Raw genomic sequence first — 72,089 nt, forward strand, 5'->3', positions numbered from 1 at the left:
ACTAAAATAATCTTGAATTATCATATAAGCGCTCCTAAATAAAATGCATGTTATTTCTACAAAGTCACCTTGAATCTGGATTTAGATTGACAACACATATTTACTGATCAGAAGCTCCTCAGAAGTCTTATATATTTCGTAAGGTTGTTTCTTTTTAACCTTAAGGCTTAAGGTATACTCGGTATGTAACTCAAAAAATCCACGAATGAAAAGTGGAATTACAAAAGGTATATATGACTCTGCCATAACTCATATGAGACACTTTTAAATATTTATAAAGAGTCACAGCACTCATATTTAATTAATGTATAATAAAATATATAAAAAATTGAATTTCAATTTACGATATTTTATTATTTTAATTTTTTAACTTGTGTTTTTTTTTTATCAAAACAATTTATAATCTATACAGATACAAGTATAATATGTAAATTTTATCTTTAACATTGGTTAGTAAATGACAGGAGGTTAACATTAATGCACAAACACTTATCAATGTCACCCGACCTGGTACTTTTTAGTTATTATTGTGTTTTTTCTTTGTGTCTCTAAAAATATCTTCTGAGTTTTTGTTGGAAATTTCCGAGGAGTGAGATGGAGAATAGTTGCTTAATTAAAATGCTACTGTGACATTTTAAGTTAGAATTTAAATCTTTAAGGAGATTTTTATTCGTGAAATATTAAAGAAAGGACGTTATTAGTCGTAAGCAGATGGATTAATAGGCCTAAAGCATCTTAAAATTAGAAAGCTTTGCAGAACCCCATATTTAAATACCGTATGTCCTCTACTGGTCGATTTATTGACTTGTATATAATTAATTTATTGAATAAGGGAGTTTCGGTTTTAAAAATGGTCTTAGGAGGTAGACTTAATTATTTATAATATATAAAAACAATTTAAAAATAAATAATTTATCATATGAATCAACAGTTTACAAACTGTGAGACATTTATTCCTTGGCAAACGCAAACACTTAAAAGAGAAGGTGCGAAGTAAATATTGGTATTAGTTACACTATACTACCATATATAATACTGTATACTAATATAAAAATGTTGTTTTGTTTATTCAAGGGAGGCGCGATTAATTATTTTTATTTTTGGAGATGCGTGAACCAAAAAACTTTGGAAACCTCTAATATAGATCTCTGTGAACATGATCCATGTCTATTCAACTATAATAACAGACTAGATCTAAAATAATTTTTGGTATCATATTGGTTTTACAACGTAATGATTACCCTGTAGTAAATATAACATTGCGCGGTGGATCATAGTAAAACTGAAAAATATAATTGAATAAAGTAAAAATGTGAAAAAAAAATTTGTCAAAAATTTACCGGAAGCTGGGATAGTAAATATTTCGGATTTCCGATAAATCACGAAATAGAAAAAAACAACAACAACAACGTGTATTGATGATGACTGTCGAAGAATATTATTTTACTCTCGTCTCCTCGTTGTCGGTGATTTTACTTTCGAGAATTTTCCAGATTCTGAGTTGTATGTAATATTATTATTTATGTATGTAGGTGCAATCGGCTCCGCCAGTATACAAACTGATTGCGGTCCACAACGACCGACACGTATATTCACGGAGAATAACTCTTGTCTATGGCATTGTGATTTATATATAATACATACATATATACATATATATATATGTATATATATATTATATTTATACACGCACACACACACACACACACACACACATACACCACAAATATATGAACAACACACGATACCGCGTTCTGTCAATACTGCGAGTACACGTACCTGAGTGTGTATATGTTATGCGTGTACGTTTAAAAAATAAAAATAAATCCAACAACAGAGGTGACTCGCGCTAAACAAACAGAGACGGCAAAATGTCACGGCGAAATAAATAAAAAAAAAACCAAAAAAAAAAAAAAACGACAAATGTAAATAATAATAATGATAATATAAAAATAAAAAATAAAAGTGCGCGCTGAAGCCAATAAAATGCACAAGCGTTCCCCGAATTCCAGGCGACCACGCGGCGCATCTGTCTCTATTTCGGTACACAATAACATCATTAGTCATTCGCCGGGAAAATAGATTTGGATCCCGTTGAACGACTGGAATTCAAATGCCTCGCTGGACGCACATTATACAGCGTGAAACAAAACATAATATTACGCCGTTTACCGTGAGTAAATCGAGCGACGGATTGCAATATTATGATATTACGATATTGTTCGCCGCGTATACATGTCCGTAATTTGTGTAGGTGCCTATATAATACGTAGGTAATTACTATGGAAAATCGCGTCGTTTCGTCGAAGAGGAGTTACGGAACCGCTCGTACGCTTATAATAATTACGCGTACTGTTGTATTGTTGTAACGAGTCCTGCAAGCACTTATCTAATTAATATTTGGAATAAATAAACAGTATTATATACGTTGGACAATAAAGACTCTATTTAATTAAATTAAAATACTATACAAACTAGATCTAAGCTCCAATACAACGTCGTTCGTGGTCCATAGACGACTTCCCGCTGTGTTCCGTTGCCCTTGCTATTTAAACTCGTATTTTCACCTTCCCGTACTCATTATAAAATTAGATTACAAATGCCTACTCGTTGATAAATATTAACCTATGCCCTACGTTGGTTATTTTCCTATAATTTGAAATTATGAAAACTGATGAATATTAATAATTATTTATCTGACTAATGAGAATCATTAGAGTACCTAATACCCACTATGATAATTTTTAATACGCTAGACGATTGTGATATACGTAAATCATTAATAATAATAATACGAAAAATTGTAAATTTCTTTCTTCAAACCCGTTGTCGTGTCATCGACGCTGAGCCGTACGATGATTCCCGTTATCCAATAGTATTCATATTTTCATACGTACGCCAGCTATATCTATGTAAAACTAGCTAATAAAAATATTTGTCATGCGTTGTAAAAAGTTAAATGTTATCCTTTAAACAAACACAATATAATATTATTTTGATAATATTGTACTAGGAAACGGAATACGTACCTACTGCAAGTTATAAGACCAATGTAAGTTCAAATCTCACCGTAAACTATACGTTTATATACTGAAAAATGCATACTACTCGGAATTAACTTCCTACTTGTCTTTCTAAGTTTACTCCAAATTAATTTGCTTGAAATCTGATTTTGTGTAATACTATTAATATATTATTATTGTATTTGACTGGGCAACATAATGTATTTTAATGAAAATTAAACATTTTAAATTACGTTTGAAGTCTGAACAAGGTTTTTCTAATATTTCTATGAAGTATTCATAGAGTTAAATATTTTATTTAAAAATAAACTATATATTTTAAATTAAGTATTAAAATCAGATTTTAATATTTAACGAAAGAAAAAAGTTATTACATGTGAGTTACCACTTACTAGGGCATACCTAAATTTTTTAAAATGCATACCAATGCGAATAAATTATAAAAAAAAAAAAGGGATCGATTACTGATAAGTGATAAGTATTTTAAGAATAAACATTGAATATTATATATTTATATTTACTTAATATATTACACAAAATAATTAACAATGTACCTATTAACGTGTTTTCAATCAGTTTTTTCATCGTAAAAACTTTCATTTTTTTTTCTTAGTACCTATTTATTTAATTATTTCTCAGTTATTATACTCGTTATGAAAAGTTTACAACATTTCATGGTAAATAAAATATTTTCATACTACCTATAAAGTGTAAGAATAATAATTTATAATCATTACTAGTCATTTAAAAACGGAAATTATTATAGCCACAGAAACACTTCAATAATTTTGAGAATAATAAAAAATATGGAAGTATCTTATTTCTTTTGTCACTATATTTGTTATGAAAATAATTTTTAGAATGATAATAAAAATAAAATAAAACTATGAGGAAATATTGATAATATTTCAAATGTGTCTATTTTAAGTAAATTTCATTGCTTTTTGTGTATATATATAAGTGTTTTACTTGCATATTATTCTTAAATAGTAGATATTATACATCTATTAGTATTTTATTTTAGATTCTTACCAAGAACTTTATTGCATGTTTTACAGTTATGCATGTATATTTATGTTTTAAATGTCTATAAAAATTAAGTATTTTTAAAAGCCATACATCAAAATTTTAAAATATAAAATTTGGTTATATAGAAAAAAGTTTTCGGAATTTAAAAAAAAAAAAATACAACAGGATACCTCTTTAAAGTTAAAACACAAGTGACTATAGTTCGATCCTAAGATCGACAAAAACTTTGTTAAAACACAATTACAACTTTTATCATCTTCAGAATATTTTACAAATTTGTATTATCTCTAGGGACTTGTTTGACATTTTCACTATCATTGATCTTGTTATTACGTGTCAAAATATTTTTAACTATTATAAGGTTTTCGTTCTACCTATATATTTCCTTATATATATAATATATATGCATATAAAATTGTTAACATTTTCAAAAATTAAGCTGGTTTAAAATTCTAAATAGAAAAATTAACGTATTGATTTTTATTTAAAAAAAAATTTAATTTGTTTTGGTATTTATTTTGTTAAACTAGATCATGTTGTTTTTTCTCAGTACTCTTCAAAGTAATCGGAGAGGGGTGGACAGAAAATTTTGCATAAAACCAAATTTTAATAAAATGTTTTCTTTTTCTTTTTTTGTTATTCAAAAATGAATAGCTGTAAAAACTTGATTTTTCATTTAATATTTAGATATATATCGATTTTAGAACTATATGATGATTTAATTGTTAAAATATTTTTAAAATACATGGGCAAAATGTTTCTTATACCTAGCTATTTTAAATTCATTTTTTTTTTATAAAATTAAATATTTTAACGAAAAATAACAATTTTAGTTTTTTTTTTTCATCGAAAAATACTTTTTACAATGAATTGATACTTTCACCATTACGTATAGGTATTAATTTTCTATACACAAATTATTTTTCAAAATATTTTAATACCTACATTAAACTTTTTATACTACAAATCTATAATCGCACCATTCTGATAGTATATGTATATAGTATTATAAGTATATAATTAAATATTCCTTCTTTGAAATATAGCCTGATAGACAGTCTTTACCCAGAATTGTTTTTCATCGTATAAATGTACCATTTAATTCAAGTTTAATACACCGATTACAATTTACAGTGACCTATTCAATGACTAAATACATTCGATACTTACTATATAGCCGAGAAACTTCCTCAGAATTTTAGTTTGTGTTTTATACAATAAATTAAAACCTTAATTTCTTTGATGAACTGAAATTAATATAGTTATACATTATACTCATACTTCTAATTCAAAGATCAAAAGTTTAGTTTAGGCTTAATATATAGGCAAACAAGAATTAAACATTTAATTATGATATTATAAACCCATAACCTGGTATTTATCAAAATCGATTATTATTGCTTTCAGACATATTACGTGATGTATTGATATGATAAAGTTCCTATAACGATACAAAACTTTCTTATACCATTATGTAAATGAAGCGACACCAAAGTTAGATATTCAAATTAATATTAATATTAGAAATTTAAAAGTTAATATAGGTAATTATGTTAATTACATTAATTTTTTTAGAAACGATTTTATTTACGAATTTAAACATTAAAGATATTAAATGTTTTTTTAAATTCTACTTAATTATTTTGTTGAATTTAAAATATTTCAAATTGGATTTTAAATAGAACAAAGTCACAAAATATTTTCTAAAGGTATTAAGACATTTATTTCATATTCACATCAAATAAGATTGATATTATCATACTTAGTCATGTAACCTAGCCAATAATTCAAATATATAATATAAATGAAAGAAATGGATTAAAAGAAGTCAAATACTTTTTTCGAACATCTATGGTATATGAATTAAATTTTAGACTTAGCTTAGAAAGTTTGAAAAATATAATCTGCACTCAATTTTGATTAATTTAAATTTTAACTGTAGGTATTTTATAAATTTCATTTTGTAATAATTTTGTATTTCATGTGTTGTAATTTTAAAGTTTATTGACTGACAAACTTTATTTTTTATATTTATATATGAATGATAAATGTATCATAAGTACAAAAGATGAGTAAATAAATGTAATTAATATAAAAAATTAACAATATAACACTATCTTTTAATTAATACAGTATTAACTGTCCAAGATTATTAATCCTTCCATAAAACATATATGTATCATTAGATATCTATTACAGTTTTTAAATTAATTAATTTAACTATTAGTAGTATTGAATAAATCAATAAATAAATAAAATGCCATCGAGTGGAGGTACTTTATTTACAATAGTAAATAACTCACAATAATTTGATAATTATATGTCTATTTTGAAGTAAATTATCCTATTGTATAATATTAATTATTCTAATTGTATTACATTCATTGTATTGTTTTTTACCTATTGTACCTAAATTGTAAAAAGTGTTTAACAAATATGTATGTATATATATAAATAAATAAAAATTTAAAAATCTGATGAGCGCATACGTTTTTCTTCATTGCCTCTACGACACTGGAAGTAACAGTTAAACAAGCGTATATATATATTATGTTTAGTGACAATTTTATTTTATTTATTTGAAATACAAAATGTGTATAAATGAGCACTAAAATATAAGTGATTATTTAGTGGGGGTGTATTTATAACATGCATGAAATATGTTATTAGTTTTTGACCCTTACTGATATTTCTTTAACATTTTTTGAAAATAATTTTTGGTAATTTTTCCCGAAATTACTAACCAAAACGAAAAACCACTATTACTCAAAGTTAACTTTATTAGTGTCAAATATCAACTAGATTCGATTTCTAAACAATATTGATTGATTAGTTCAAATAAAACTATCCGAGCACTACTTTTATACCCGAAAAATTATTTACAGAAAATATAGGCAATACAATGAAGATTAATTAAATATGTACCTATGAAAAATAACTTAATTATATTTTTTAATTTAAACCATAATATTATGTTAGTTGAAATTTGTATAATTCTCAATTAATAATTACATAAGACATATTATTACATCTATATATATATATATATATATATATATATATATATAGTAAGTAATAAATATTTTGTATTGTATACTTTATAGCTGATAGAAATTAATTAAATACCTATAATATCGTATAATATTATGTAATTTCAGATTTTCACTCTCCACAGGTTGAACAGTTATTTATCATATAAGTAGGTATGTTTAATAGGTAAATACCTATATAAAGTGGATTATTGAAAATAATTTGATCAATATTAATTAATGTACATTTTTGAAATACTTCCTGAATGTAGATAATTTGATGTTAAACAACAATTATCAAAATAGTCTGTAACACAATTACCTATAACCAAAATTGAATATAACAGTATAAAACCTATGAACATTGAACATATTTTAAAGTTTAAAGCAAAATCTGTACTTATAGGAGTTTCCGTACGTGATTTTAATACACAAAATCAAAAATAGAATGATAAAATATTAGGAATATAATAAATTATTAAAAATCCAAGAGACTATGTCTTAAAAAGTTAAGAAATAAATAAAACAAAAAATTTTCGGTCTACCATACTTAATTCACTCAACAATTCTGTATAGGTCATTGCAGTTCAATGTTTCATGAAAATATTTAAGAAAAAAAAATTGATGAAAATTAAGCCCGAATGAAATGAATCGACTAGGTAATCAATAACAAAAGAAGTACATTGTGTATTCGTAACCACATCTATGTACTTTTAAATTATTTTCATTCTCCATATATACAACCGTAATGTTATAAGAAAAAAAAAATAAAAAAATGAGAAAAGTACTATTGGCCACCGTCGCACAAAATCGAATAATGCAAAACCATAAAATAATTTTATTTTATGCAGTATTTGGTAGAAGAGTTTATTTAGGTTAACGTTTTATCATACAAATAATGTATAGTATGTATATTGTATACGCTCTTCCATTATGGAAAACTGAAATTGCTATTTATTAAGGGGCCAAATTCTGCAATGAACATACATAAGTACGAATAAAATTGCACTGCATTGTTCATCTGTGCATACTGCATATTATACTTGTACTTACATATTATAACTACAACAGTGTATTGACGATAATATTCATACTACTTATTTGACCTGCGACAGGTTTGATTATTGTACTTTCTACTCACAACATACAATTTTTATTGAAAAGCTCAAAAAAACATTTTAAACAAGAATTTCACATAAGCACGAAACATAAGATTTTTCAATAGATCACTCGGTGAAAACACATTTTTACAGACATAAATGTTATTTTTAACATATTATATGTTTTTGAGCTGGCTGGATATAACTTTTTTTCCAACCAATTTTTTTTTTTTTTTTTACCGTTGGATACGGTTACTATAGGAACTTTACAATTATTACAAAGTTAAAGTTCATGTAATTTAACATTATAATTTAGCATTATTTAGTACGTAAGATGTATGATGCTCTTACCGATACACAACACAATTATGTTAAACAAGCGATTTCATGTCATAGTACCTAGGTTGCCTCTAATAACCAATGATTAATATAATTTTGTTACTATTGTAACCTCGTTGAAATAATTTTTTTTAATTTTAATTTTAAAAACATATTTATATTAATATCAATATTTTTTTCGTCAACGAAAAAGAAATATTAAGTAATACGCATTACATTGTTATTGTTTAACATGGCTAATTTTTAAGTCAGTTTTTTGTACGTTTTTAACATCTGGCACAATTACTGATTTACCCAAGTATGCTCTTTCATTTTTCGGTGAAAGAATTTAAAGAAACACAAAACAAACTAAGCCATTCCTATTCCGATAAGCTGGCTTTTGGAAGAGGTCTTAATTTTAAAACATTTTATTTTTTTTTTTTTAATTCTCATTTTCATCGCCTACTCATTAGGCTGTTAGTAAACTAATTTAGTATTAATAAATTCAAATAAAACAGCATTTTTTTTCACAAAATTGGGAATGAAATGAGATTATGAATTAAAAAACTATAGACTTGTTCATATTGTAGTTATCACTGCTTCGATAGGCTAAGTTTTTTTGCCTATTAATGTTTAACTTAGTCTCTTCTTAACGATTAGGTTTTTAATGCGGATATACACATATGATAGAATTATTTTTTGTTTACTTTAGAATCATGAACTTTGTATTTTTTTTTAACTAGATAACGGAGGGATTATGCTCGCCTTAAATATTCTCCTATGTATGGCATTTGTTATGGCACTAAATAACTATCATCTTAAGTGTTATCTACATCAGAAACAGATACCCTAGTATAATCTTTCATTTTTCCTAATCAAAATTGTTTATAGTCATTAATCATTATGAATAATATCAGTTTTACTCTTTATAAAAATTGGAATAGTTATCAATACTCTATATTATAACTTGTCAAATTATACCAATAGATTCGATAACCAGGCCTAAAATAACTCCATTGTTTTTCTATGACATCACACGCGCCTAGACTTTTACAACCAGCTCCAGTCCTGATCGGATATCATTAACATTTTTTCATCATACTTTGATAAAGACTTTTATGTTCACTTTTTTTAATAACAAGGACAGTTGACAGCCTAACTCGTCCTTAGCGAAAATTTTAAGCTAGGATTTGAAAATTGTTTTTAGAATCCCTTTATTAAGTTGTTTACTCGTGTATTTTGTTGAGAGTAAGTAGGTATATAATACAATTTAGAAAGGAAAGAATGTATTGTATGAGTTCTCTAATCGGTTCACAAAGATTTTGTTGTCATTTATAAAATAAAACGAGTACCGATAAAAAAAAACCTTGATGCTGGTAAATAAATCCATCAACTAAAACATTGAACACATTTTTTATTACAATGAATAGGAAGAATTGCTCAAAATTATATTGCAGAACAGAAAATCCTTAGTTTACCATTTTCTCTTGGCAACGTAAATAAATGTCAGAATTTAAGTACGATGCTTCAATTAATCATACAACCGATTCATATACATCTATTAACAATAAATGTAATATGACAACAGTGTATTCAGATTTTCTTTTTTTTTTCAATATTAAGGCGGTGTTTAAGTTACTTTTTAGCTGCCTTCAAATTATAATAGTAATTTTAAATTTTTCAAACACATTAACACTTATAAATTATTTAATTGTATATTGGCTATATTATTCATAAAATATAATATTTTTAATAATTTACAGTTTATAGTATTAAACAGTTATATACATGCAACCACGTATAGTCCATTTATATTATAATAGGTATACATATTCCTTTACCCGTTTCCTGCCTAAATTTAAAATATTTTTTAACAACTTTATTTGATTAAGTAAAAAATAAATAATATTAGTTTATTTTTATAAACATGTACACATATACTAGCTTTATGAATTAGTCAAATATCACGAATTGTTAAAAAGAACTAAAATTAAATTTTAATACACTGTGATTTTACAATAATATATAACTCTGTACAGATTTATTATCAAAAATCATATTTAAAAACTGTTATAATTTATAAATAAAATATTATTTAAACTCTCCGTAGAGTTATATTATAATTTTTTATTTCTAAATTCCTACAATGCTATGTTTGAAATAACATATAAATTATTCTTAAATAATATTATTTCTTGCCAATTAGAAACATCCAATTAAATTTTATAAACATGTTTAAATTCGCTACCAGTTATTTATAGTATGATATTATGTTACTTTGATTCTTAATTAATTTTATTGCATAATTAATTATAAATCAATAATTAAAAAAATATTAAAAATGTATAATATTCTATATAACGTTGATATCATAAGCGACAACTGACATCTAATAAATGGAAATATATCATACTTAACGACTTAAGTTAACGCAATCAACTAAGACTATTTATTAGACTTTCATTAGAACCTCTTGCACGCTATTCTCTATAATATTCAACATTTCAACTATACAAAATATACATTACACATTATACATAATACGTTGGTCTCCATTAACACATTTAATAAGAGTATGTTGCCTCTTTTAGAATAAACAATTGTATTCTTGTCGTATAAGGAACACAGGTATTCTATATTTTACTTTCATAGAATATTAACTACATGACAATACTGACATAAAAAAAATATATGCTTGTTTTAAAAAGATTTTTTTTTACAATAGGTACATCTCGTTTTTTGCATTGTTTTGAAACTAATTGATTTTGATAATATCGATTAAGAATTCTTATAGTATGTTTAAGTTTTATTAGTTAAATTTTATTTTTACATAATGATAATTAATAATAACGATCGTATTATTGAAATATATTATAATAAAAATTACAATAATGTATATAAGCTAATGAATAATGTACATTTTGAATAAAAAATTACAAAATTAAAATATATTATACCTGCGGTGTTTACTGCGTAAGAAAAACTAACGAAGTGAAAAACAAATATATTGCTTTCCGTGCCATTTTCGAACCGGTTGATCTGTATAATACCAGATGTTTTTTTTTTTTCTGAGCGCATTCAACGAACAGATGAAAAAAGCACCTGGTTCGTTAAACATTGGTGCCCAAAATTGCATTAAACAACTGCGTTGCAAAAATTATGATATACATTACTGTCCAGTGTTCATACGTTTATTATGAACATAAAATTTTATTTCAGTTCATACGGTTTTTTATAAAAGACGATAGTAACAAAAAATCTAAAACATAGATCAAGTTTGATATGAAATAATTTTCAATCACATAAAATAAGAAGCCTGAAATTGTTTAAAGAGGTTATTATCGCACCAATCCGAGTATTTCTACAGCATGATCAAAAATACTAATTTCGTTCAATAAAATCAACAATAATTGACGAAAATAAAATCGTGATCACAGACCACAGTATTTACTCAAGTTTGAACAATTAACACACAATAAAAATATATTTATATTGTAAAACAGACTAGGTAGTAGATAATCTGTATATATATATATATAACATAATTATTATATTATTACATATTTAAAAAGCATGTTTCTATGATTGTGAACTAAATGCACAGTTTCTATAATGTGTTATGATATTTATTACTATAATTTTACTTATTTTATAAAAAATAAAAAACTAAGACATTATCCAATAAATCGATAAGATATTTTAGTATTTTACCAATAACCAACAAAAATCACGTAAAAATTATTTTAACTTCAAAACATTTGAATAAAAATGCTGGCTGTACATCATTTTCGCATCGTCTGTTTACCTGTGCCAAAATATGGTACATCATTTGTGCATCGTCCATTTTACCTGTACCAAATTATCACACATCAATTGACACATCAACACGTTGAACAATAGAATTGTATAAAAAATAATTTTCGATTGAAAATTAAATGATTTTTATAAATTATATATAATAAATAGGTACAAATAATTAAAAATAAATTGAATTGTAGTCATGATCATATAAATAATACACATACTGAAATGAACATTTTTGTCAATCTATTACAGTCATAATTAAAATTTTAAGTATACATTAATTCGAGTAAAAATGAATTGAAAATAATAAAATTTCGGACACGTAAGTAAATATAATCTCACAAGTTTTCAGTGTTTTTTTTTTCCGTTTAAAAATACCTTTGGAAAATTATTCCAAATTTTCCACGATCTGAATTAACAAGTTTGAATTGATTCATATTTACATGTACTTAAAACTCAAAAGTTAAAATACAGTATAATAGTATAATGTTCACGTCTCGTATGTCTTGTAAAGCCGTACGTCTCCACAGTGTCTCACGCGTTTTACCATCCAGTATTCTACTATCTCGTTTGATATACTTTTGCAATAAAAATCGATTAGTCAATCGTACACCTTAGTTGTGTTATTGCTAACTGATTACCTATACAATATTATTTATCATAATATTATCTATTATATATTTCAAAACAGAAATAAGTATCTGTACAATATTTGAAAATTGGATGTTACGAGAGTAAATTTGGAGATATACGAATTTTAAGATCAAAGTTAGAAAACAACTAGCACTTTTAGATTTACACTTTTTTTTTAGTTCTGTAGTTAAATAATATTGATGCGCAAATGATGTATAACCTAAAAATCGAACGATACGCAACTGTCTTACAAAAAAGGTCAAATTTAACAATAGCAATGCGCTAACGACAACAGGCAGTATATTAATAAGCTTATTTTATAAATACTTGTTTACTGCAATATCCACTTTATTTCAATGTAAATTCTGTATAACAGTCTCGTAATAAACCAACAATCCATATCGGTGAAAAAAGTACTTGAAAAATCATTAGACTATGATAATCACAAACATAAATCATAATTTTATCAAAAAAACATTAATTGCTCTTTAGTTTTATTAAATTTTGTAGTGTAAATTATATGTTGAAGAATTTACATATGAATATATGATACATTACTCGATTATATTCTTTAAATTTAAGAATATTTTGTAAAATAAGTAAGTAACCTATAATAATATTTGGCTATTGATAATTATTGTTTGAATTTCATGCAAATATTAAAGTCCTTGTTGTATATATTAAAAAATTAGAAAAAAAATGCCTTTTTAAATAGAATACATCACTATAAATTTAAATGTTTTTATCATTTTATCATTTATAAATTATAAGAACATAACTTGTTGTTTTTATTTATTTTATTATAGAACAAAACTGTAAAGATCATAAATACGATATACCAATGATAACCAAAATAAATATGAAATCTATATTACATATTTGTGTTCTTTCAATAAAAATATAAAACATATATTATATGTATCTAATAAATTTAGAGTTATTAGTACCGTGAACATTTATCATTAATGATAACGTGACCTGTGTATTATATTATTTATTGTCTTCGTATATTAAATTTTAAATGTTATTTAAAATTCTTTTTTTTTTTTCAAAAAAATGTATGTTTAATATACAATATGTAATATTTATTTATTAAACGTCACGCGGAAATTTTTCTATAGTAATAATTAAGATATAATTAGGCGTAAATGAGTAAATAAGTTTAATTGATAATCACACAAAATATTTATAAGACAAGATAATTAAAATAACAACAATAATTCAAAAGTATACATTTATAGTTAACAAATAAGTTAGATAGAAGATACGACGATGCAAAATATGGTTGTGTCTATAAGAGCTTTTGTGTGTAGGTTTATGGAATGTGAATGGCTCCTAGAAGAATAAGACGGAACTCTAAAATGAGTAAAAAGTATAGTAGCAAGGACTAATGAGTTCAGGAACGTCTAAAAAGTACAAGAAATCTAAATCTATTTTATCACGACGAGAAGCAAGTGCAGGAATATTTAGATCCTATCTTATACTTGAATAATCATAAGGTTCATGGTAAATATTCATTCATGCATAGACGTAATATTTAAAATTATATTTTTAAACTAAGTAAATAAAACGTATAAACATTATTTTAATTTTACAGTAGCTATAAATATTGAGAACAAAGGAAATCAATAATACATGCGTCATATAGGTTAAAAACAAAAATAAAATATTATGATTTAAAAGAGTACTAAGTATTATACTATAAATATAAAATTATTTATTTCATATGATATATATAATATATTAAAATTATATAATTTATCCACGATTGTTGTCGCTAATAATGTTGTATAGTTAATTAGTTTATAAATGCACTTTGTAGAAAATAAGTTCGTAAAATAATTCAAAAACGTTGATTAGGTATAAAACAAAATAACATCTCATTTTAGACTTAAACTACAGACTTGTTACTACAATTGATGAAATAAAATAACTCTTATTATAAAGTTTTTCAATTTATGAACTTATCAGTTTGTAATTTATTTCAATAAAATTCATAAAAAACTGTATAACATGGTTGTACTATAAAATTTTGCAATAACCCTTTTAAATACTTTAATAAATAATTAATAATTATTTGTTTTAATAATTTATTTAAATTCAAACCCAATTATATTTTATTTTCTAATTTTAAAAATAAATACGTAAAAAAAAAAAAAAATGATTACAAACAAATGTTTCAATAACTCATCGTCATTTAAAACAACAAACACTAAAAAAAAAAAAAAATATGGGTTATTTACATACAATTTAGAAGTATAATGTATAATAAAATAAATGTACATGTAATAAAAATAATAAAACCCATTGTGTTATAGTTTTATTTATTTCGTTTTCACCAATAATTAGTTATATTTGCTAAAATAAAGCTAAAAAGGAAACAATGTTGGTAATAAAACAGAAGAGATCAATAAATTAAAATACATTTTTTTTCTGTAAACTGTAAAAATAATTATAACTATCCATAAGATTCTTAAACATTTAATTAAAATCTTAATATTGTTTTCTTGTCTAACGTTTTATATTTTCTTTACATTCTTTATGAGTATTATTTTCATTATGTACGAATTCACTGATTAAATTAAATTCAATATTTTATCCTTAAATATTGTACAATTTTGATTGTATGTAATAAGGTTAAGCTATTAAAATATTTATCCAAATTAAACTTAATTCTAGTTTTCCTGTTTTAATTAAAGATTCAATGATTATTTAATTATTTATACACTATACCATAAACATTTTGAAAGTGTTGTGCATTATTTAGATAAAAACAGTTTAAAGCGCATATTTTTATCCACCTATTTAAATAAAATATTTATTCGAGACAAATTATCAAGATCATTTTTTATGATAAGATTTTTAATTTTATTTTTACATGAAAATATTAATTTTTTTTTTTTTGTAGGAGAGGTAAACATTTTTTAAACTTTTACTTACTGTGTCTATTACTATAGTTATTTTGCAGTATATAGTTCATTTTCAGTAAAAACCAATGTGTGTGTTTTTTTTTATAATACACACGTACCTATTTAAAAGTGTAAAAATGTAAACCTATATTATTAATATATTTATAACGAATTTCTATTTTACAAAATGTAAGTTCTAAATTATTTTTTTTTTTATCTAGATAAACATGGTCATCTTTTATTTATTGTCTTACTTAAATAAAAGTTTAATGATATGTCTGTTCTCTTTACAGATAATATCTGTACAACACTGCATTTTAAATAAAATTGTATATTTGTATACATAAATTTGAGTGCAAGAAAAAAAAAAGCGAGACTCATCTCTATAAATAAAAACCTTTCAAAGTAACAAAAGCTGGTTAAACATTTTTAAGTTTCAAATTAGATTGTCTAATATTCTAACAATGTATTTAATAGTATAATATATAATTTTTTTTTTTTCAAAACACTAAATATTTGGATTTAAAACGGGACACTCCCCTAGGGCCTCGCGCTATAAAAAACCGTCGTATGTATACAATATAATAAATATATTATGTAAATTAAAATATTTCAAACATTTTAACTACGACTTAGAATTTAAATTTGTTTCAAATAATATCAATATTTGCAAAGAAAAAAAACTTTCTTATAACAAACTAAATGTTCTTAGAATAACATAACAAACAATATTATTAAATTTTGAATATCTAATAAGTACAATTATACGAATATTATTAAAATACTGTAATAACTGCATGTGTTAAATTTCGTAGAAATTTAGATAATCCCTTCATAATATTTTACATTTTACATGTAAAAAACGTAAGTATCTGTTTGTCGACAAAAAAAAAAAAAAAGGTTATTAGATCAAGTACGTAGACATTTTCTTAATAAGCAGGTGAAATCGAGTACTTATAAAAAGATTGAAAACCACTATTCTAATGTACCAATGTATTTCGATATTATATTGTAAGTCCAGGGACCTCGAATTCTATAATGATGCTCAGAGTCTCGTAAAACCTGGGAACGAAACTGTTCGTTACATCACAACAAATACCTCTAGGATTTGTTGAATTTATTGAATTTTGTTCGTGCAAGTACGCAATCAATATGTCTTTATGTTTGTATTTTGATTTGATATATAACAATAATGCCGCACAACAATTTTGTAATTCGTTTACCATTTACCTGCAACTAGCCATCTATATTCCATGACTGAAATTATGAATAGATATCGTTTATTATATATTATTATAAGTACCTATACTGATATCAGATAGAATGGAAAACAGCAATGAATCGCGTGTAATTCGGAGACTAGAGTTTTGTCGCTCCTAACTTAATATAAGTACATAACTAACATTGACTATCCTTTTATAATGGTTTTAAACTTCAGCCCGTATTAAGCACTAAAACGCGTGCAAGATTATAGTAGTTGTGCACGTTACGTGTAGCATTGGGGTTACGTTACATCGAGCGTAATTATATTGGGACCCTGATAGTCACTTGACAATTTTCATTTAAACAAAACCACCTTTGTTCATACTGTTTCAAAGGAACAAATTATTTAAAACAATTTTTATTTTTTTTTTTTTTTAAACAAATGTTTCCGTTTTTGAACAATTAAATCGATTACCAATTTTATTCTGAGTAGATATAATATTATATTATTATTGTAATATAATCAAAAGGAGATAGGTTTTTCGACAGTGATTGTGTGATATGGTAGAAAAAACAGTAATAAAGAGATTATATTTTAATTATATTATGTGTTTTAATTTATTAGTATAGGTCAGAAATAATACGACAGTTATTTGTCGGATAGTATAAATTACACAGTAATAATAATATAGTGTTTAGCCTAATAAACAATGTTAATTTTTGTTGTCCGTATTCTGGGTCATAATAAATAAAAAACATATTTATAATATGTACAAATTGTCATAACAATTAGAAACATATTATAGTGGCAATTAATAAAATAATTTTATGTGAAATTTGAATCAATGTATTATTAAATATTGATAAAATATATATATTTCATTATATTTGTTAATAAATAATTCTTACTATTTTATTATTTGCAATAAGTAATATGTACATAGATATATTTCTATATATCAGTGAAAAAGTACTAATATAAATCACTATTTGGTAAAATTAACATTTTTTGGTATTTATTTTTATTTTTACTCCTATTTTTTCGTAGTTTTTAATGATTGGGAATATGACTAATTTAAGAATTATTAAGATTAGCCATTTTTGTTATTTTAAAATGATTTAAAAGTATAAAACCGTGATTTAGACTATCCTATAAAAATTCAAAGTTTTATAAATAAAAATTTAATTATTTGAATATTTAATAATACCGAAGACGGTTTATCGGTGAAATAATTTTGATAAAATGTATTTTAAGAAGCTTTAATTGTATTCAAATTTCAATAATTAAAATCTTATTTTATTTTGAATTCCAGTAAGTAATCTGTGTGATGTTGAATTTATATTACATATATTAAGTACCTAAAAGCCAAAGATAAATAGATGACTGATGAATATTCAGATCAATTATATCATAATAATATCACTTATCTATTAATATCTGTAATCAAAATAAATAAAAAATGTACAACTTAAAATGAATATTTCATATATACACTTAGTATCAGTATAGTATGATTAAGTAAAATACGGAATGTGAAAATAAAATGTAATTTTTCATCATTCTACCCACCTCATATAATTATAAATATTGTAATATCATAGATACATCTAGGTTGTTGCTAAAACTGATAGGTGTGTAACTATTAATTATAAAATATACATTGTATATTGAAGTGTTAAAGTTATAAATACTATAAGTTTTTATAATTTGAAAATAAAAATTCAGTTTAATAGTTTTATTTGATGACGTAATAGTTTATAGTAGTAATATTTGTGATGGAAAATAATGACTCATAAAGATAATCAATAAAAAATATATTTATTAACGTTTTATAAAATAAATTAATTTAGGTGGTGTCGTGTTTCTGATTCGTATTTTTTTTCCTAGTTCAATTCATTAAGTCTACTTGATATTCAAATTAGAAAAAAGACAAAATCACATTAAAAATTGATTATCTAGTAAAACTTATTATTTTGGACCATATCCGGTTGTATTTTTTTTAGACAAAAACTGTATTACCAAATTGACAATTATTTGAAAATAACTTGCGTTATATAATGTACGTCATACACATAAAAGTATAAACTAACAAAAATAAATCCAGATTGAGTAAAATAAATAAAGTAAACATTGAAACTGTAATGCTATAGAAATACCTTTAAGTAAAATATCTATTTTATTATATTTCAAAAATACTAACTGCAGTGACTAGTATTTCTATAACCTATAAATGTATATCTAATTTTTACCTTAATTTATTTTCGATTGCATAGCTACTAATATTACGTAAACATCAATTAATATCATCCTATACGGCCTACAGATATATGACTAGTTTAACAATTAAAAAAATACTATTATTTAATGTTCAAAGTAAATTTATCTAGTTTTAATAGATAAAAATTATTATTTACAATAATGGATAGTTTTAGCTGTAATTAAACGACTTAAATATAGGTTCCGACAAGAAGAAACGCGATCACAGACTGTAGACGCATTTCTTACTTAATGATATATGCGAGTTGCGTAAAAAAACGATATCATAAATATTTAAAACTGTTTAAGTTTTCAAAAAGTCCTGTCAAATACATGTAACTGTAATACCTAGCTAAATGTGCCTATGAACAAGGTATAAATACATCACATAAGGTGTACATATTAATTATTATATCGTTTAAAGTGGATGATCTCTTATATTCTTCATATTGAATATTAAAGTAACATAATTCAACCTAATTAATTATAATTAGATATAAATACCAATCAGTTATAATAGTATTCATCATAATTCTTCTATACATTTTGTATAGAAATCCAATTATTGTTCTTAGATCTGTAGATTGCCGCTTGTTGGTAAAAGAAAAGTATTAAATATAATATGGCATCATACATCAACGTAATATAATCGAAAGAACACGAGCACATACTACACAATTCAAAACTATTTACGTATACTATATTATACTACTTATATCACTTCCAATCATCGTAAGATTAAAATTTAAAAAAAAAAACAGCCCAAAATATTACCATATGAATGAAAAAAAATAAAACAGGATATAACACTCAACACATGCTCTAAAAATATTTTCTTTATTTTGTGACTTACAATTATCCATACATATAAGTTTATATTATAATAAAACTTATAACAATTTTCATTTGAAAAATCATCATATTAAAGAGCCCATAGAAGTATAGAACATTATAATAAAAATATTATAGATAAACACATAAAGTAGCGGTAATATATTAATATTCATACATTGTACATAATATTATATCATATTTGAAAGTTAGATTGTATTATGTTATGATTTTAGATATTATAAAAAATATTTTAAGTTCATATATTACATGACCTTTAGGTTAAATGGAATTTTTAAATTCTGAGTGGAGCGATGAATGTCTTTATTTTACAATGAGTTTTTATTTTGTCTATCACCTCCTTGAGCTACCACTAGTAAAAATGTTTTGATTTTCAACTATGTCCAACACTTAGCTGACACTTTAGTAGACCAAAATTAAAACACACCGAAAAAAAAAAAAGAATAACCTAACGTTTATTATTATACTTACACACGTTAACATTTTCAAAATATTCAGGTTAATTTTAAGTTATTGCATATTTATACAACAAACCTAACCTAACTATTTACGGCAGTCGGTATTAACTCAAAAGTTAGGAACAATTATGTATATTTAATATACATACAGTTTTAATTTATAATAATAATTGAACTTTAATAATATAATAAACTTGATGTTTTCGGCAAAAATATATTCCTATATGATATAGCCTATTATAAAAATAATAGTAAAATAAATTACTATAATATAAATACTGATATATCAAATAATTTACTTAATAATATAGACTGACAATGATTTACCATTGAATTGAAATTTAATACTTTAATACTTTTATTATTGTGACTTACTCGACAATAAGGTACAACGAAATATAACAACTCTACAATATCAGATGCAGATCGGTTAAGTATCTACTTGCAATTTTTATTAATTTTTTTTTTTTTAATTACATTTAAAAAAAAAATGAAATACAGTATCTACCTATATTATATAAGATGATAGATTATTTGTATGTCCAGTATAATATAAAAGTTGATGATAATTTAATTTGGAAATGACAATTTGATGGTGAATTAAAATAGAATATTTATTTATTTTGTACTTTTGAATAACAAACTACCTATCTATTCATTCTTTTTATTAGATTTCCTGTGCGACTTTAATCTTAATTTAATATCCCTTTCGAAACCAAATAAACAAATATAAATAAAACATCATAAAATCTTTATAAATTATATAGTTTAATATTATAAATATACATAACGTAACATTAGTATATATTAAACAGTTATTATTTTAACCTTTATTACAATCCGCTCATTATTTCCTTATCATTTTAAATTGATTTTTACAAGATATTATACCTATATACCAAACGAGCATAGAATTTAATAATATTTTTTTACTTATGTATAGTTGCTGGTTGCTTATTAATATTTAATACCTAGTGATTGGAAAAAATGAATGATACTGCATATTCTTTATGAGTCAGGACAATGAAAGTAAATAGACGTTTAAAAATTAAAGGATCATCAAAAGAGCCAAGATGAACAATATTACACATAATAACGATAAGATCATAATAATATAAAGTGTTTTATTTTTAGTAGAAATTATATGAGCAGAGAATAATAAGTATCTATGCCATCGAAAGGAATACGAAGGTTTTTTAGCTGAATTCCTATAAGAAAAATAGGCTATACCCCAATATGCAATGAAACAATACAATGAACGTGGTCTACCGTTATATAAATTACAGTATATAATATGCAGCCTACCTACATTTTGTACATAAAAAACCCGTATGAATTTTATAAAAAAAATAGAATTTATTTAATTTAAATTTATTAATAATGTAATATTAAAAAAATAAATAAAATATATTCATTTAAAGAATAAAAAAAAAAAAGCTGTTATCTACAAAACATAATTTAATATCTCTTAAGAACGAATTAAAAATATTATTACTTGTATTAAAGGCACGCTACCAATATCTGAATATCATTCTAATATCATGTCTTAATTTTTATTACACATTTTCTCAACAATTTTCATCCTGAGAAGCATTCAGAAACTTTCAATACTTCGAGTATTAGCATTAGTTTACGAATCCACAAAATGCTTAGAATATACATAGCTTCCTTCAGATAATCCCATTTATTCACGCAAGGAATCAGAATGAATTGTGTATTTTATGTGCCAGGCAATATATAAAAATAAACCAAATCGTAAATACAAATTGTTAAATAAATAGTACATATTACATAGGTACTTCATTTTAAATTGTTTGATGTAATGTTTCTTTTGTCTCTTTTCTTAACAGTTAAAATCAAGTATCCGTTTTCTAAAATACAACATAATCCAACTACCCGTGATCCACTAATTCTTTGACTATAATTACGATTGGTGTCTTTTTCATCATCTTGTCTAAGTATAAATGAAAATTTTAAATCAGGAAGTCGAAAGCGCCCTTTATTATTTTTCTTGCATCACACAATAAATATTCGTTAATTTGAACTATCTTACTAGGAGCTCCAAATCGTTGTCTTTTGTTGAAAATACGTTAAGAAGATTTCTACATAGATTCATCCAATCATAAATAATATTTTTAGATATCTCTATAATTTTTACTAATTGAATAAATTGATTAGCACTTATCAGTTATCAGTAACTCAAATTCAAAATTACTTAAACAATCTCCATGATTTTGCTAAGACTTAATCCATCATTTTTTTTTTTCTAAAAAAAAATCTAAAATATTTTTATACCGACAGTACCTAAACTCTCACTTCGACACGGCTCATTCATGATTGGCAATGTAGATCAGATAGATTATCTCTAAACTTTAATTAATAGTTTTATCGATAATAGGCTTGGGAAAGTACAAAAATAAAGTGTATAGAATAGTATAAAATACTAGTGCACCATTTTATCTATGGTAGAACCCAAAACATTATTAGACTGTGTACTATAATAATATTTATAATGAAGTAGTACACCAAACAATGATAGTCGATAGACCACATATTGAGAGATAGCTGAAAAATATTATTTAGATTTTAGTAAAGTCGCGGACTGCTCTTTGCTCGTCGCACACGTATTAATTACGCTCCGCTTAACTGTCGCGATCCCGTCTACTGTCGTATCCGAATGTGTCGTACTTAGTACGAAAAAAATCGCAATCGTCTTCATTATTTATTTATACATATTATAAAAACTGGAAGTGCGCCTAAGTGCGTCTTTTCCTTCTAAATGTAATCAAATTACGCTTACGTTTAAATCAAGTTTCGTCCGTCTACTCTATAACCGTTGCGCTATCGCTGCTCCGTGCATCGGTACGCGACCTTTGCCCACCTGATAACATGCCGCGGCCTAACAACGCTCCCACTACGCCGACAAGGAAAGATATTAATCATGAAAATAAAAATAAAAACATCAACAATATACAGGCAGCTCGCCTAATCAAAAATACTTCAAACAATTCTATGATGAACCCTACGGATGATAACTCAGATACCAATTGGACACAAAATATCAACAAAAGAAACCACTCAGATTCATCCGAACCGAAATCCCCCGATCCTACTTCAAATAATAAAAATTATAAAAAATTATTTGTAACGGCAAATCGCTATGAAGTGCTTACGCCAACCGAACCCGCTAATCCGAGCATACCGGTCTCTGTCGAAGCACCTTGCTCTTCTCCAGAATCAAATACCTTCAACCAAATTAAACCACCGCCGCCGATTTTTGTAAAAGGCATAATTAACTTTTCAGAACTGTGCGAAGCGCTAATCGAGATCATCGGAGTTGACAATTTTTATTGCAAATCCTCCTCAGATCGTTTAAAAATTCAAACAGCCAACCCTGAAGCATATAGATCTCTGGTACATTTCTTAAAAGAAACGAATGCCCAATTTCATACCTACCAGCTAAAAGAGGATAAACCTACTCGAGTCGTCATCCGCAATATACACCCTTCCACATCCACTGAACTAATTAAATCTGAGCTCGAACATCGCCTTTTTGAGGTCAGGCAGATCACTAACGTACTTCATAAAACCACCAAACGTCCGCTTCCCCTCTTCTTCGTCGATCTTGAACCCACTGAACAGTCGAACGATATATTTCAACTCTCCAGCATTCTGCATACAAAAATAAAAGTCGAAGAACCATACAAACCTAAGGTAATTAGCCAATGCCTCAATTGCCAAGAATATGGCCACACGAGAGCGTACTGTGGATATTCAGCACGCTGTGTTCGTTGCAGCTCTAACCATCCATCTTCCGAATGCACCAAATCACGCGACACTCCTGCCAAATGTGTATTATGCTCCGGCGATCACCCAGCCAATTACCGAGGATGCAGTGTCTATAAGGAACTACAACGTCGTAAAACACCCGCCGCAAAAAGTAATTTCTTACAGGATAATATTAAGCTTAACGTAAACAATTTTAATGTAAAAGCGAACCACCCATTACCAAACTTGTCAGAAAAAAACATAACAGACCCCCCTAAAACATATGCTAAGGCCACTTCTAGCCACCCATCACAATCGTCTCCTTCTGCTCCCTCTACAGATCTAACAACAACCATATCCTCTTTTGTAGACGAACTCAAGTCACTCATCAATCCGCTAATCGCTCTTCTAACCCAAGTAATTACTTCACTTCTTAACAAAAAAAATGAATAACTCATTCACTAGCAGCTCATTATCAATCATATTATTCAATGCCAACGGTCTAAAAAATCACGTCAATCAATTGCAAAGTGTGTTATTTGATAAACGCATTGACATCGCCTTAATTTCCGAAACACACTTTACCAAGTATTCTTACATATCTATTCCTGGCTACAGCTTACTCAAATCCAACCATCCAGATGGCACCGCACACGGTGGAGCAGCCATACTCATAAAATCAAATCTTAAATTTCACCCTCTCATCAATTACTCTCAAAATCATATCCAATCGTGTGCTATCTCCATTAAAATAAATAAAATCCCAGTTATCATCGCCGCAATCTATAGTCCTCCTAGGCACAATTTAACTATTAACAACCTCGCTGACTTTTTTGACTCAACGGTCAATAATTTCATTATTGGTGGTGATTATAATGCAAAGCACCAAAGCTGGGGCTGCCGAGTCACCAACCCTAGAGGTAACCTACTTTACAATTTCACCAATTTAAAAAAATACAAAATACTCGCGCCACCTAGGCCAACGTACTGGCCAACATCTATTAGGAAAAAACCTGACATTCTCGACATCTTTGTCACAAAAATTCCCAGCAACTTATACTGTTCTATCAACAATACTCTGGATTTAAACTCTGACCACTCATCCGTTATTCTCAATATAGATGCCACTCCACAAACACGAACTGACAGACCTAAGCTTTTTACGGCATCAACTAATCGCCTCAAATTTCATAATATTATAGCCGAAAAAATTAACCTAAAAATTAGTCTGAAATCTGATCATGAAATTGACGACGCAATCAACAACTTAACAACGCTCATCCAATCAGCGGCTTCTATATCAAACACCTCTAACACCACCAAAAATGCGTTACATAATTACCCTTTTATCTCTGAACAGGTACGCTCACTAATAGTTGAAAAACGTAGAGCAAGGGCTCGTTACCAAATCTCACGACTACCCACGCATAAAAGCGCCTATAACAAATTAGCAAATGCACTAAAAAAATGCTTGGCTAAAAACAAATCCGACATGTACGAACAAAAACTAACCACACTCTCCTCTACAGACGGAAGCTTATGGAGAGAAACCAAAAAATTACTTCTGTATAAACCTCCCTCAATCCCTCTAAAGAAACCCGATGCTTCATTTGCCTTCTCTGACATTGATAAGGCTGAAGTCTTTAAAGATCATCTTCATAACACGTTTCAACCGCATCTTGACATACTCTCACCCAATCATATAGCTGAGGTAAACACCTATTTAGACCTTCCATCTCCAATCAGTCGGCCAGAAAAACACTTTACCCCAAAAGAAGTTAAACAAACCATCCAAAAATATTCACTTAAAAAATCACCCGGCTTCGATCTGATTACAGCTGAAGTAGCTAGGTGCCTCCCCAAAAAAGCTATAGTTCTCATAACATATATATTTAATGCTATACTCAGACTATCATATTTTCCGATTTTATGGAAATTCTCAAAAATTATTCTTTTCCCTAAGTCCGACAAGCCACTTGATACTCCATCATCTTACAGACCAATAAGCCTCTTGCCCTTCCTATCAAAAATTTTAGAAAGGCTTATCTTAAAACGCTTATTACCGCATATTATTAGTAACAACATACTGCCAAACACGCAATTTGGATTCCGCAACGCACATAGTACGATACATCAAGTTCATCGTGTTGTCGATGTTATTTCTGCGTCCCTGGAAAAAAAACTCTACTGCTCTTGTGCTTTTCTTGACGTTGCCCAAGCCTTCGATCGGGTTTGGCACGAAGGCTTGCAATTCAAACTCAAAAAATTTCTCCCCCCGTCATTATTTCTACTAATTAAATCCTACCTAACTGATAGACACTTTCAAGTCCAATATAACTCATCGACGTCCGGAATCGCACCAATTAAAGCTGGTGTACCACAAGGTGGAATACTCTCCCCCTTTCTCTTTAACATTTACGTAGCCGACCAACCCACCATGCGACAAACTATAGTAGCTGATTACGCCGACGATAAAGTAATTTTATCTATCAATGAAGATCCTGTAATTGCATCATCAAACTTACAAATGCATCTCAATCTCTTGTCTGAGTGGTATGAAAAATGGCGTCTCCAAATTAACCCAAATAAATCGGTACACACAACGTTCACGCTCAAACAAGGCATATGCCCAAACATTACCCTTAACAACATACCAATTCCCACATCCGACACGGTCAGATACTTAGGGCTAATACTTGACAAAAGACTGACGTGGAAAAACCACCTTCAATCCAAAAGATTATCCTTAAACAATCGCATGCGTATTCTCAGACCCCTGTTAATTAGAAATAAGCATTCCCCCCTTAACATCAAACTTCTAATCTACAAATCCCTTCTCAAGCCAATGTGGACTTATGGACTACAACTATGGGGTGCGGCAAAAAAATCAAATATTAACAGAATCCAAACATTCCAAAACATTTCGCTCCGACGTTTATCCAATGCTCCCCCCTATATCTCTAATCTAGCCCTTCATAACGATCTCTGTATGAGAACAATAGAAGCGGAAGCACGCATTTTCTATACACGTTTCCATAAACGACTTCAAACCCATACAAATCCTCTTATAAAAGACCTTTCTATCCTCACACTCCCAGGAAACCCTAACCGTAGGTTAAAAAGGAAGTGGTGCCGTGACCTCTTACAAAACTACAATGTCTAACTCTCTGAAAATATAACTAAACATTTAAAAAAAAAATTATCATTAGCCAAGAACCACTAATGGGTGGTTGCTTATTCAAAACTATCATGTTCTATTACTCTTATCATATAAACTTATTGTGCTTAAATAGTATAGATTGTTTATACCAAATAAAAATAAAAAAAAAAAAAAAAAGATTTTAGTAAAAAGAACAAGTTAACACTTTTCTTTTTTTTAAGTAACTGTTAGATACTTATTATTTATTGATATTCAAAAATACTATTAAATTTGTATCAGTTATTAAAACTTATTTAATCTTTCTGGTGGTACTCGCCGTCAGTAAGTAAATTAATGGCTTTAAAAATGTTTGTGCAATCAGCAAAAAATAAAATTAATCGAATAGCCAATATCATTTATAAATACAATGAATAAAAGAAGAGAAAGGTAATCACCTTGTGGAACATCGAAGATGACATCAATCTTTAGAAATACAATTTTTAATTTTGCGACATTTACTTTTTATTCAGTTGTTATGCCTACCACTGTACTCGTAATACGCACAGCCGCACAGGTTACATAAAGCTAACATATACGCTATAATAAAAATAGTCAGAATGTCTTGTCCTTATGATACTCGCAACATACTAAATGTGGTCATGTGGATACAATGCACCAACTTTTTTGTCATATGAATAAAATAAATCCTGAATAGGAACATTTCACTTTTTTATTGGACCACATATACAGAAAACACTTTAACGACATTAATATCAATTATTGCTATGTAATAAAAGTGTATAAATTATAGCCCACGTTTTTTTTACCGAATACGAACGTTTATTGAAAACGTTACGAATCACTTAAAACAAGACGTGTAACTAACACAAAGTATAAAAAATATTACTTTTCATCGAAAACAAAATAAAAGAATATTAGTGTACTAATGTCGTTAAGAAAACAGAAATGATGAGAAATCGTTATATCACTGCGAATAAAACCGTTCATTTTTTTATTGCCAATATTTATTTTCACGGAAATAAGTTAATGCGATTTCTATTTTCGAGGAAACGAAATAAATCGATGTTGCTTGCTTGTTAACCGATGTATCGCAGTACAGGAGTCGCGGAACAAAACGGCTTAGCTATTATCAGTATCGTCGTCAAATACTCGCGTAGGTGCCCAACACCGAGTTTCGAGTATAGGTACTGAGGTATTTTTTTTATTTTTTTTAATTCGATCTACCGCGTAGTATACTACAATATCTCTCCCTCACTCGGCGGATACTCGCGTTCGCAGGACGTTCTCCCGAAGTCTCGGCGAAAGCGCCCATTAAAAGACGATAGTAAGTGACGATGCAGGACTCGACGAAACGCGAGCGAATGCGGCCGTGAGAAACGGATGTTTTAATGGAAAATACGCTCGAACACGACGACGGGGGAAACGACGTAACGTTCGTGGCTCGTGTTACGCTTTTTTTTTTTTTTTTGGGAACGAATTAATACACTTGTACACCAATTTTGAAATGTCGCCCGTGGGGACCTAGCGCGTATACGAGCGCCCTTTCGTACGACAGTATAATCCCGTAAAGGTCCAACACGCCTTTGGGTCTACGACCGCGTCCGGTCCGGTCCCCGTCGCTGCGATACCGTATACCACGCTTGGGCGATGTCGTACACGTCATAACGTTACGCGGCGCACGCTACTCACACACACACACACACACACACCCGCGCGCGTAGCCAACACCAGTCACTCCTCTTCACCGATCCCCTTCCAAACGGCAACAATAATAGTAATAATAATAATAATAATAATAATACGTCGGCGTAATAATAATAATAATAATAATAATACGTCTGCGTTCAGGCGGCGGCGAACTGGAGGAGGAAACGGCGACGGCGGCAGCGTGTTGATACCCGGCGAGGCCTCTGTCCGACGCAGTCTGTGCGTAACCATCGCGTCGGTAGTGTCTGGTTCGCGGCCATTGTTGGATTACGTGCCGCCGGTTTGTGTTCGACGCGTTCGCGCTTCGCATTGTCGCGCATTCTTCCGTTCGGACACAGCGCGCAAACGCCATCGTCTTTGCCTAAGGTCAGTACTGCTCTACAATATAAAATTTAGAAAAAACAATCGCGTTCGGGACGAATGTAACGGTCCCCTGCGGACCGGTTCGGTCGAAAACGGAGGGAAAACGCGATACCGTTCGGTGGGTTACACAATGACGCGGTGCGAATAATAGGAAAATCCCGGGCGTTCGACTTTCACGCCGTGTTCCGCCGGCCAAACGATAAGTGTCCATTTGGGCGATAACCGACCCCCCCCCCCCTCCCCATTGATTGTTATCGTTATGCTCCGCGTTAGTATTATTATTATTATTATTATTATTTGCTTGCGATAGAATGCCCTTTTGGGAAAAACACGACGACGTTTTTATTGCTGTAGTACGCCCGCACATCTTACACGGCGGCGGCGGTTATCGTCGGCGCGGTGGCTTCAGAGTTCAGACCGATCCGCACTGAAACCGATTCGCGGACGGATTTCCGATTCCTCCGTCCGCGGCGTAGTGGTCGTGCGAGCAACAAGAAAAATAATAATAACAGCATAGTATAGACATAGTACAATATAGTATTGTTGTTGTTATTATTATTATTATCATCACCATCCTCCTCGTTGTCGTCGTCGGACACCGCCGCGTTCACCAATCCCTTGCCACCAGCAACAATCTCGAGAAAACATCTCGCTGACGCGTTTTACGTCGTCCATTCAACGGGAACCGGCGACCCTTATCAAATAGTATTTTTCATTCTACCGAATATTGTGTACGCGAGTGTGTGTGCGTATATCGCTGGGGTTGTACAATGGGTCTCTGGACGGGGCAGAGGTCGTGGTACCTATTATTGTATTACACGATAACCGTGTGCAACGTGCGTCCGATATACGTCGCACACCAGCCGCTGTGTAATGTTAAAATAACAATGCGGTCGCAGTCGTATTTTTTTTTTTTTGCTACCTGCCGACGGAATCCTCGCATGTGTTAGTCGTACAGTACCCTCCCGAGTAAATCGAAAACACATTTTACGGTCGAATCGGTCGGCTCCGACCGCTGATAATAGTATATAACTACCACTGCGAACGGCGCCCAAACAAAGTACCGTGTGCACGATAGTCCGTGTTTCAAGGGAAGAACATCGTCTTCGTGTCTTCTTCGTTTTGGATGATGTCTACGCGCAGAACAAAGATATTATATGAATTATAACGAAAAATGATTTTTTAATCCAACGGCTATAATATTATAGTACGTTCGCGTCCGGCGGCTGCAGCTGCTCGGGCGGGCGTCGAGAATATACCCGTAATAAATATTTACGTCCGTTGTGTGTAGCCAATGACCTCTCTGTGTCTTCTGTTTCTATTCCAAACACCAGTTCCCAATATAAAAACCTACACAACTGGAAAGCCAATTATTAGTCTATATTAGTATATTATATTTTATCGTTTTCCGTCTAAATATTTTATGTACTGAACAAAGTTGGAGAGAATTAAAACAGAATTATTAGTCTCTTCTGAAAATTTAAAAGTTAATTATAATATGATAACGTTATTTACGTTTTTAGTAAATTTTACGTAATAGATTCAAATAATATATTATTATAGGTATTTATATAAACAATTGCAGTTATACGTTTGTTAGGGATAATCATGTATATTAATATTGTAAATAACAGGAAAGACTAATTTGTTTATTGATAAGATTATGAAATATTGCCTCAATAATTCAAGAAACAAAATAAAACTAAATTATTAGGTAGTAATTAGTAGAGTTTAATATGGAAATGAGTTATTTTCAGTAAAAATGTGCTAAATATAAAACCATTATAAACAATTTTAATTTATATCATGTCAATATTTTAGATTTCAAACGTTATATGAAAACAAATCTTAAGTATACAATTGATTATCTTAATACAGTTTGTTCATTTCCCCCTGGTTAGTTTAGTTGGTCTTTTTCGTTTATTTTTTTTTGTAAAGTTGTGAAGTTGTTGATAGATTAGAAAAATTCAAAAATATAATAAATTGCTGATTATTAATGCGTGTATTTATATCAAATTACGAGTGGACGTTGTCAGGTAATATTTATTACTTATATAGCTACATTAGTTTTAAAGTGATGTTTTTTTTTTTTGTGACCATTTCCTTTTGGAGCAATAAAAACTTTTGGGTTAGTTTCTGGTAACAAATTTGATCAAGTTGATATGCTTTGAAGAGGTCAAAAGTAAAAAAAAAAATATGGCTAACGGGAATATTTGCGCAAAACCAATTTTGATAAAATTCATTTAATTAAATATAATTTAAAATTATAAATAGCATCTAAAAACTTGAAACTTTTTACTTTCATTAAAGTCTAAAGTTACATATTATTTTCTGTTCTCAATTATACTTAAAAATATAAAGACCATATCTAGTTTTAAACTATTTATAGACATTGACATCTTAGAATTTTTTTCTACCACTTACCTATAATAATATGTTAATACAATTTGTAATATGTACTTTAAATAAACTTGAAAATCTAATAGAAGGTTTCTTACAAATTCTTCTACCTATTTATAAATATAGAAATTATAAGCGCAAATTTGTATATGCATCATTAAAATTAATATATTATTAAAATTGAATATTTAAACTAAAATATTTGAATTTTAATTCAAAAAAACATTACTTTAAGAAACTTTAGCAATTCTTCACGTATATTTTTATCTATTATACAAAATTATATTTTCAAAATATTTGGGCTAATTTTAAGTTATATAAACTAAATAGGTAGGTACTATAAACATATTTACACCATTCGACTGTATAATATGATATTATGCCAGTAGTCTTAGTATCTACTTATTAGGTAGATATAATTTGATAATGTTAAAATAATATCTTACATAGGTAACTTTTGATTTTATATTCCAATATTATTTTTTCACCATCCCTAATAATTTGAAAACAAAAACCATAACTATTTTTACCTATAGGTCGGTTCTAATGATTTGAGAATAAAGTATATTACATATTTTGTTTATTTTTTTTAGCAAAAATTTGTGAAAACTATTATTTAGTGATCATAAAAAAAATAGAAAATATCTTAAACAAGATATAGACTGGCGTATAATAGACTCTCCAAATTATTGTATTGAAATTTAAAATAATATCCATATTATTGACAAAGAATATTCCAAATATTTATAGTATATATCAGGGTGACATCATTGATTTATTAATTTCCTAAAATTTACATATTTTTTAATAATTTTAAACGTTTTTAGAACATAATCTCTGAGAATTTTAAATTAAATTTATCTCTCATTTTAAAAACATAGACTACATGTCTAAATGCCTATTGTGCATAAAGAATAAAAAAAAAATGAATAGTTTTCATGTTAACTAAAAAAAAAAATAATTAATTCATAATTTGAAAGAATCACATCAGTACTCATGAGTTGATACCTATATATTTGTTTAATCCTTTTTACATCCCAATTTTTTTACCGAATAAAATAATGCTTTCAAACTAAACCTTAAACATTTTAAATCATTTTATTTATTCATGCCAACAAAATTTAAATAAACAAAGGAAGAGTTTTACATTTGTTTTTATGATTATATGAACATATTTTATCATTTGAATATAATATGTAAACATTGTAAACAATATATCCAATTACTTAACAATATTCCAATCAAAAAAATCTATACATTTCGTAACTTAAAATTATTTTAGTTATCTTAGTATGTGTACATTTTTTATTTTCTCATAAATAATAGTAATAATACTAGGTATTATTAGTATTTGAATTACTATTAATTTGTTCTGTTCTTGTCTTTTCCTATGTAAAATTTAAGTTAATGTTCCTACTTTGGATGTCTCCCAAAAGATAATATTATTATGTACAATGGGATTATGAGATCTAAAGCTATTCTGCTTTTAAATTGTTTAAAGCTGTAATATATGTAAAATAATTGAAGGACGATCTTTAGGAATAAAAAATAACATGTTAGTTTAGGTCAAGGATGTGCTACTTTTGTCACTTTCTGATATCAGTATAACCATAATATTTTAAGGTAGATACATTCAATAAAATAAACTTAAAATCGATTTTAGTCATACATCAAATTATATTATCGGTATTCAAATATCATTGAGTAAAAATTAAAATCTTAATGTTTAAGACATTGTTTTAAAAATAAAATAAAAATATTCCACGTTATTTCACACAGTTAATAATTAATTGAGTACTTAATTATTAACCATTAAATTAGTAAAGACAAAATAATGATTTTAAAATTAAAACTTAAAAGGGTTTTATGCAATCAATAACACTTATTATGTCATTAATAGTGTTCAAATTATTAAATATGTTCAATAAATGTGAAACGTCTTATCTAATTTATAATCTCCATGTATATTATGTAATAATAACATACTCATCATCTAAATAGTGATACACTGTTATTTAAAATGTAAACAATTGTACTAACATAATTTATCTCGAAGCAAAAATTGAATGGCTTAAATCTTAAGTTATTAATTTATTATCATTCAATCATTGTAATAAATACATAACTTAGAATAGATTATAAAAATTATTAATTATTAATATTAGTTACAATATTCAATCATTGAATAATAAAAAAATGATATTGCAGCATTGACATTGAAAATATTGCAGCAAATATCTATATGATTTATTGATTGATATATCTAGTTATTTCGCATTACTTACAATTTGTATGTAATTATCAATTCAGTCGTTATCAAATATTAATTTATTTTCATTTACACGAAATTGCAATTTATAAATAAATTAAAAACTTGATTTACTCTTAAAAGAGAATATTGTCAATTATCCCGTTTTCGAATTTCCCCATCAGCAATGACCAACCAATTACAAAATTATGCAATTGCACTTTTTCCTCTTAATCGTTGTATACAAATCGAATACCAATCATCTTATTTTACGTTATGCAATTGCAACGTATTATAAAATGAATTACAAAAAAAAAAACAAGTAAAATGTTTACTAACTATACAACATTTCTTAAACTAAAAATATAGTTTGATTTTAAAACGTTTTAGCCGCTGTTCCTAGTGAAAACATTTTGTAGTTTTGAAGTACCCAATAATATGTGTGATAATATCTCGCTATACCATTGCATCTCAATAGGCATGTTCAAGTAACAATAGAATAGATAATTAAATTGCATGATTAATAGTAGATAAATTGTTTACTTAGTTTTTGACATTAAGTATCTATATTATGTTTTAAATTATTATTATTCACTGATATAGATTGATATTTTTATACATTATAAACATTTCCAAAATAACTTCTGACAAAATGTCCTACAGTAACACTGCTTTTGGTTATAATTAATAATTAAATAATCTGTTAAAAAAGACATTGAAAAATTATGTAGTTTAATTATCACTCACCCTGTGTTTATTATTCGGTAGTTGCCCATGTGTTTCCCATACGACAAATGTTTTTTTTTCCTGTCTTGTCATGCAAGTTAACATTTCCTAATTTATAATGTATTGTTATTAATTATTATTTTATTTGATGATTGCCTGATAGGTTTACAGGCGCGCGCACACAGTGGTTAATTATCCATAAAGCCCCAAGGACGGTCATAATAATTGACTGTTTCCTCTCCGTACTACGTGTTTGGCACCAGTTTTTCATGTTCCTATGTTTTCTGTAGGTAGGGAACGTACTACTCTGAAGTTACCTGTTAAATTGTTGATAAGCTCACATTTTATTTATTTATTAATATTTTGTTTACAGCCACGTATAAAAAATATCCAAACTTTGTTTTTGAATCAACCTGTTTAAATGACACTTGTTTTTTGAAATTTTAAGTAAAAAGTTTTGTATCAAAAATCTATGTATGTGCGTGTGTGCAAACTGTGGTTGACACTTTCCTACCTTATCGTGAAACGTGTTTAGTTAACTGCAGTATGGAATTGATTTTTCATTGAAAGTTTAATGTCAAATAACTCATCAGAATTTTGAAATTATATAGGTACTAATGTACAAATCGGTGTTCAATAACTAATAAATGATAGTCAAGCATTTTTAGAATCGATATCCTACACAAAATATGGTTAGAGAATGATGTATTTATTTTGTTTTTAATACATGCCCGGATTTTATTTTCGGTTGTAATAATATATCTGCCATTTGTGTGCACAAAATGCAACGTTGCAAGGGGTATCCCCTTGTTTGTTAAACTGATGTCGACGATGAATAGTAATTTATATTTTATTATTATTATTATTTGCTGTTGATCTGCGGGCATCAGCAGCACAGGAAATACAGTTCAGTGATGCCAACCCCTGAACCGGTTCCGAACAGTTTCCCTACACAACTCATAAACTTATTTAGGTATTTGCTTTTTGCTTGGCACACAATGTTTAATGGTCCGAATGTAAATTACCAAAATCAAATACATTATTATTATTATTATTATTATTATTAACAAGTTGATTAAAACTATTGCTCCTTCTATGTTTAAAAATCAAAGTAATTTAATGCTAACTTTCGGTAATCCTATATCTTAATAATTTTATGTTTGTTTATACAATTATACATGTTTAAAATGAAGTCGAAAATTTTCCACTTGTTTCGTCTAAAATATGTTTCTGTTTTTGTTTATTTTACCAAGGATTACACACTACACTTAATAATTTTAAGTCGTTATATAACTAATGACTAACCATGAAATTAACACATTTTAAATATATTCATGCCGAGCATTTTTTTTATTTCTTATAGCGCTTGTAGTTTTAAAATATCATTTAAAGTGTCTGTTCATCATACTTTTGTAAAGCTGATTGATTTAAAGTGTGTCTTTTGTATTAACGCTCATTCAAACTTATAATCTCTACGTTTAACAGAAGAACTTTATGTGACCGTTTATAAAAAAGGGGATTGCAGACACTAGACGTAATGAACAGAGATTATAAGATTATATGAAATGCGGATAATCGAAAACCCGTTTCAAAGTAAATGACGTGTTATAGAAACGATAATACAAATGCCTAAACATTTATTTCTGTCATTAAACTAAGATTTATACATTTATTTTCTTTCAATTCATTTACTTGTAGACTGAATAAAATGCAAATATGAATAGTGTATAATACAATATAATTTTTGACTAATACTTTAAAAATTATTTAAACAATAATAGATACAATGTATTGTATAATATAAAATTATTTATACGTGTATTTTTAAAATTTGAATGTTTCAATATGATGTTATTCACTGTTCACGTAATATATTCTATAGACTTAATATTTTAAACTATTTAGTAAAATACAGTATTTATCTAGTTTTCATGTTAACATTTTTGTTAGTTAATTTCGAGTAAATACCGAAGTTTCTCTCGTAAATATTTTTTTGTATGATTATATAGATTGTTACCTAAATTCTAAGGGACAAGAAAATTAGCATAAGATTAAGTAAAAATACAAAAAGCTATATTCTGTGCTTAAATATGTTATTAGTATGCTGTACCTCCTGACTTTCACATATTATTGGTGGAGGCCAATGGTTTTTATCTTTCTAATGTTGTTCGTTAGGTTGATTCCTTCTAGTAAGTCATTTATATAATCAATAGTTGGTGATGTAAATGAACTATTCAAATTTAAAATGAAAAATTACAAAATATTGTTGGGTTGATTATATTTTGAGTATATCGACCCACATACTAAGGTAGGTACTAAGGTAATGATTTATTACCAACCATAGTGCCCTTTTCATGACATTTTCTTGAAAACTTCAGTTATAAAGATGACCCTAATGTACATGGTATTCAAGTTCGGGCGTCAAATGTCTGACGGTTACTTTTTTCATTCAACGTATTACATTTGTAACCTTGATATAAGTAACTGCTGCAGTTTGTCAACTTTACATGAAACTTTATACTTTAATTTTAAGAAATCATATTATCATGTCTTTAGATACATGTATGGTGTACCTATATAGCTGGAAATTATTGAAATCATTAAACTAAATTATCATTATTTTATAATTTATTTAAAATATTGATTAGTTAAGTACAAACCTATTCCATGAATTTGATTAAACACTGATTTAGTAAAAATTAAGCTAAAAATAATTGTTAATTTACTTAGGTATTATTTATTATTACTACCATTCACTTATTCGAGATAACTGTTTCTAATATATAAATACCTATTTGTTTAATAAGTACATAAATAATTTACTTGGAAAATTACGATGTAATAAGATGTGATTTAAATACCATATAACCCTATTCATTATAAATATTTTAAGTAATTTACGTTACACGATTTAATGTGAAACTTAGTGATTGGTAATTCCATGGTTTATACCTTATATAGCGTTATAACTTGTATTAATGGGATTAATAATAGTTTTAAAGTTGTATTTTATTTTTACTCTTTTTGACGTTGTTTGACTTATTACCATATCATAATTAACAATACTATAAGTGTTTAAGCGTTTTAAGATTTATTTGATAATTTATCGCACATAATGTACAATAAAATCGTTTATACAATACATGATGTTATTTTTTTATAGTTTTTGAAACAATATCACGTATTACTATATATTAGATTGTCTCACTTTTCAACGGATAATTTTTAAAATTTAGCAATTTTCACTACTAATTATGTATATACTCACCAATTAAATATTATTTTTATGTCCAAAGATTAAATAAAAAAAAGCATATTACTTTTAGATTATTGTGATTTAATAAATATTATATTGTATTTCAATGTTTATGAATTTGTATTATTATTATCGTCATTTATAAATTATGAAAATTTTGTTATTAATACTAAATATGTAGGTATATATATATATAATATATAATATATAATATATATACATTACAGGTATATACTCGTAGCTAAAATTCTTACATTTGCAATTTATTCAAATGAATTTAATGTAGTGAAAAAATAACTTATAAGCTGGCTTTTTCGTTTTATTATATGTACCTAATGCCAAAGTATATATTTTTACTCATATTTTTATACTTATATTCGAAGTTAGTCACCTTTATTTCCTTCCGCTGTACTTTACCTCACGCTATCTTTCTCTGGATTTCAGAAAACTTCGTGTTAAATTATTTGGTATCTTTTATTTAATTTAAAATACTAAAAACTTATAAAATGTAATACAAAATTGTATATAACGTTATGGATGTAACGTGTGAGTACCTACTTATTTTTTTTTTAACAATTGAATACTCAAAAATAATACTTTTTGATCTATATCTATATATGCAATTCATCATATATTATTATTGAATTCATTCATAAATTAATTATTTTCGTATGTAAACACATAATATGTTATACTGTGTAATGTGTACATTAATTTTTCATTGTAAAACAGTTCTCACCTTTACATTCATATGAGTTATTTTTCTTTTACCTACCTAAACTTAAAATTACGTTTATTCTGTTTTAAAATTTGTATTTGTTTCTTACAAACAATACTTTTTTTTTTTTTAAATTTCAGTTTAAATGTTTAATTCATAATAATATTTTAACGAGATAAATGTTTTGTTAGTCTATTTTCCAATGGTTTGTAGATAACAATAAACATTATATGCTCCATTAGCGATAATTTCATTGGACTATGGATCGTTAGGTTAATGGCTTGATACAAGTATTACGTATTATCAGTCGCATTGGTATGCAATATGCAAAGAATAGTTGCATGCACTTATCGTTTTCACCAGCACCCTAATTTACTTAAAATTTTGTATATTATTTGTAAATAATGGGCCTACCTATTCAATATTCCTGCGAACATTTTGTATTAATATATTGAAAATTGTTTAAACTAATGTGCCTAACATTATTTCAAGCTACCTATCTATAATGTGCGTTGTTATATTAAGAAATAAAGTAAATAACGGTTTTAACAATGCAGTATTGGTATAGTTACGCACTTTAGGTACCTATCTACTTATCTTTGAAAACAAGCCTTAATAATTACCTAAATAATATTTGCGAATTACCAAACAGCTTAGTTTGTTGTTATCTTATATAAATAATGTAATGTATATTATACTTAGGTATACTATTAAATTTAATATATTTTAGTAAGAGCGCTAAGTTGTGCAAAATTAAATCCTATAAAAATATAAATTTATTCATATTCGGATTTTAAAAATATACTCATAGTTCTGTACATTACATTTTTGTGTTGAATTTTTTTTTTAACATTGCCGTACGTATAATATTCGACACGACGGGTCGTTTGATGTCTTATAATGAATACGTCGCTCGGCCATGTCTGTCAGCAGAGTAACTTATACTGTGTGTTGTGTAAATGGATAAAGAAAAGAATAATGCATTTTTGTCGTCATTTTATCAACCCACCAAAAAGACACAATTACAAAGATAATTAGTCCTACGTCGCGGAAAGAATAGCTCATCAAATTTCCACTCCCACTCCCAATCCAAGTATTTGGGCATATTCCAAAAAATAATTTTCTTTCCTATTCTGCGCAGTAAACTGTTAACTCACAGTCGACATCCAATAGAACAAAACGGAAACATAGATCAGAGGAACACGAATTAACGTTGATATCTATTACATTAATATCGGGTAGGTCAGGTAGGTGTTGTACGACATAATTAATATGGTTGTGTTACGGCGATTGTGAGTCAGTATTAGGAATTGTTTGGCGAGAGGATTTCCGTCATTTCGATAATTTTAGATTTTACTTGTAAGTAGTAAATAATTGTTATAGTTAAACCAGGTATACCACATACGTTAAACAAACATCCAATATTTCAAAAAACGGTGAACAAAACAAATAACATTATTCAATAGATACACTAGCTGTGACCTGAAAACACGCTGTTTTCTAAAAAGATTGATAAGTTTTTTCAAATGTTTACAATACTTATTTTAAATATATACATAGATAATCGAGTACCTATAATACAATATGTATACCTCTATCCCACAACCATTAAAGAAGTTTATTGAATCAATAATAATTAGCCCAGGTTAACCTATAAGCTATTTTTTTTTAATAACTATATTCAAGAGACAATATAGTACAACTAATATGAAATCTTAATTGTCTTGTTTAATTTAGGTATATACTTCACATTAAGTACGGACGAATTGTACCCCATTTTAAATCATGTATTAATTTACGAGAGTATACCTATAATTAAATTGAAATCTTATTTACTCCTGTATTAAAGCGTTCATCAAGAAATTTTTTATTATTATATTCTCTCTCTGTGATAAAATATTTGTATGAAAATCCTATAAACATGAAATATTAATAATTTTATTCAAATCATTTCTCATTATACGTATTCCTTGTATACCTATATTTATAATGAAATAATAATTTATGAGAAAACATTATTCATTATATTCTTTACAATATTGTAAACTATAATTGCATTCATTATTAATTGGCCTTCTCTTTTCAAAACAAGGTTTTTAAAATTCATATCGTCATAACTAAATTAGTTTTGTTGTCTATTTAAATTATATAAGATTTACAATCTTAATAAGCTATATGTTCAACAATACAGGACGTAGTGTTTTACAGTTATGTTGTGTTGGTCACTCACCACTAATAATATATAATGCGAAATTCTTACAATAGCACCATGTCATCAATGATCTACATTTATCTATACACAATTATAGGCATCACTAATTATAAATATTTCATTGTCGTCATACTCTACATAGAAGTATCAAACATTACATAAATTATTATCAATGACCTTTGCACATAGTGAAAAAAACAAATATCAACGATAAAATATATTGAATTTTCTTGTATTATGCTTTTATCTGGTTTTCTCGGAAATGTGAGTGACTTGAAACAACACGTTTATAATTAACTTATATTTTTTAATTTTATATCAAGTATAAAATTTGATTAATATTTCGAACGTTCTATGAAAAATAAAATAATCATCATTGGATATCGGTTTTTGTGATTAACACATTACGCCATTACCAGACCATTATCGCTGTCGGAAAATCATATCCAGAAACAAAACTATATTGTTGTCGAGACTATCGCGTCCGGAACGCTGTAGACTTTTTTAATTAGGCGCGACGCGTAGGATGGCGCTACAATGGACAAAGAGACGTTTTGCAGTTGTCTTAATCTGTGTACGCACATTAGGTTTCTAAATTAAAAACTGTCCAAAATCAAATTATTAAATTATGTAACGATTCACAGATTACTGACTTGTCATTTTGTTTAGGTTGACATATCACAGAAATGTTGAGTAAGAACATAAAATATATTATTGGCAGTTTTTAATCAAGAATGGAGACTATTCGTTAGCAATCTTCTCCCTACCTTACAGATAAATCAATTGTCTCAACTTGTACTTCGCTACTCAAGTGATAGTATGTTATTATATTATATTATTATTTATTAAAATTTCAATCATTTAAATAAACCTTTTATACATTGTTATTTCGTATCCGATTGTGTTAGTTTCTAGGACTTGTAAAATAAAACTTAGAAAACTTTTTTTTTGTATCAATCCAACAATCCTGTTCCCAAGACCGGTTCGTGTAGCGGGAACAGCTTCCAACTACTCTTTTTCTGGATAGAATTAAGTATAAGTATCTACAGCCACTTTGTTAAAAAAAAAATGAGAGAAGTGCGTTACAACTATCTTAGAGAAAAAATTTTTTTTGGAATTTCTGATGATTTGCAGTAATAATATTCGATCGCCGTTAAGTACAAATGATAAAAAAAATTAAAAGGATACGATAAACTATTAACTAACTATACGTCTATACGTAATATTTATAATCGCGGTCTAACGTCCGCGGTATAATGTTGATAATAACTTCCGATAACTACTTTTAACGATTATGATTACTGATATAATACAGGTAAAATATTATTGATAAAATATCGGGTGCATGCTTCCTCTGCGTTTGTTATTGTAATACGGGAACGTTGTATTCGTGAGCCACAATCGTCAAAAGCAAGTTCGTCCCAAGGAAAACTAGCTAACAAACCAGTTACACTGTTCCGTACGTCCGTATATTTATCTATATTCTGTACCATCCGCCGCGATTATTATAATCATACTTTGTGGTAAATGGTTATTAGTAAGCACCGTCTTTTTATTTTGCCGACTGTAGCTTATCTTGCTGAAACAGCGTACTGTGCTTATATAATAATAATTATTATATTAACATGGTATCACACAAAAATTCAGAATATTGGAGATCATTTGTATATACCATTATTTCCCAATCATTTGGACAGCAATAAATCCTCGCGGTATAACATCCTGTGGTGTAGATAGATCCCTGCGTAGACACGTGACACTGTATATTATGAGAAAAAAAAATCTCGTCGTGAGAAGATAACAATATTACAATTTTAGTTCACAAACGCCGGTGCGAGCGCAAGTGTCGGTGACTCAGGGCAAAACGTTAGTTTTTCCACTCTCTCACGCTCATAATCACGCCTAAATCTCTGGAATTTTTTATTCTCACTGTAATAGACGTGTATATATAATATTATAACAGTTGTGGTTTTACACGCAGCTGTAGTATACGTCACGGATAGAACAAACGGGTAGATGTTGGTACTTTGCTGGTTACTTAAGCCTTTGATTAACAGGATCACATTATCGCGACGGTATTATATTATTATTTATTACATTTAGCGACGTTACGAGTTTCCTTAAAAAATTGGTAGGTCAGGTAGCCGACCTTGAAATTACGACAAAAAAAAAAAAAGCAAAAGCGAATCTCTGTAGGGACTACACGACGACGACTGTCATGAGTTTTTGTCGACGATGCTTCTTCCCCCGCCCGCGACCCATCGTTCACCAAACGACCTTTTGGATTCGTCTCTCTTTTTCTCTCAAAAACTTTCGTACCGTCACGCGTCGAGGCCATTTTACTTACTTGCTGAGGGGTCGAAATAAATTCGATAACGACCACCACAAGACACACAAACCAGCAGTAAATTATTGTGTAATATCCGTATAGTTGTATTGTAGCGATGTTGCACCATCAAATCACCGCCAGGCATCTAATAATTTTCGGTCAGTTTCACACATAGATTATAATAATAATAATATTTCGTAAACGTTATAATAATAATAATAATATCAATTATCAACCAGTAGCATATCGAAATATTTTACCATCATTAACAGCCATTATTCAATACTACATTTATGTATTATAATGTTAAACGTGGTGGTCATAATATTATGTCAAGTTTGTACTTCCGGTGACTTCGCGGTATATATATTGACTTGCTCGCATTAAAATTGCTGTTTAATTCGTTAAATCGCTAGATCACCGTGTATGTTATATTACGTATAATACCGTAATATTGATGTAAATTGTAAACTATATTTTTAATATAATATTATACGTGTAAATAATTTTCTGAATGACTGTTTACTCATCAACTCTCTCGGCTTTCGTTGTAATCTTATCATATTCAGCCAGTGACCTCCATCATGTTACACATGCGTATACAATATTCAATATTATTATTTATATACGATCTATTACTTTACCACCGCATTATACTCATGCTCGTTATTCACGCGGTGGGCAGTGGAGATTAGTCATGAGGCGTTGTAACATTCACACTGAGTACATATTACACGTATAGACACGCTGTAATATATGTCGCCGATACGTGTTCACCCACATTTGTGAGTATATTACACTTGGCATCGCGTTCTGTATTGGAATGCCACTGTGTCCATAGTATAGAAAATTAACTACAGTCAGCTGCAGCGGTGATGTGATTTGTGCTCTGTATATAATCCGGATCTGACGTCGACGTCTAATCACAAGACATGATTCAGTTCGACGCGTGTTTGTGTGGGTCAGTGGCTGTGTGACAGTATACGTTTACATTGTGTGCGCAGTTAGAGCGGAATCGTTTTAAGATTCATGTTTTTTTATTATTTTATTCCACCCTTTTAAGGAAACGCGCGTCGAGAAAGTTTCAACGAGTTTCTATACATACGTAATAATTTATGAGGAGTGCGGACCTGCCGCTATGTATAATATAATATATTATATTACATTGTGCAGCTACAGCTACTAATAGGTAATATTATATTAACGCGAATCCGTTGTTGACTTTACTAATAAAACGGGCGTGTATTATCTAAACAACCCATGATAAATACTGAATGGTACAATATAATATAATATATTTTGTGTAATACTTGTTGTTTAATAGCAATCAGTCGTTATGAAATAACGAAAAAATATTTAACTGATTTAATATCGACGAAACACTATACTTTATAATGTGACCCTGCTGTCGACTTACTCTAAAATCTATATGCAATTGTTCAGTGTATAGGCAAAGAAAATATTAAATCGTTAATTTTGAATAATAATTGTGTAATATCGACAGCAGTTTATAATTTAATACAATGCCATTGGTGCGACCGCAGCGATAGTTAGACACTGGACAGTGGACACAATGAGCATATTAATGTAATAATATACTTATATAAGGTATATGTATATTCTAATCGTATTGCATGCATCAATACAAAAACCTAATTTTACACACATTATATCATATTTTATATGTATCTATACGCTTATAACTTGGTTGTAAAGTATAAAAATCCCGTTTATTTTAATTAAAAACATGTATTAAACATACCACGTCCCTGTGGTGCAGTGTACCCGTGTGTATACATTGTAATTTTAATAAAACTTCGTCTACATATTACTTGTGTATAATTCGGTTGGTCACATCCATCGGCCATAATATTATTGAGAGTATGTCGCTGATGCGAACGTCGGCGTATGCGTTTTTTTTCATTACATGTGACGCACAGCTGTTTACTGCAGCAGGGATATAAATTATAATAATTTTTGTTACGACCAAAAAAAAAAAAAAATAAATAAACAAATAGCCATTTCAATAGTTTTTCTTCTTAATGCTTCATATTTGTCACGTATATTTCACGTCTACGATAAAAAAAAAAAAATAAATAAAAATTAACTTTACCAATATAATATATTTAGTACTGTATTGTCGACCTAGTAAAAAATATCTATATTAAAAAAAAAAAAAATCGAATTTTATATAGCATGTTATACTTTCTTTGATTTATTTTTAATTTTCATTCTCTGCGTTGGTGTGCCTATATCATAATAGTATGGTCTTGGGTTTTAATTAATATCAAAAAAACAGTCGTTACGGCCGTGCAATTTTAGTAATAACTGTTTTAAAAATGCATGACCAAAATTTAAATTATTGGCGGCATTATTAAAAGACACTGATCTGCAATAAACCTCCTCCGTGCGCTATATAATACAGCCTTATAATATATGTATACTATGTATAGGTATTGGAGGACTCTGTGATTTTTTTTATATATCGTAACACCGTTAGCAATGACGTTGTTTATAAACTGAAGGAAAAAATGTGCTGTTTATAGTTCGTTTTAATTTAAACTACGGCGTTTATTTTTTTTTATCCGAACTTTTATTGGAAGTATAACTCGCATCGGGGTTTTTTATGTTGATCACTATCGAAAAGCTCTAGACATTTAAAAAAAGAAAGAAAAACAACCTAACATACACCCGCAAAATGAGCTGCGCTGCTCCGGACACGCACTAACAGTTTTATTGATGATACACACTATAGTAATATGTAAAAAGAAATGATTTGACGTAATATACGGTCCCAAATGAATTTCAGTCATATGATGTGTATGTGTGTATACAAATGTAGTAGTTTATCCGATTCCATTGTAGTAATTTTTTTACATATACATTAAGCTCCCATGAGGGTCATTGGTCAAATTTTGGAATGTCAAAGCAAGGAAAGTCATGAACTTAATGAATATTTTTAGCATTTAATTTGCGGCCAACAAAAAATACGATAATAATAAAAAAAAAAAAAAACCATAATCGCATGATAATATTATAATGTACCTACCTACCCTTATATCTATATACTTATTTTATCGTTGGTTTTGTTCGCGGAAAATTAAACAAAACTAATTCGTTGGTATATGAAAATATAAAAAGTAATTTTGTTTCATATTTTAATCCGCCATCGTTTAATATAATATTATACAGTGTATAGCTATGTATTATGATGATATTTCATGGTAAACAGTGATTTATAATTTGAATTCTTTAATTCTATCTAAAATAAATTTCGCTATCGGCAATGAAAAATGTTATGAAAGCCACTGGAATAAACGTACATTATATCATGAAATAATAATAATGATTATGCGTTGCCCACCAGCCAAACTGTCGTCTACTGTCTTCTACCCTGTTAAAAACTATAAACCATTCATCGACGACGTCCCATACATACAACGGTTATGTAGCCCACGGAGTACATCATATATATTGCTCACACGTTCTAAATCTAAATGAAAAACCGTAGGCGGATCTGGTTCGTGGATAATAGGTCGTTACCCCCATCTATACATATACTATATATACATGTATAAGCATCGTAACGTTTAAGTGCCGCAATTTAAAAGTGTTGGAAGTGTTCCGATGTTTAAAAAACAAAAATTTATCTTATAACAATAAATAATGTTATAATAATATATTATTATTGTGTTGAACGACGACTGACGAAAGATGAGAACGATTAATTCGTGCAATTCGCGTTTAAAATTCTTATGGATTGCAACGATCGCGTGGTCTTAGAGCGTAAAAAAAATTCAAACGTGTACAGTACATTCACATCATGGGTCTCAATAATAAATCTGATATTTGGTAGGTAGGAGGGAAGACAGGTACAATTTTTTTATATAACTCTTAATATAGAGCGCTTCATCTTAACGCTACGTATTGATTATCATCTTGATTTTTTTTTTTTAAATTAATAATAAGTTTATTACCTATGTATTTATTATACTTTATAAATACATTAAATACATTAATATATAAGTTTATCAACAAAATTAAATAGTTATGAGTTATTTTATTACAAATTTTTTGAAACGAACTAGTATTACACCATTACTCACACAAATAAATTCATAAATTCACTGTATAAAAAACGTATTTTTACATTAAAATCAAAACCCTTGCCATAATATCAATATTTATTTTATTTAATGCTAATTTGACAATTTTTTCACGATATTAACAAATACCCTAAAAAACACCAAATCCGCGCGATTTGTGAGGTGGGGAAGGGGGTTGCGATACATCCAATGCCCCTTAAAAACGCCACCGGTTGGAGAGAAGTGATGTGTATAGCAGTTGTAAACGCATAGGTAATGTATGTTATTGATTTTTGAAAGTTTACTTTTTCCGGTCTAGTTATTCCGTTTACGTGTATATAGTTACGACACGTATCTGGCTATAAGGCCACGGCGTTTAACTATTGTACACGACCGACGCATATCGGAACGCATTAGGTGCGTTTTCTTTTCTGCCTTATAATAAACTCACTAACGCGGTTGTTTTTCTCGCCAATTTTCTCGTCCCGTTCGTTCTCGTCGTACACAATAATAATAATAATACAGTTTAAGTGAGTTATTGCGATATTATAACGATAGGTAGGTAGATACTACGCATACAATATCGTGAAAACGGGTCGAGAGTTGGACGAACTGCTGCGCGTGTTGGCGAGTAAACTTTTATACGGGACAAAAAAATAAAAAAATACCATGTGCGGTGGAGTGCGTTTGTGGTGTACGTGTGTGTACACCTATATATAGTATCGCCTACCTACTCCTTACGGTTTGTTTACGGTTCATTAGCGTTATTGGCGAACGCTATAAATGTACGTCTGCCGATCGGTAGGTGGCGCTCGCGGGGAATGGAATACCGAGTGTTTACGGCGACTGACAATCACATGACAAATTGCAATATAATGTCTGTTCGATAATGATGATGATGATCAATGCGTGTATAATATGCGGTCACTTCTAATGTGTGTGTGTGTGTGTGTGCGGGGTGTTTTTTTGGCGTATAATACACTGCAGACATCTGAGTTCCTCCAAATGTATAATCATATAATGTATGATGTCTCGTACACTTTTATAATATTATTGTCTTTGGAATTTGAGCCACAAAGCGCTAGATCTTTCCGCCTCAAGCCCTTAATAGATTTATGCTTGTCTTTACAAAGGATGTAAACTATATGTGATTTATATACAATGCATCACCGTGTAACTTTTCTCGTATAAAATAATATATTGTTAAACCCATATCAGCGAATCCTATAAATCTGACTACCTATATTATACTCGTATACATTTATAAATATGAGATTTACGTTTTTGGACTAGAATTTTTATGTTCGATTATGTTTTTATTACAGCGTCATTTTACAAATTCGGTTTGTGATGTCCACGAATTTACTGTATATATTGATACAAATGATTTTAGATTTCTTCATATTATCTATTGCATATTTTAACTATATAAACACCAAAAAACGCATGTATTATAGTATTTTTAAATGAAAGTCTTTGTTAAGGGAAAATGTTACGCTGAAAATGTTAATTCACTATAATTAGTAACTTTGGCATCAGCGAATATTAAAATAGAAATATATCATGAATAATTAAAATTCGTTAAACGGAAATGAATTTATTTGAGAGTAAAACTATTTAGCTTACATAAAATTTAACATTGGTGTTTTATATTTTTAAATAAAAAAATGCTTTACTTTCACTTAGATTAAGATAGTTTAATTTCAATATTATTTAATAAATATTGAATTTTTAATATTAAATACTAATTCAATTTTTAAGATATTTACATTACATAGATATAAAATTTAGAAACTATCTTAGACTTTAAAGAAACACGAATACATATAAATTATTAAATTATTACGACCCTTAAATATTGTAGTATTTAATTTCAAATATATTACTATAGAATAAAAAGCTATAGTCAATAACACGATGATACACTTGTATAGAAAAATACGAAGACAAAACCGACACTTGTGTGTATTTATCATACTTTATTGATACTTGCGGAAGAAAGGAATAGTGTGAAATTCTGCTGTGCACACAATCTGAAGTATCCTATTATATAATATTTCGTATTAATTTATTTAGCTTTTAATCGATATACATGTGTAGGTTCTATCTTTCGGTAGTATTATTATGTGAATATGGTGAAAATTATTCCATCTACCGTGCCTTCCACTTTGGTTTAAACATTTTTCATTTGATTTTTTTGCATTTCTTTCGATAATTCACGCCTTCTCATATGTAGCAAAACTAAGCATATAGTATACCGGAAATAAAACAATCATAATATAATATAATCGTGACGACACATGTGCGGTCGTCTGGACCATCAACTTCACCCACCGCGGTGTCAAGATTAGCATCGGACACGCGACTCCGGCCCGCTGTAGTATAGGTATATCAATTCCCTTATATTGGCAGAGATCGGTTATTCACGTGCCAAATTTATTTATATATACCTACCGCGTAATACATACCGCTTATATATATATTTAAGTAAATTTATGATAAATGTATATTATATACCTTATACACGCGTTTCCTCGATACCCGTTTTTGGATTCTGAAAAATAACACGATTATGTATTATACGCGTATAATATATAAACAACGTGTTTCTTTATTTTTATCGTCTTTGCGGAGGTTTGTTTGGGGGTGTGTAATCATAATACAATACAAGCAATGATGTTCAAGTTTTATGCAGTGTACCTACCTATATAGATATATTGTATGGGTTGCAATAAATCACACGTTGTTTATACGAAACGTATTTTACAGTGAGCAGTCACTATACTAAATTATAAAGATTTATCGGCTATTTAAACATCAATATTGTGACGCTATTATAACGGCGATGGGTATTCGTTCTTTTCTCGTGGCAAATAAAAAATAAAAATCGAAATTAATTCCGCTCATATAGGTCCATATCTCACGTTATATCGTGAGTCGTGACTATATCACTAGAAATTATAAATCACTGTACAGTACATTATACCACCTAGTTTCTCCTACCAACACCTTTGCCTTATACGTGTGTGCAAAAAGAAACCGATATCTCTAGTTTTTATTGCTCATAGGTCGTATCGTGTGAAGCCAGAAAAATAAATAAAATCTACGACAAAAGTGTGTTGTAGCGTGCGTCGAAGCTCCGTTTTTATATTGTATTAAAATAATAAATAATATATGTGTATACACTATTATTGAACGAATTATTATCGAACGCGTTGTGTGTTCGTACATTTTCCAATATGGTGTTGAGTATAATAAAAATAATATAGTCCTAACTAATGTGATCTGTACCTATATTACACTGACGGAGACCTCACATCTCACTGTCGTATTACATTTCTCTGCCTGACAGAACCACATTCGGAGCCAAAGTTTATTTTATTATTATTTATGATTATGATTAAACCGAAATTCATTAAACTGTAATTAACTGTAATATACAAACGTATAATAGCATGATCAATATACTGAAACATTTAATTATAATAAATAATAATAATAATAATAATAAAAAAAAAAAATGATTATAATTATTATTATTATTGTATTATACATACTTTTGACACACTAACGGTCCACACCTACCTACAAACTACTTGTATACATGATTACTTCACGTTATTATTTTCAAAATATTATTTAAAATCGATTATTGTATAATGAATCACTGAAATTGAGAAATTTGAAAGGTGGGTATACTCGCAGTCCTCTTTGAACCAAATATATTTTTGTTTCGAGGTTAGATTTTTTTATTCACATAGTTTTTTTCCAAATAAATTCGAATAAACACTTATAGACGAAAGCGTCCATTTATCGTAAACGTAGTTATAGTTTTTTGTTTATTACCGTCGAAACTTTTATATATTTTTTATTATTATTATTCGTTTTATTAGTTATTGATCTTTTTTTCATTGGCATTTTTAAGCCATTTATATAAAACTCCGTCAATACTAAAATCGTAATGTTTTTTTTTTTTTTTTTTAATTTATCATTAAATCAGTTAGGTATATTATAAAAATGAAGAAATTATGGAATACGCACAATTATATATTTTAGTATTTCTCGTAAAGCAAAACTACTATTTAAAAACTCGTTTAATTTATTTAAATTGGTTTTACATCACATCCGATTTGACCTCGGACAGCAGGTAGATGTGTTTTTAAAACCTATTATAGAGTTTGTAAAACAATCGCTAAACTCTCTCTTTCCACAGACGATCAAAACAATTGGTCCGTTTGCGAATAAACGCGATCACGCCATTTAAAAATACTATAACAATGATAATGAACGAATCGCTGCAACCTTGTCTGGAGGCAACCTCTTGCCGGTGTGCCCATGGCGTATGATAATAGTACAATTTATTCTAATATATACAACCCATTCGTTCTCCGGGGCGCGTTGAAATTGAAAACAAAACAACATACCAAATATAAACGTATAACTCGGGAGGCTCTTATTATATTACATTGTCCAAGGCATGGTGATTTCTCGCGACGATTTGTATCGTTGTTAAAATACTCATAAAACATAACACGCGGTCGGGTCTGCAGCAGCAGTAGCTTGCGACCTATACCGCTGCTACTACCCTCCTAGAGGGGTGTATGTGGATTTCCCGCCAAACTCATCGCGCCGTCATAACAGAACGCTGCGCACAAAACACCCCTGCGACATACGCTTACTGGCGTACTTACATTCACGTATACCCCTTATATGTATATTGCATATTATAGTCTAGCTACCGCGTGACTACGAACGTGAAATATCACGTTGTCGAGCAATGCCCAAGGGCACGAAGACTACGAGTTGCCTTGGCAACTCCCCTATTCAACAGGGTGGTGGCGGTGATATCGCTCCTCCTCGCGACCGCGAACCTATACTTACTTGTCAGCTGTTCGACACACACACGCGTACACACATACGACTGGTAAATTACAGAACGCATTATAATATTATATTATAAAGCAATAGTATGCCACTGCGACGCGTGGCGTACGCGTGCCGGAAACGTTGTCCGGACGCTCGCGTCTCCCGCGCGTATTTAATCGTAATAATATAAACCATATTTGTGATTTACGATCAAACGGCGTACTCTGTCTTCGTAATATATAATAACATCAATAATAATACATTTTTCTTTTACCGTTTTTAGAATTTCCAATTTCGATCATGGACGGCGAGATCGCTGCCTCCGCCGCCGCCGTAATCGATGAAATACCAGTCAAGGTCCCGTTAAACTTGAACGTCGAAGAAGCCACGGGTGGTTGTGGTAGCGACAGTGGCGTAGATGTGACGCCGGCAGTGTCATGCGACTCAAGCCTGGCGTCGGGCTGTTACGACCCGTGCAAGAGCCCGCTGGGCCCGTTCAGTCCGACGGAAACCGGTGGTCCTTCCTCGTTACCTTGTTACCCAACCACCATCGGCTACAGCAGGCCGTCCACGCCGACTTGGCGTAGGTCTGCTGATCGGCAGCCGTGCAAGTTACCGAACAGCATGTCATCGTCGTTTCATTTCGAGACGGCCAGAAACAGCCCACCCAGAGCTGAACCACCGAAGAAAACCGACCTGAATGCAGCAGCCAAACAGTCCAAAGTGTCGACAGTCAAGAAGTTGGTTAACACATACGACATGGTCAAATCGTTGGACAGGTACGCCACGTTGCCCAGGCGGAGGAGAAAGTCCAAAGAAAATCTCGCTGTAAACTCAGTCACACCAGCCGGTACTACCACGGTCGTCCCTACGACGCCCAGAGAACCCAGTCTGAACCGGGCGGCAAGTCTGAGGAGAAAACACATCGAACAGGGTGCCCTCGCCCACCTAAACAGTGGTGGTGCAGGTAGTAGTGGTGGTAATGGTATTATTTCCGGTACCACATCGCCGGCGAAATCAGTACTTCCGAAAGCCACCAGGCCGCCGCCGGTGGCCGCCAGGACGAAGATATACCACGAGGTGTGCTCGCAGACCTGCCTGACTGGCGAAGACATCACCAAAGTGCTATCGGGCAGTTTATTGCCTGCGATTGAAAACAGGGTTGAAACTAATGACGCTGAAGTACAGGTTGGTTATTTCTATTCCCGTGCATGTGAACCAATTATCGTTCTCTGTAAACGTTTTCTAATTTATTTTACGTATTTATCACTGTCTAGGTCGATTTAGTGGAAAAAAGGATCAATGCACTTGAGACTGAGCTAAAGGAAAAGACTGAACAATTAGACTGTAAAACAAAAAAATTCAATGAACAACAAGAGTGCCTTAAAAATTTACAAGAACGGCTGAATCATGAAGATTTAGACACGTGTAGACAAATTGATGCCTATAGTCTGCGACTATGCAACATTTTTCAAATTAATGGTAATATTTGTGTATTTTTTATGTCTTAAAAAATAAATACTAAGCGTTTGTATTATATATATTATTGTTTTAGATTGTTTGGATCCATCACCTTCAAATATTTTAGAAATATTAGAAAATCAAGTGACAACCACTTCCTCAATGATCAATGACCAGCAAAAAGAACTCAACCACCTTAAAACTCTTTGTACTTCTTTACATAAAGTAAGTTACAAAATAAATTAAAATATTTATTTTACATTTTGGTATTTACTTCTATTATAGGATTTGGAAAAAAGCTATGCAGCTCAAAAATCACTTTTGCAAGCCAATCAAGCTTCTGAAATGGAATCCTCAGAAATTCAAGATTTTTTGCAAGCTGAGAAGACTATGCTATCAGATACAATTAAGGAATTAGAAAAAGAAGTATGTTTTTCATATGTTATGATTTATTACTATAAACAAGTACTAATCGATTATATTATGCATATTATTAACGAAAACATAAAAATTTTCAAAATTATGACCATAATGTGTACAATAAAATAGTTTTTAAGTTTGTAATCTTATTAACGGTTTTCATTATAGGTTAAGGATTATAAAGAACAATTGGTTGTTAAAGAAAAAGAGGCTTCTAAAATTATGGAGCAATGTACACATTTAGTACGAATATCTGAACAACGAAGACAAGAGAATTTGTCACTACAAACAAAAATGCGTGTGATGGAAAATAAAAGTCGTGAATTGTTACAACAACAAGAAGCAACTGCATCCAGTGCTGTTGTGGGTCTATCTGGATTAGGTAGTCGTCTCGATGCATTATTGGATAGACTCATCAAATCTTATTCCATTTCAGAAGTTGATATTGAAGTATGTACTTATTGTATTTATTGAGTGTTAACCAATTGTCATTTAAATATTTATTTGAAACCTGAACATTTTTATTCGTAGGATGAAGTATACTTCAATGAAGCATACACAAATGGAGACAGCAGCAGTGATTCTGAACAACTTAATGGCTCATCAAATAAGTCTGACTCAAAAAGCCTTATGTCTGCTATTGTCTCTGCTATTAAATCAGCACCAACCAACTGGCATAAAGGGAAATTTGATAAAAACCTTGCAGGTAAATATTGTTCCTAATCATTTATACATAACTTTATTTTCTTATCTCTAATTGTATACCTAATTAATAATTGTTGTTTAGCAAGCACAAATTTACAAGAATCTCCTATTAATTCTCCTATCAAACGTCTACAAACGTCAGAATCTATGAAAGAACTACAGAGAACAAATTCTCCAATTATTAATAAACGAAACGTATCAACTGGTGACCTATTATCACAAACTGATTCCTTAGACGGTATACATATGTTTTGTTAATTATCTTTTAAAATAAACTAATCAAAAAATATTTTGTATTTATTTTATTAGGTAGTTAATACTAAGATGAGAATTTATGTTTAATCATTAGCAATTATTTATCCTTTGATTTTAGATTGTAGTGATTTACAATCGGCCGAAAGTGAATCCTTGAATAATCTGTCGGAGGCCATAGTCGCCAGACAACAATTGGAGTTGAGCATGAACAATACTAGCACTGGAAATTTTGACTTTGAATTTTTAGAGGACTTCCGAGCACCAGATGCTGATCTCTTAGACCAAGTGATTGACTTAGACAATACGGTCACCAAGTTATTAAAAGTCATCACTCTTGTTCAGACAAATGGCAAAGAACAATCTGTACACTCGGAGAGGTAAATATATTCAATTGTACGTTTCATACAAATTTGGTTTAATTTTTAATATTATTTTTTTAGACATGAAATCAAATACACAAATGGTGTCAATGGTAATAGCAAGCAGTATTCCTCGCAGTCCCCATTGATACATGACAATGATGAATCAAGTTATAAACGGCCACCAATAGTACCTATGCAGGAACTAAACCCAAGCTCACCAAAAGCTTTAAATGGAATTATGTGATGACTAATTTTAATTTTTGCACTATACATGTGTGTTTTATTTTTTTTTTATGTATAAATATTACATTAATATTATTTTAACCGTCTATTATTATATAATAGAATATTATATTTGTTTACATGTGCGTTTGATCAATTATTACCGTAACCTAACACATTAAATATTATTCCTGATTGCATTCTAAAGTCCAAAGTCACTTCCGCTGCAGTTTAAGCGACCGCATAGCATGTAGAATTGATTCAAAAATATTTTATTGCCAAATGTAAGAAAACAATAGCATGGCAATGCATGATGATGTATTATTTTGCCAATTCAAGGACAAAAAACTACATCCACGCAGTTGTACGTCGTGTTTGTGTAAGTGCACAAAATAAGCTATTTACTCCGTGCGATTGAAAACTAATAAAATCTGTCGTTTCTGAGGGCTGAGGCCGAGTTAAAATATATTTATATAATAAATGTGTTATGTTGCGAAAACAAAAGTCAAAGAAATTAAAAAAAACACCGCAAGTGATAGCCAATAAAGTGAGATTTTGTTTTATATTATATATAAAGTATTAAATATAATATATATATATATATATATATATATATATATATATATGTTTATTATATGTTAAAGTCACGTTAACGGCCGGGCAACAAACCTATGTCAACAATACTCGACGAGCATTTTTAATTTCGAGGAACTGCGGTTTTTCGTTTTTTTTTTTATTTTTCTCTCACGCGGTCCATGCCAGTATTATATTTTGTATACACTCCTCCGGAGTGTGTCGTGTATCGTACGACACGTACTTCTCGGGGGGGTAACGGACGACTTGATGTGTGATGCGACTATTATTTCAATCTGAGCGACTGACAACTATTATTATTATCACGACAATAATACGACGACGCCGAGGAGATCGCAGAGCCCCGAGGTAGGCAACGATAATGACGTGTCGTCGTTGAATAATAATAATATATTACAGTCCGACGGGTTTCTCTAGACAGCGGGTGCAGAGCGGGTACTACGAAGCCCCGACCGCTCGTCTAGAAACGGTTTAACGTAGTTATATCGTATTTACGGCGAAGGATTACCACACTCTGTATTTTAAACACCGCTACTGCGTCCGTAAACAACACTACGCGGCTGTTTACATCCGGAGGAGGAGGCGCCGCCGCTCGTAAATCCCGAGAAACAGTGCTTGTCTCGCGAGTCGTGACGGCCTTTCGACAAACCGGCAGACCACTGCGGGCGTGTATTTTCCGACAATCGTGTCGAAAATAGACCCATCCTTACGCGTGATACGCATTAAGTGATATGGCCTATGAAACAATACGTTATACACTGTACAGATAGGTGTAAGTAAAACGTTGTATTTACGTAAAATTATCAAGTGTTTTATTCGTGATTTCCAAGAATTCTAGTCTTGAACGCGGACGACACGAGATTAGTGGTTACGTCATAGCTGTTATTAATGTTTATCGAAAAATTGATGATTCGATCTTTTGGATCCAAACAAGTACCTACGTATTTAATGCTGCGTGAAAAACGTAGGCGTATTTCAGAAAAAAAAAAAGTTAATGAAAAAGTAATTTAAACTTTAATCTACCGAGTTTTTTGTTGTCGTACCTATTCTTTTATTCTCGTGGTTAATGATAATTCTACTCAGGGACGGATCCAGGAGGGAGGCCCAGGGACCCAGTCCCCTCAGACATATTATCTCTCAGTTTTTTTTATAATTCTACAGATCCTGATATTACTATATATTTCAAATCACATATACCTACGTCTGATAATGTAATATATGATATAAAGTAAATATATATTATTATATATATATATTGGAAAAAGCGAAAATGTAAATATAGACGTTTAGATTTTATTATTTAATTTATAAATATTATATTACATTAAATAATCATTAATTAATTAATTATATTGATTACCTATAGGCTATAGGTACCTATTATTATGACAAAAATTGTGTAAGTTCCCCCCCCCCCAGATCTCTGCTCTGAATCCCAGTGCCTGATTCTACTTAACAACTCCCAATTATTATAATTCATTATTAATTTAAACAATATTAATTATTATAATTTATAAGTATGTCATAATTCAATGCTACTTTACTTTTGTTCGGAACGTTTGGATTCAACGGATGCACGAATAAAAAATAATAACGAATATCACGTATGTCGTACGTACACTAATTATTCGTAATGTGCTCGACTAGTTAAATGACTTCTTCTTGTGTTCGGTTATTGTTCACAGACGTCCAACTGTTCTCGACTAAATATTATAATACACACTGAAGTGGGGAGAGGGACTTATAGCATGGTAATTAGTAAGTTAATACATTAAATTAGAGGAAGCAATGCTAATGCTGTCCCCTCGTGTGGTGGTTAAAAAAAAAAACGTGTACCGTACAAGTTAATATGTATTTGTTTTATTGTAAATTATTATTGTCTATATTAATAAAAAAAAAAAAAAAAAATGTTCTTGATTGGACCGCAAAAATTAATTTTCACACCGCTAACATATATGTATGTACAATTAAAATAATAATAAAAAAAAAAAATCCCTTTATAAATTCGTTTATTTGGGTATTTTCACACATATTGATATTTAGTATTCAAACAAAACAGCAGTCGCAGTGCAGTCTATTGAAAAAAAGTACTACTTCCGTATTTACTCAATTATGTTAAATTGTATTACGCCTGCAGTAGGAGTGATTTGTGACAAAACGTTAATAAAAAAAAAAATTCATTGCTAAAAGGATTTTATTTTTACATCCAAGTTCAGCATAACGACGACGGCAAGTCTGATAGGGTCAATAGGTGGTTATCTACTTAATATCACGTTCTAGTCATCTTCTATTTAATGTATCAATGTTGAAGTACGCATAGTGCTCTAACCTTCAGCGGCAGTAATAAAACAGAGAAGTAATCTTCCGATCAAATAAGATTTCATCCTCCGCAATAGTTTATTATATTATATTATTCATCTTACAACTAAACACTAAACACTAATTTACCATATATATGATAATAGATATATATAGACAAGCGTGTTTTAAATTTAATACCTACTTGATATCAGAAAAAGAAGAAATACGCCATTTCTTCAAACCATTTGAACTTTATCATTTCGAAGTTTGATGTTTTCTAAAATGATTTCGTTTGTAGGTACTGAAAAAAATATTAAATAATAATTTAATGTATAAAAAAAATTATTATAGATAACACTATACCCGCATACTAAATTATCTTCACAAATGTGTGTTCAATAAAATCCATTTTGTGTGTCGTATTTTTTAATAAATACGGGTGACATAACTGACATATCATCAAAAATTTAAATGAAAGAATATTTACTAAACCCGATAATATGAATGTAACTTGTTGGAAAAGATTGGTGACTTGATCTAGGGCAGGGGTGGCGAATCTTTTTTGGGTCAATTGCTAATTTTTTCCAATCAAGGTTTTGAAAATTGTTTGCGTGCTCAAAGGAAATTATATTTTCTAAGGATAAAAATAAAGTTACATAGTAAATATAGTAATAATATAATAATATAACACATTTTACAAAGGAATATTATAATTTTTTAACATAAATGTTTTTCTTTGAATTTCTTATAACTAACATTTCATAAAAAATAGCATAATTTTTAATATTTTTTTTAATTTTTCATGTACCGTTGAAATTTCACCAACGTGCCACCTCTGGCACGCGTGCCATATGTTCGCCACCCCTGATCAAGGGTATCTCCCCCCCCCCATAGGCTTATTGAGATATAAATTAAAAACGAATTCGAGTAATAAAAGCCTACGAAATGCCCTAAATAATATTCTTACCTTTACATTTTATAAAAATCTACTCTGTTATATTACAACCAATAAACCATAATATGGATTGCAAATTATTTCGGATGCGAATTTGCTTCCTTTATTATCCAGTTGTTTGTTTGTAAATTGTAAAACCGATCAAAACGTACTGGTGTAGTAGAATAGGTACTCTATAGTCTATTGATTATCAAACATCACTAGGTACAAATTTAATACGAAAATAATTTAACGGGTACGGGGTAAATACGTACGTGTAATATATTTATCGGATGATTGCATAAGTACGAGTATTTAAAGTAATAAATACGTTATAATTTTGTACATAAACTCATCCAGGACTATATTAAATTTAAAATATAGTCGTTTTATTTTATTTCCAAGTACCTACATACGTGAACGTCTAGAAAACGTGCATCATAAATTGCTATTTTTTTAATATTATGTACCCTGTCAAATTATTTTTCCAACTACTCACCTCGTTTCCGTAGAAGTGCTGGCAAAAATTGTTTTCCAAAAATAATCAAGTTCTTTTCTCAGACTTTCTTTTATGTAGAGTCTACGTTTGTAGTTGTGTTCGTCAGATTGATGTTTTTAGTATTTAAATTCTATTCTATTCCACATATTTTTGATGTGTTGTGTTTAATATCTAGGTTCTAGGTAACCGATAGACGTAGGTTAGGCTTGCCAGATTTTAAAATCACCAAACCGGGACGTCACATTAAAATAACTTTTCTTTTCTTTTTCATAATACGATAATGATGTAATGATATTATGTACAATATTTCAATATTAAATATTATAATATTAAAGTTATTTTAGCTCGGCTTCTATTAACCGGGACAAAATTAATGACCAGCCGGGACACTGGGACATGCTGTTAAAACCGGGACGAATGGCAAGCTTAACGTAGGTAAACCTAGAGAATGGACTCGAGATTTTATTTAAAAAATTTGAGACATAAATATTATTAGTTGACATTATTTTAATCTTAAATATAAAACTGAAGTACATTTGAGAAAATAATAAAAATGTCACCTTCGTAGTAGTATGACAGTAATACAGTATATTATAGTTGGGAGGCTTACGAATTTATTTAATTATTGTTTGTTAGTTATTGTATATTTACAAGTACATCTTATATAAATTATTATTTAAATATATAATACTTTGCAGAATTTTTGTTATAGGACATAGATTATCAACAATTTAATAAAAAAAAATATATATATATATAATATAATGATAATTATTAACATGTTCATCTACACAAATTTTAATTTTTAAGTTTAAAATAAATTTCTAGGCATTAGACAAACGTCGTTCACCACATTACTAGGTATATTAACAAGTTACCTTGTTAACATTATCATTTATCACACATCTTCCTACTTTAATTTTTTAAAAGATTAATAGATAATCTCTATAAAAACAGAATTTGCAATTTCTTATACGAGTAGATTTTCCTTTTCGTTTCTATAGAGTATAGGTAATAACTTTTAACTAACAACAAACTAGATTTAAAAACTTTTCAAATAAAATGAATGAAAAAATTTAAGTTATGAGTAATAAGTACCTTTCTTTTTTTTTACTCATTCAGATTGATATTGTATTAGAACTGCGGAGGATATAAATAAAATAGACTTCAAAATATAATCATAAAATATTAACACTGTTTGATAAATTTATCGTGTTAAAAAATTTAACAACAAATACTTATCTGATTATTGAATGGATAAAATATAGTATTATTATTCAGTTGTTAAAATTATAAAAAATTTCACCTATTCATATTGAATAATTATTTTTTATTTATTCCCTTATCATTCATCAGTCGTCAGCACTAACACAATGATTATTTTCATTTGCTGAATTTATCATATCAGCAGCAGCTTGCTGTTCTTAGCTTTCTGATAAAAAGTTTGAAAGGCATTCGATTTTCTTCAATGGTATTCATATTTTATTTTGCGATAACTTTCATCATACTATATTATTATTATTCATATTTTATAACCATATTAAACAACTTTTACTTTTTTTTGTACAAAAAGTTAAATTATTTAATATTATAAAACATTCAAACAAGTGTATACATCACCTGCATATTTAATATATTTATGTAAGTATGTACCACCTACTTATCTCATGAATTCTAATGGTAAATATATATGGATCTAAATAGCTTCTAACTTTACGAATGATCAAACTAGATACCACGAGTAAATTATAACTTGTTGTTATGGTTTTAAGTAATTTATCGTGTTTAAATAAAATCTAATGCAATATTAATTATTAATCATTTAAAAACACTAAATGTATTTATAATTTTATAAGTTTGTAACCGAACACAGTACCTATATGATAACAATGTAATTATTTATTAATATTAACTTTAAAGATTTATTGTAGTTTTTAAGCTACCTACTCCTCTTTTGATTAATTTTCCTGCCCCTAGCTGCACATAATATAATGTAATATATGCAAATACTCTTGAATAAATCCAGCAAACTATTCAACTAATGTCCAATTTCATTATAATATTTTATATTACATATTATATTACACATAAAAATGTCTCTCGGATATCTCTCATTGTTTATAGATTACCAACTGGCAGCTGCAGCTGTGCAATAATTTTATATTATCGCGTTGCCGTCCTAAGTATTTTAGAGATTAAGTGTATAATTATAATTAATTGTATTGTTGAACTTTTCTTTTTTTAATACGAATCTACAAGTGTGCTTTGGAATCGAATGGAAATGGTTGGCAATATAATATTATAATAATTATTGCAGGCATCGTTTTTGCATCGCGCGTGCCAAAAACAAATAACAGTATGGAAATCGGCAATCTGAAAAATGATTTAAATATGAGATACAAGATATAATTATAATAGTTTGGGCGGTTTGCGACTCGCGCTTAGGCGCAAGCGCACCGCATACCATTTTCTCAAAACATTATTTGTTATCCCTCTTAATGAACCTAATCGTTATAAACTGTTAGGTATGAATATCGAAGTGAAATTAAAAAAAAAAAAAAAAAAAAATGAATATTTTTCGATAAAGAATTATTATAAAATATCGTGAATATTATATTATATTATTGTTGCTCCTTTAGTAAAAGCAGTTAGGTAATATGCACACACCAATCGGTACGGATGCTGTGGCAGCACCACACACCAGTATAAAATACGTGTGATTGGCGAGTGGGGTATCGCGAAATACAATGTAATTCGATGCAAATAGTTACTACTGCAGGCCGATTTTTAAACAAGCGTTATTTGCATTTAATTTCAAGGTTTCTCCATTTGTATTCTGATTTATGTATATTAATTTAGAACAGTAAAAATATGTTATTTCGAAGGTATTTAATGTTTGTTAATAATAATTGTCATCTTGTCAGCCACGGTCACCTACGTCACGATGGCCGCCACTGAGCTTACATGTGGTTACATTTGATAATAATACCAGATACCTCATTATACCTACTGTACATACGATGTTTTATCGGGTGGTCCGTATTATTCTATTATATAGATACTCGTACTAGTCGTACTACTCGTACTAGTGATAATATTATACATTTGTTCACTTTTTCTGAACGTTAAAACAATGTAGATATTTATGTAGACACGCTTTGTGAGGAACAAAAGTCAAGCAGACTTTTTATCGTTATATAGTAGGCTTTCTAAATTTTGATTTTGAAACATCCATTTCTTGAAATAATCTACTAAAAGTATACTTTTACTTATGAATGTAAAATTTCAGACTAATAGATTACTGTTTATATAAATATGCGATAAATTATTTATACGTTTAGAGGAGCTGCAGTAAAAAAAAAAATGTATTTCTCTACTACTTCTCTTTCACCACTCGTCTGCACTATATCCAAACTTTAAACATATTTCACAACTTGTCCAAAATATTTTGATGTTTATACGTTATACGTACCTAAACACTTATAGAAAATTATTTTGCATAAGAGTTTGAAATCGAAGATTAAGGTTTCTATTTGAAAATCAAAAGTCGATTTACTTTCACAATTATTAAAAACTTCGAAGTAGAAAATATTCAAAATGTATTAACGAGAATAATAATAATAATAATAATAATAATAATAGCGTAATATGATAAATGGATCATCCAGTAAATACATATACTTAAATTAGCCATCAAAATTTATCACTTTTAACACTGTGGTGACAGCGAAAGTTTTCCCCACGAGTTAAACGCCGCATAATAATAATTGAACCACTTTCCGGTTCGGTGCTCGCCCCAAAAAATTATGGCAAACCTATTTATATACGTACAATGTATATAATATATATATAAAAATACGGATTATTGCGTTATATAAGTAGCTTCTCTTATAAGCTTTGAATGCCTAAAAAGGTGGTTTGCGTTTATATATTGTGTAGGAGTATAGAACCAGTAAAAATATTAATTTAATTTAAATACTTTCAGCCGTCGATAAAAATGACATATTTTATTCTCGTCCATAGGTACCATTAAATTTTATACGCCCCGTACATACATGCTGTACGCCTAACACGGTTCGTAAATATATTACATGTGTATACACTAAACCGATCATAACCGTTCCTATAAATATAAATAACTCCTATACGTCGACTAAACGTAGGTTAATACAATTTTATGTAAAAAAAAATTTTTTTTAAGTGTAAAATGATTTCGTACGATCCACTACCTACGTCGTATACACACAATACTTATGTATTATAATAACTGTCCTATTCGAAAATATTTTATTCATTGGATATTATTTCATAGATCTTTTATACAATAATATATAGGTACACTATTGTTACGAATTCAGTATTTAATACACCAATCTTATTGTTCATACTAACATCGTGTATTTAGTAGGAAAAGCCTAATTGACTATTGTTAAATATTAATATAATCATTAAACTCGGGTCACACGTAACACAAACTAAAAAAAACGGATTTCGAAACAGAGGAATGCAAAAACAATAATTATTAGTTATCAGTGATGCGTATTGAATTAAAAGTGTTAACTTTAAAGTTAAGACTCGTCATTTGCATAGCCGCCGCCACTCGCCCCAGCCATATGACATAAATAGCTCGTAAAATTGTCTTAAGAACAGATGAACATTATTCCAAGGATAATCTCTAAGATAATTTTTGCCTATCAAAATAGAATAACCATATTATTTGCTCGCAGTATATAGTAATTATTTATCCGTCATGATATTATTATGGCTCGTGATTATATTATTATTGATCAACTAAACGTAGTGTATTGTTGTAAATATTGTACATGATAATTTGTTGAAAAGCATTATGGCAAATGGATGTATCTTACTTATTTTTAAAGTTGTACCTATTATATATATATTAGAGTTTTCAAAATAACATTACAAAAGTATGAAACAATAAATTGTATTACATAAAAAATAAAAAATCAATACGTAATATATAATATGTTACTATTCCCTAGTTTGAATAATACATAAAAAGTATTAATGCAAATGAATAATACAAAATTGTATTTCAAAATCTATAATTTAATTTTTGATGTCAAACTTTTTAAATAAGTTATTATGTCCTTATTTGAATAATTTTACTTTTTTTTTTATGAACATTTTCTGTAGTTATTTGATTTTAAATTCTGATTGAATTCTTTATCTGCAGCCTCAATGTGTGCTAATTTTAGCCTAGTTAGTCTGACTTTTTTTTGTTTACCTTCAAATATCTTTCAAATAAATGACACATGATTACCTCTAACTTGATTTTAAAAGTTCTTATATCATCCTTGCAAACCATTATATTTTGTTCGAGTTGGTTCAGTAATAAAATGTTCGTAGAGATTCCATAATTTTTATCAACATCATTGTGTCCGTCTTATTCGTCTTAAAGGTCTCCCTATAAAACAAAAATTAAAAAATTTAATAAAATTAAATATTGAAAAAATTTACGGAATTGTTTGATTTTGACTAGATCACCATAACATTAAAATTGTAAAATTTTAATAGACATTCATGAATCGGTTATTAAACGGTCCGACTGAACATTATTGTAATAATGCTCTTTGCAGCAGACAATTATATAAGATTATTTTATATTTTATATAGGTATTCATTTTTTAAATTTAAAAACAACGATAGATTGGCATGTTTTAAACTTTAAATAGATCAAGTAATACAGAAGTACCTAAAAACAGTAAAAACACGACTGTTTCATATTATTATGTCTTCTAAAATTTTATATATTTACTTATAAATAACATAAAGTGTTATTACGAGAGAACATAAAAATAATGAAAAACTTCGTGCTCCTGGACTACGGTGAAGGTGCACACCTAAGATGTAACACATTAAAAATATATTATCTACAAATAGTTTTGATTTCATCGATCTCAAATAAGTAATCATAAGCCAATTCTCCCTTGGCCTAACAACACATTCACTAGGAAAGAAGTAGCTATCAATAGGCTCAGAATAAACCATACCAGATCAACTCATGCTTTCCTAGTGAAAAAAGAAGACTCTCCCATATGCCCGACCTGCATCTATCCTATGACAGTTAAACACATCCTCCACATCCTCACCGATTGCAGAAAGTACGAACTACAACATCAAAAATATAATTTAACTCGCCATCTTGGTGAAAACCTCAACATTGATACAATTAATGTTCTAAAATTCCTCAGAGTTAGAGAGCTTCATAGAAAAATCTAATAAGAAAAAAATAATTATAAATGTATAATGTACCCACCTGTAATGTATTACGGTTCATTCTATATGCAGCCTTTATTTGTATTTAGTTATAAATTCTAAGTTTATATTTAGTGTAACAAACCTCTTTTTTTAAATATTTTATTTTGTAGTAAATGGCCCCAGTCGCCAAGGCATTTGTTATCAATAAAAATGAAAAAAATAAATCATAATAGTCATAACATTATCTATAACTAACAGAAATGTTGATGAATAACGTATGATACATATAATAATACACATCATATATAATCTTAGATTAAGATTTTTGAGATCCAGAGCTATATTTTTTTTAAGTTTCACTATGAAATTTAAAAAATATGTCCATAAATTATTTTTATTTTCATAAAATCTTTAATATAAATCATATATAACTATATAGTAAAGGAGATAAAAAGAAAAAGATTGGAATGGGCAGGTCATGTGTGGAGGAAACCTGATGCTATGACAAAGATGGTCTTACAAGAGAATCCAAGGGGCAAAAAACCACTAGGAAGACCTCGAATACGTTGGGAGGATTGTGTCAAAAAAGATGTTACAGTTCTATACCCGGAAGAAGATTGGAATATGCTAGCGCAAAATCGTGAAGGATGGAGACAGTTATGTTTGGTTGTGTGGTCTAAAAGGCCGTTAAAAGAAAAACAAAAAAAATATATAACTATATAGTATTAATTTTAAAATTATTTTCTAGCTGTAGCTGAAGCAAATTTTTCGAACGTCTAGATTTACTGACCATAAAATAATATATGTACATTAATTTCCAAAAACCAAATTAAGAAGCATCGTAAAAAAATTATGTACTTCATTGTTCATACCATTAAATCCAGACTTACGCGTTTCTCTATATCAAAATAATTCTTGCAGACAGTTTAATAAAAAACTCTAATTTTCAAGTATAATTTTAACTTTTTCAGAAATTTCTTATTAAAAATTCTTGATAGTTTAAAGTATTCTTTATCGTTATAAATGTGTTAGTAATTTTTTTATTTCTTTTTTTAATTAGCACATATTTTTATTTCATACTCAACTGGAAATCATTTCACCATAATAATTAGGTTCTCATTCAAGAATTGACTTTTATATAGATCGAAATTCTTAAAAAAATAATTAATTTCATAATTTAGAATATGAAATTAAATATACATATGCAATCATTCAAAAAAATTAAAAAATATTTATAAGAAAATAAGCGTTTACCTTTAAAATAATCACCTTATTCATAAGTCGTAGTGTATAATGTACATAATATAAAAAAATTACAATATCATTGTAATTGTATTTATGTAATGCGTATAATTTCGTCAATGTTAAATAGGTCTTATTGATTCTTTTAGATATTTAATATGCAAAGAAACCTTCAAATACTGAACACTCTTGGTCACTAACATTTTTCTGCTACATGAAGGTGTCTGCAATTATTGGTGTTGGAGGAGTAAATGAAAAAATAAACAATATCAAAATATATCAAAAACATGACAAACATATACGAATAATATGATATACAATATATACATATTTTAATATTTATATTATTTGTATGAATGAGTATACTTATATGTGTTATGTAATATTATATAAAACAAAATCAGTTACCGAATAAGATGGCCATTTTTTACGACGGATAAAATAAGCTATGATAATAATATATATTTGTTTTTATATGTATAAAAATAAAATTATCAAAATCTATTCATAAAAGTGTTCTAGAATGTTCCTTATTTAAATGTTTTTCTATAAATAAACATTGAAAATGTTCTAATTTCCGAAAAAAAATGTCCGCTATTTGGCGGTGTCCGCTATTTAGAGGTACCCGTCAAAGGAGGTTTCGCTGTACTGTGTATTGTATAATATTACGATATACGTGTCACCCGTACGAATATGAAAGTGTGTGTACAACAGCGAGGTTCGTTTGGGTGGAAAAAAGGTTGTTTCTAGCATAGATGGATGATAGACGGCTGCAATATACCTACGTAGTGTTATGTGTATATACTTGTTTACGGATAAAAACTGAATAACGATATACCTATAAACGATGTCCACGGGTGAAATAACAAAAAAGGTGAAAACCTTTTTATGTTCATTTCAACGACAAAAGGAAACAACTCTTCTACGTTACCTACTAGAAAAATATAAGAACAAAATTAAATGCGTTTTTTTCACAATTTTCTTATAATATGATTGCAAGATTTTGTAGTTGCAGACTACAAAATTTAGTACAGTATAGCCGGTATGTGCATGTATAAGGATCCCGACATAAGATAATAGTATACCTAGGATCTAGGTGCTATTCATCGCTCTGTGATAAAATAGTTTCAAATTGATTGACGCAGTGAAAACTACACCTGTATAAAACACTAAAAATAACTACTAGCGCCCCCATTCATAATATAATCGGAAGTTTACTGTACGTTATGATGTTACCGTTTGATACCGCTACATGTTATATTTTACTAGTAGTTTCATAATATTAAATTACCTTATACAAGCCGATGGCTATTCAGTCTATTTTAAATCTTAAAAAGGAACGATTTATGCGTCACAAAACTCAATATCCACGATAATGTGAGTACGAAATAATAATATTCTGTGGATATGTGTGTGCTATATTATAATAATCAATAATATGATTTTCCGATGGCTAAGAAACCAAAAGTTATTCATTCGTTATTATTTTTCAGCTATGATTTCAATCAGACAATTTTAATTTCCAGAAAAATATTGTAGAACTATATCGATCAACAATCACACATTGTTGATAATAAACAAACAGGATGTGAATTTTTAAATAACAGTAAATTATAAATACTGCTACAATAATAACTGTACTAACTGTTAGTAATAAACTAATAAAATATAAATGTAATGAATTAAACACAAGTATAGGTACTAAAATAAAGTTAAATGTCGTTATACTTTTCAAGTCAAAAATAATGTAATGTTCACGGTAAAATATAGCGACGTAATTTGTCAAAGTCCTAAATATGAATTCATAAACTTGACTGGTGCAAAGGTATTTTGACTTCAGTAACAAAATTCATCTCAAAATGGTGCTTCCGTGAGCTCTTTTATAATATACGGCTCTACCTTTCTCCGTCCATTAAACCACTCGTATAGGGTTACGTCATACTTGTTATGAGTTACTATAAGTATGGGTTTCTCGCTGTCGAATTTAAATTATTAATTTCGATTGCTAATATTTTGAATATTCATTTTTTAATCGAGCATATTCAATTAATATAAGATTCAATATAAAGATACTATCTTAAAAAGAAACTGTTTTAGTTTATAGCCGCTCTGTGATCTTTTAAAAAAAGTCATGACATACTCGTGGAATATGAACATGGTCCCAGATTTATCGTATTTCTTATATAATTTAAAACTTATTAAATTTATGAATCCGTGTCTAAACTCCAGATGTCTACATATTTTTCAAATTTAATTTTTGTATCTATATATCTATTTCTATCTTTTTAGAGCTCAAAATATAACATTTCCAAAAAAATACTATCTAAAAATATTTAGGTACCTCGACTAAAAAATAATTCACATGTCAGATTTTGTTATTTTAATTTTAAATGACACTTGTTCAAATTAAATTAAAGGTCTAACGATATAATAATAAATAATAAAAATGTAAAAATATAAAATACAAAATTATAATAAATACAGACGTATTATTGTTATATATATAATATTAATGTTGGCACTGTCATAGAATTTTAGTATGTGTAAGAAGTATGTTTCAAATACTCCAATTAGTTAGAACTTTTAAATTATTACATTACTAGTAAATTCTAAAGTTAACATAAAATGTATTAAATATAAATAAATACTCATGACTCACGCAGAAAATTAAACAATACGTTTTATTACATATTTCACTACTACTTTTTACTACTCATTAGTATCCGAGGCAAAGGCTGTAGAACGACTCAGACGCTCTCTCGCTTATTAGTTATTACACAAAAATGTCTTCCCAATTATTATGCTAAATAATAAATATTAGCACTGGTAAAGTAAAAATTAACAATTTTTTGTTCGTCCATCAAAACCATACACGTTTGTCGATTATCCAATAATGAACACTTATCATATATTTTAGTTCAAAGGAAAAAAAACATCAAATATATGTTTACTAAATAAAGTACACCAAATTAATTAATCTGTAGTACTTCTCTATAACTAAATCATTTCAAAACTTCAAAAAACTTATAAAAATATAAAAATAAATAGGTACATTTTGGCTAACTATTTATCAAATAATAACATGAAAAATCTCATATAAATTTAAAGACGACACGAATTTTTCATGTAAAATTCACTTGTGCACACAAAGCTACTCAACGTCAAATACATTCTAATTAATAATAATATCATCAACGGGTGGTACCTACCTTGGGTAGCCTACTTGTTCTACCTATTATCGAATTCAATCTGGTGACTGGTAATAACAATTATAATACGAATTAAATACAATTACTCACTAATATGCATAAACATAATATAATATATACTATATACTAATATACTATATATACTATGTAGTTGAAATAGTAGTTTATAGTATATATAAATTATAGATACCCACACAGTATTTGCTCAGCGGTGTAGCGCATTATAATATAATATATATACACCTGCACACGCTACAGTTCTACGTATATAAGCGGGATGGTAATAAATGAAATACCCTTTGCCGGGCCGTATAATAATAATTATATTCTGTTTCGATTTCGGAATTGACGTGTTTCCGGTTGAACACACCTTTATTAATCCGTGACACCTTATATACGCATCGCATTATTGCGTTGCACCACCGCAGATGCTTCGAAGTATATAAAATGCTTATCCGACCTCAGCATACGCCCTGCAAACGCAAACGCTATACGTATCAGTTGAATTATAATAACTAAAGCTCAGATTTGTATACACTAAAAAACTTAATTTAATGCCTATATGCATTTATGCATCAAAAAACCTCGAAACATGCACCTAATATATTAATACCAATTATTATATTATTAAAACGTTTGAAAAACATAAAAATATATGATTTTTGTCAAAAATATATTGTTGTCTTAAATATTGCATGTTGTTCGTTCGTTAAACATTAAAAACTGATCATAGAACTTTCTTTTTTTTCAGGTCTTTTTTTTTTTAAAAAAAAGAAAACTCTTTTCAATTAAAATTCCATGAGTATAATATTAACAGATTTATAATCAAAAAATGTGCACACAAACAGTTGTTTCTATCACACAAGAAAGATTCAAGCGTGTAATAAATACTGATTGCAGTAAACAACGCGTTGGACAAGACACTCGGTTATATCGAGTACAAATTAACATCGTATTTGATATATTATTTCGCTTCATCGATAGATTATAATTTAAACATGTATATACGTATAACCGTGTATAGACTATAGATAACTAAATAATATCAAATAATCTTTAATCTAATACGGTGCGCGTGTTTGATAGATCCCATAAATGAATATATTATCGTCGTAAGCGAATATAGTACGATATGAGTGCGGTTAGAGCGACTGACGCAAGTCGGCCGGGAAATTATGTTTGCACCTACGCGCGCGTATAGTCGTGTCAC

The 72,089-nt window shown here is 28.8% G+C and overlaps 1 protein-coding gene across 1 annotated transcript; it reads left to right on the top strand.

Annotated features, from left to right (window-relative positions):
• Nucleotides 1-29,478: 29,478 nt before the first annotated feature.
• On the top strand, nt 29,479-55,976 carry LOC112603019. Its single transcript, XM_025351423.1, has 10 exons — nt 29,479-29,616; nt 52,737-53,641; nt 53,731-53,935; nt 54,009-54,139; nt 54,200-54,340; nt 54,503-54,784; nt 54,866-55,040; nt 55,122-55,277; nt 55,413-55,671; nt 55,735-55,976. Exons 2-10 carry the CDS (start codon nt 52,754-52,756, stop codon nt 55,898-55,900), a joined length of 2,403 nt encoding a protein of 800 aa, XP_025207208.1. The 5' UTR covers nt 29,479-29,616; nt 52,737-52,753; the 3' UTR covers nt 55,901-55,976.
• Nucleotides 55,977-72,089: the final 16,113 nt, after the last annotated feature.

Source organism: Melanaphis sacchari, unplaced genomic scaffold, assembly GCF_002803265.2.
Source record: "Melanaphis sacchari strain LSU unplaced genomic scaffold, SCAv2.0 Contig93_pilon_pilon, whole genome shotgun sequence".
NCBI classification, from domain to species: Eukaryota; Metazoa; Arthropoda; class Insecta; order Hemiptera; family Aphididae; genus Melanaphis; species Melanaphis sacchari.

What these genes read in the sequence shown, in the direction of transcription:
- LOC112603019 (XM_025351423.1), top strand. Translation starts at nt 52,754, where the DNA reads ATGGACGGCGAGATCGCTGCCTCCGCCGCCGCCGTAATCGATGAAATA. An exon ending in CTAATGACGCTGAAGTACAG is followed by an intron (nt 53,642 to 53,730) that starts GTTGGTTATTTC and finishes ATCACTGTCTAG; the next exon opens with GTCGATTTAGTGGAAAAAAG. An exon ending in CAACATTTTTCAAATTAATG is followed by an intron (nt 53,936 to 54,008) that starts GTAATATTTGTG and finishes TTATTGTTTTAG; the next exon opens with ATTGTTTGGATCCATCACCT.